Source organism: Pagrus major, chromosome 13 (assembly GCF_040436345.1).
Source record: "Pagrus major chromosome 13, Pma_NU_1.0".
Taxonomy (NCBI): Eukaryota; Metazoa; Chordata; class Actinopteri; order Spariformes; family Sparidae; genus Pagrus; species Pagrus major.
This window is the reverse complement of record NC_133227.1, coordinates 8519980-8580927: the sequence shown is the minus strand read 5'-3', so window position 1 is coordinate 8580927 and position 60948 is coordinate 8519980. Positions and strand designations below refer to the sequence as shown.

Here is a 60948-nt window from a genome sequence, read left to right as displayed (position 1 = left end):
GGACCGTCTTTAATGCAATATCTCCCCAGCGACCAGTAATTTCCTCACCGGGCAGGAGGTGTGGCACCGCCGCGCGTCCGATCACCTTTTCGGTGACACATGGATGGATGAGTTTTACTGCGAAGATACAGAAAAAGGTAACTTTACAGAGGTCACGCCACGTAACATCAACTAACTCATATCATCGCCAGACTTGACGTGCGCTCTTGTGGAACTCCGAACCATGTTTCATTCAGGACACACCGGCGGTGCCTGCGGGACTTAAAGCACAGTCGAGGACGTGAGAGCAGCGTCGGGCTGTGGGCCAGTGATGCCGGACACATTCACACTCATAAAGAACCGGACAGAGCCGCGGCTGGGGCAGCTGGAGCGCACACTGGCCACGGAGGGGAGCGCCCGCCCCGCCTGGGTCATAGGAATCCTGGCCAGCGTGCTGATCTTCACCACGGTGGTGGACGTGCTGGGCAATCTGCTGGTCATCATCTCGGTGTTCAGGAACCGCAAGCTGAGGAACTCGGGTAAGATCTTTGGCCCCATTGTGATGATGGAGAAAAATCCTGGTGATTAGTGCGCACAGCCGTTAATTAGAAGTCATTCCCTGAGGAGGAAGTCGTTATGCACTCCCCCCACTCCTGCGTGCCTACGCTTGAACTTTCATTACTATGATAGTATGGATTTTACATAAGAGTGTGTAGGCTATGTGCCTGTGTGCTAAAATCGATTTTGTAGTGAATTCTGAGAGGAAGAGTGAATCCACTTTGTTTTACCCTGCGCCTTGTCTCCAGGCTGCTTGTGCGCATTTGTTGAGACCGGGTCTGCGGCTTGAGCGCACTTTGCCCCAAGACGCAACCAAAAGCCAGCAATTAAGTGCAAAAAAAAAAAAAAAGAAAAACAATAAATAAAATAAAATAAAACAGACATTTAGCTGAACTCACGTGAAATCATCTGTAGTTTTCTTTTAGGTTTCCAACCCTTCACTGTAAGCTTGCTTGCTACCTACATGGCTCAAAAGCTCTCCAGCTTCTAATTGGCATCATTACCCAGAGCACCAGCGGCTACATATCTTGCTGAAGGGCATCCTCACAAACCGCATGGCTGCTGGTGGTGGTGGTGTTGCCGGTGCTGCTGGTGGTGGTGGACACAGTGATGGCAGCTACAGGCAGTTAACCTGCACATTTCCAGTTCAGGGTTACTGTGTTGAAGCCTCAGCTGGCCAATTATGCCCTCACAACTTTATTCTACAACAGAGCTGACAGCTGAGCTATTAAAACTAACAGCTCGGTGTATCTGTCTTTACTGGTAAGGTGTGAGTCACGCCTGGGCTGGTTAATGAGAGCAGGTGAGTGCTTTTGAAAAGCTGACTGTGCTGATGTAGATGGGGCTATTCTGACGTGAATATGTGAAATTACCCAGGAGGCCTCACAGAGCATAAAGCCAAATCATAAAAAGCATGGAGGTGCTCCTTCACTCCAGTGCTCCCTCGGGGTCATAATTCAGCTCCTTTCTGATGATAATGAGCCCTTTTCAAGAATCTTACGAAATCATATTGGTTTACCGCCTTATCAGCCCCTCTTCAATAAAATCTACAGACACTTTCATGTTTAATTTATAAATTATATCAATTAATGAACCAAATTATCCCTGAAACAAGTCACCGTGCTGGCCTATTTTTTAAGAAAAAGAGTTGCCTTGAGAACAAATGTGTGACTAAAAACTTGCCGAGATGGATAACTTATGCAGAAAAGTCTGCCGCACAGTGCTGACCGGCTATTTTGTGCTTTATCAGGCAACAATTAGGGCAGGAAATGTGCATGTATTTGCATATTCAGTGGCTCTCTTTCAGCCAGTAGGATGTAACCAGGAATCTCTCCTCCTTATTAGTCGATGGGCAGAACACCCTGAGGATTAACCAAAACAACTACTTCCCTTTCATTTAGAGACATCATGAACCTCCCCTTGTGTTCGTTCACATGGGAAAAGATTTATTAGTTATTTTTTACAGTCAGCTGGCACTTTTGAAAGCGAGTCTTCAGAGAGAGACTCCTTTAGGTAGGGGTTCAGCCTATTGATAGCTCTGAAGCAAGGTTATTCATTAATCGAGGCTCTAAAGAAGCGGGGCTTGAAAAAGTTTAGAAGAAAGAAACACATTTTGTAAATCAGCAGTAATACGCCGAGTGTGATTTCATTTTGCGCATAGCGTAATCTACAAACATCCTTTTTAATCATTTATCTTGTTAAACTTTATGCAGGGTGACACACTCGAGATAGCTGCATTTAGAGGAGTTTACTGCAATAAAAGAGAAATCTTGCCACTTTTGAAGTGAATAAGCAGATATTATGGTTTCTTAGAAATTATCAACGTCTTTATCTCTGCTGCTTTTCATTTTGACCCCTGTTGATAGAGCCTTTTCATAGGGGCGCTGTATAGAAATGTGTAATAATTAACATGTTTGAATGACTTTTTTATCGACCATATGTGAGCTGATTATAACCATGACATGAAAAAGAGACCTTTTCCCGCCTCTCTCGGCTGCCTATACAAGCCTGTGGATGATTTGCTTGCGTTGTTTAAAGCTGATGGACTGTTGATTTCTATGTGCTGGACTCAATTAAGGATTTTCAGTGACAGTCCAAAGGATGTGACTTTATGCACGTTCTCGAGTGCCTCTCTTCGATCCGCTACCAAAGAGCAACAGTAGCTAAAGTCAGTTTAGAGTCTGCTAACATAAAGTTACGACCGGCTTCCAGCACTGTGTCTTTAGGGAAAGAAATTTTGATCATTTTTTTTTATACCTTAACAAACTAAACAAGCAATCTCTGCACGTTTTCATGACCGAATAAACAGAATAAACAAACTGACCTTAAAGGACAACACAGTTTCATACTGTTTCACTTTGTTTATATGTGGCGGACCCCGCCACCTTTCTTGCCTCAAACAGTGTTCTGGGGACCTTATTTTCCTCTGAGAACAGCTTGTTTATTCAGTTATGGAGAAGAGTTTGTTTTATTACCTCATTAATATTGTAATTAAAATTCTTTGTGTGAGTTTGAATTTCTTCTCAAAAACTATATAGTGCCCCTTTAAGTATAAGACAGTCTTGGAGTCTTATCAAAAATACATACAAATCATGTGGCTACTGTGGTAGATTTTTTCCCTCACACGCACACAGAAACTGATATTCTATAAAAAATCATCCTACTGGATAACATCACGTCTATCCTTTGGCAAAACACATTTATCAGTCCACAGAGGCAGATTCAAGTCACCCTTGTGCTTTAGGAGGACACACTCAGGGCTTGCAAGCTTGAGGAAAACAGTGATCACATCGATCTACCAAAGGGCTTGGCAGTAAATCTTTGCATTCCAGGACACATGATACACCTGTCAATCTCAACCACAGTTTCAAGAATTGCACATCTGACACATCTTCAGTTTGATCACCTGCCTTCAACGTGCCCCATAAAGACCAGCTAATAAACTAGAAACATAAAAATAAAATCCTGAATGTCGTGGGTTATTCTTTCTTTATCTATTCCTAGGTTTCCCTTATCCTACCTCTCCAGAAAGAGTTATGTATTTGTGTTATTTTTTTCTTATGCTACTCACATGGTGCATTTCTGCCTCAAAGCCGATCCCTCTCAACTCAAGCAGCCCACTCAGCAGTTCAGAAACCACGCTGAACCCACAGTCATGAACTCGATGGACTGTTGCTGTATTTTGAAACAACCCACTCAACAGTTTAGAAAGGAAAACACCTGACTTAAACAATCACAGCAGGCGCACAAGGTCAGCATTAGCTGCCACAGTTGTCATAGTTTTGCATAAGCTCCTGCTGCGTCGGAGGGAGCGAAGACAGTAAAGTGTTGAACCACAGTGCTAGGCTGATGACTAACGCCTTCTCACATATTCATCCCCATGCTGTAGTAAATATTATAGTACAAACTCATTATTATTCTGGCACTGAATTGGTATCAAGATGCCTGTGATTCACGCTGATCAAAACTCACACACGTTGGCCATGTAACAAGCTGCGTTAAAGGATTGCAGAGGGATTGCACGTTACCTTTCTGCCCTCTCACTGTTTCTCAATGATTCATTTAAAGGGCCTTCTCTCTCATCATGCGCTATTGTGTATCTGCAAGCCCTTGCCCGCAGACACACAATCACGCACATACACGCATTCATGAGCCATTAAAGCCATTTGTCCCCTGAAATTTGTCTTTTGAAATGACTCACACGCGAGCATCCCCTACCGTACAGATGTGTGGCCGCATAAAGCGAATCCAGGAGAACACGGTAACATCTTATTGTGATGTCCCGCTGTCTGAGTGTGTGCTCCAAATTGCCTTGTACAGTTGTGCGGGGCAGAGGTTTTTTGTCCCCTGAGATTTGTCTTTGAAGGAGCTTAGGTGGTGCGAACCTTCAAAGAGAGTTATACAGGATCACACATTACAGAGACTCTCTTCACAGAGACTTTATTTACATCATATCTCTCCCCCTCCCTCTCATTCCCTCTCCCGCTACTTTCCCTCTAAAGCTCTGCCGCTACAAAAATAATGCCTAAAATACTCCCTAGTTAAGACTGAGGCTTGTGCAGTGTTTCACACCCAGTCACTCTCAGTCTGCCTCTGTCCATGGTGCTGAAACACACACACACATACACACACAAAAAAAAACCTAGCTCCGTCTCTCTCCTTGGTGCTGAAACACTCACACCTAAGGCCACTTTTAATCTGCGTTCTTGTCTGTACTTGTGAAATGTCATTGGTCACCGCCCAAGCGCAGTTCCAAGTCCACATCTTGCCAAGTACAGTCAAAATAAATGGGAGTGAACCTTCTTTGCCAGTTTTATAGAGGGTGCTTTAGAGGCTGACTTGTGTGGACTTGGGGATGACAGGTATCCCAGCATGCATTTGGGATCTAACAATAGCGACGGCGGAGACTCTGTGCTGGACTGTGTGCCAAAGTTTTGTAATATTCATCCTACAACTGTCTCCAAATAGAGTTCTGATGTTTCTTAAGGCGAGAAAGTAAACGATTAGATTTCAAATATAGCTTTAGTACAAGAAATGAAAATCGCTGAATGTGAGGAAGTGATCCATCCATGCGGAGATATTTTTACTTGACAGAAAATCTTGAAAATCGTTGATTCAGTCTAGAAATAAGAACGCTCTGATAAGAATTCAAAGGTCCGAAACGAGGGGGAAATGCTGTTTTTTAGATACACTGAACACTCAGCCTTAGTACATGGGGTGCACGCTCTATCAGCTGAGCTACCAAGGCATCAGCTTAGCAAAGAAGTTTGAATTATTATTATTATTATCATTATTATTATTATCATTATCATTATCATTATCATTATTATTATTTTGCAGTTTTAATTTTAGCACTGAAAAAGCTAAAGTTATAGGAAAAGAAGAAATGTAAGTAGGTAATTACCGTATATTAGTGGATTATGGTTATGCTGTTAAAAAGAAAAGATGCTGATGATAAAGAGATGCTGTCAAAAGCATGACATGTGACTATACTCCATCTAATGTAGCTAGTTTAACCCGTAAATGACTGGATTTTAAGTTTTCCTGACTAATCGAGGCTAGTGTTGTAGTCAAGACCGCGTCAACCGAGACCGAGTCAAAACCAACACCAAGGCAAGGCGAGATATATAGATGGATAAGGTGTGATATACTTACAATAAAATGCAGAACATGCAAACCATTACATAAAAAACACCAACAAAAGACAAATGAAAATATATAAACAAACAATCTCTGCTTGTATATATATATATATATATTTATGTGTGTGTGTGTGTGTGTGTGTGTAAGAGTACCATTAAAAATGTCTTCATAGAAAAAACTAAAAGCATTGAAGAGGCGAATTTTATGTGTGGGAGTTTTACTTTGTTTGTATTCAGAAACATCCCAAAGGAGCTGAAATGAACTTAACCCTCTTAATTCAACACTTGTTCTACTCCATGTTTTACCGTCGACCAACACACTACAATCTTTTGTGCAAGCAGCAGGCCTTCTGGGTTACTGTAGTCTTCCCACAGAAACCATTTTTAGGTACACTACGTATCAAACTATTTTTTAACACAGTGATATCCCTTCAGTTGTCGTCTCGACTGGTCTTTAAATAAATCCCAGAGTCTGTGACTGAGACAAGGCAGAGAAAAAATGTGATTGATGCCAAGACGAGACGAAGACCTTCAAAAAGTGGTCTTAACACCAAAAATAATCTTGAGTACTGCAACACTTATCGAAGCATAAAAGACATTAATGATCAGTCTAAGAATAAATCATGAACTTAATGATAGAAACTAGTAGATAACTTTCCAAACAGTATCATTTATGTCATATTTCAAAATCTAAGACTTTAAACGCACTATAAGGAACTTTAGTCTCAGTTTAATAATGATGCCTCTTTATGACCTACAAAAGCAAACAAGACCATCAGGGAGAAGATTGGCTATTTTCATAGTTATTCTTAACGCCTGCTGACCGGTCGCATTCTGAAAATGAAGAGTATTTCTTTATGGTAGAGTGCTGATGAATAGAGGGTTCTCACAGCGAGAGGACAGAAGCTGCTCTGTAGTCTGGTGGTAGAGCAGTGGATACAGTATGTCTGCAATGCCAGACAGCAGCAGAACAATTAGCTAACAACGTAACTTTTTATGTTGGCCATATAATTTTAATCCAAAGTTTTTTAATCAGAAGAGGATGATCTTCATTGACTGATTTTTTTCAAATGCCTAAACAAACTAATTAAACAGACTCTCTTCCTTTTCATGACTGAATGAGCTGAATAATAATTGCCTGTGGAAATCTCAACACATTGCACAAAAAAATCTATAAATACTGTATATATAAATTAAAAAGAATATTAAAATGGAGATAACTGTGAAAGTTGAACTTTGAAAGTTGGAACTCTCAAGGACAGCCAGCCAGCCAGCCAGCCAGACAGACAGACAGACAGACAGACAGACAGACAGTTCAAACTTGGTGTACCCTTGTACCCCGAGAAAGACCTTTAGCCTCCTGTCTGGCTCTCATCCACGGTGCTGAAACATTCAAACCCAGCCTTTCTCCCAACAGTCCTCTGTGGCATCTACTGCTACTACTTATACTACCGCTGCTCCATCTCAGCCGCAGTTTAGTTAGCTGTTTTCACATTGATAAAACATGAAAAAGGGATTAAAATATTCATACGGCAGGGAGAGAGCAAGCGTGCACATGTGTACGTCTGATCTGGTATAATTATACTTGATTCTTGAAAGCCCAGGCACTCCTAATTGGTTTGTGACAGCTGCTCGTAGCAGCTGAAAAGGCTGACTTCTCCTGGTTAAGCCCAGAGACTCGGTTACAAATAGAGGTGTGTGGTGGTTATGTTAAGTGTTAACCCACAGTGAATGGCTGAAAGTTTAGACATTGCACTCAAAAGTTGTGACCGAAGAAATGAAGTTAGTGAGACAGAAAGAGAGAGGGAGAGAACCTGTGTTGAGTCGCAAACAGAAAACTTCAGCGTTTGAGCTTATTGGACTGTTCCCAAGTCTACATTTAACATCTTTACATTTTAGGCGCGCCGCTGACACGTTAATCCAGAGTGTCTCCCAATGAATAAGTGTGGAGGATTTCTGTGTCTTGCTCCCAGACATTTTGACAGGACATACGGCTGTTAGTAGACTATTGCAAGGAATCCCTCGGAAACATTAACACCATCCCGCTTTCCTGTCTATAAGGAGATGTACATTTATTGCAGATTTAAGCGATGGGCTATTAAAGGTGCATCATGTAGTTTTGGTGAAGACATTTTAATCAGAGGAGAAAGAGCATTTTTTTATGCCAAAACAAACTAATTGAAGAAACTGTTCTTGGCTGAATAAACAGACTGACAACACAATTTCATACTATTTTACTTTGTATTATATGTGGCGGACCCTGCCACCTTTCTAGCTTCAAATAGTGTTCTGGGATCTTATTTTCCTCTGAGAACAGCTTGTTTATTCAGTAATGGAAACAAAAAAATTGTTTAAATTTCTTCTCCAAAACTACATAGTGCCCCTTTAAAGGCTGTGATGTACAGTGATTTATCTATTTTTTCTCTCTTTGTAAGAGGAAAGAAAAAGTGCTTATTGTTCCGCACGCACAAGTGATTGGTTTGATAAATATCCGCTGGGAGCTGAGCCTATATATCAGGAAATGTTGCACTTCTTCAACAAACAAATGACCAACTACTGAAAAATCCAATTAGCTTTTAAATTAAAATACCATGTTAACTACAGTCCTACTGCAATTGTTTAGTCATGCTTTGCTTAATGGTGTGGAAATAACAAATTACGTGCACATTGAAACTATATTTCAAAGTGAGGTATTTGGTTAAAAGTGAGACTTCTTTAGCTTAATTTGCAATTGCTTCCTGCTTCCATTTGGTGGGATGTATCCCTCCAAATTAAACTGAGAAAAAACCTGCACAAATGGTAATCATTCGCCGCAGACAGCCGGTGAAGCTGTAGGAAAAAGTGCCTTCTCTTTTTGTTTCCTCCTCGAGCAATAATCTATTTGCTGTTTCTCGAGATCATCTATAGCTCGTCTCAGAACGCTGAAGCAAACCAGAAACCCATCAAAACACATCAAATATGCTGAGAAAACACAATCTCAACAGATAAAATAGGGTGCGAGACATACAGTATATAGAATTCCTTTTGTGTTTGTTGATCTCTTTGATATCAGGCACTCTGTAATCCTGGTTTCAATGTTTCAAAAGGTGCTGATTTACTTACTTGTTATTCCTGCATCACGTACATCTCAAGCATGTACGCCTACAGACTGCAGAAATTAAGATTTTATCTAGGTAAAACTCCCCTAACCCCCAAACCAGCATCTCTCCTTAACTCCTGGAATGGATTTTAACATTCAGCTCATCACTTAGTTATACCCTTCATTTCCACTATGACCCAGTAGGTATCCTCAGATCCTCGCCTCTTTCTGGTTCCTACTATAATTTATGCACCCAACCAAGGCTTTTTTTTGCCATGGGGCCCTTGGGTGTTTGATTTTAATTCATTAAAATCAAAACAGGAGATCAGCCAGCTGAACAGGTTGTCAGATTGATCAGATTTTGCTTTCATCCTGAGTAACTTTCCCAGCTTTCTGATGCACGGTGAGAAAAAAGGTTCTCCAAACCAGACAGCTGAAGGCAGGCGGCTCGTACCATCAACCCAACGACCCTATTGGAACCCTTTTTTTTGTTTTTTTGTTTGTACGTGTGTGTATAACAGAGGAGATGGGAGAGAGAGAGAGATCACAGAGCAGGCGGCATGGAAATAGCGGAGTGTTAAGCTGTAGCTCAAAAAGAAAAAAAGGGGAGGGGGATTAGACATAGGGGTTCTGTTGCTAGTTTGATTTGGATTAATCCATTTTTCTGATACTGAATCATTTAGAATCACGCGTTAAAATTGCATTTGACATCCCATTATATATCCCATTGTGACAAATATTAGCCACTCAGTCTGGTTTCATCATGATGTTTCATGTAGAATCCATAGGGGAGCTGCATTGCCACTGATCTATAATGCATGGGAGGAGAGTGTCTGCAGGGCTTTGGGGGATTTTCTGTATGTATTGAGGCTTTGCCATATAATTCTTTCATCATCTGGTTTTACTGGGATTTTTTTTGTCTTACTACTCAGTGAGTATTTAGGCAGAAGTGAAGGTTGGACATGACTGCTGGGGATGTTTTCAGCAGTTTTAAGTGCTCTGGGAGTCGACTTCTGCCTGAGCTGTGCCCAGACACTCTCCTGTATCTTTTGGGTGAAGCATGACTTCTGTAATTCCCTTGAACACAGACAGCTGGATAAAGGAAGCACAGGAGGAGCTCAGACCAGCTAGATGGAGATGGAGAGGAGTGAGGCCAGAGAGAGAGAGGAAGGAGTGGTTTGGGTGCAGCTCAACACCAGAAAAATGACAAGGACACAGGCTATAAAATAGAGAGAGACAGCCCAACATTTAGATAAGAGGCGACCAAAATCCCCTCGCTATGAAAAGCAGGAGAGTGATGCTGTTTTATAAAAGGAAGAGGCGCAGCCGAGACAATGTAAGAACTACTGTCATGTGTCATCACAATCACCGAGTTGTTATCAGTACTTTAGTGCTGAGATGGGGGATGAGTCAAGCGCAAGTTTCCGCATATGCGCGCACACACACAGCAACTGACAGAGCAGTTTTTCTTTAATCTCAATAACCATGAACGTGATAGATTGACCCATTTAATCTTCGAAGCAAGCGATCGGTAATTTCAATCCTTTAGTCCTTATCGAATCCCCGTAACGCCTGCCGTGTCTCCCAGTATCCATAATGCATGCATTGTGATAATTTGAAGTGCATTATGTAACAGTTTCTCAAAACCCTCCGGCAGCAGTGGGTGAAGAGGTGGAGGAAGGAGCGAGGGATTTGCTGCAAGAGAAGGAGGAGAAAGGAATGAAAGGAGGAGGGAGGTGAAATAGAGAAGACGTGAGATATTAAGGGCAATCTAGGATGAGAAAATGAGAATGGGATAAGGGTCGGGGGGAGGGGAGGGTGCGCGGAAGTGTTCTCATGCAAACGACCCAAGCAAACAAACAGAATGTTTGTTTCAGGCAGACGCAGAGGGAGAGAGCGGAGCAGGATGGATGCCACCTCCTAATCTACTCCTGGATGCAACCCTACAGAGATGTAGATGGAGACTGTACAGCAGATGTGAAAAATGCCAAATGTGAAAAGTATGATATTGATTTAGAGTGCATCTGGAAAGTTATTTTATATCTGATTTATAGGAATGTGTGTTCAGATTGCGGTTTAATTGCAATGGGATTAGTCCATCTCTGTGGTGTAAACTTCACAGCGGTGATGTTTGAACTGAAAACCCACATACAGCACAACTGATATCATATCATAAAGCCAAAGAAATCATAGCGGACTTTATTTTCAGCAAAAAAAAAAAAGTTTTTCCCAGCTCTCAAGATTGAGAGCTAGACTTTGATGTGTTCCACTCTGGTGCCGCTTAAATCATTCAAATGTTGTGTTGTGTCAGTGGTATTTATGACAGTGTTCTGCTTCAAAGTCAATTAAAAGATGAAAAGTGTTTAGTTTTCATTTCAACTAGTTTTCTGTTTGGTAAAACCCTGAAGTCATCTCCAATTCACCACAGCAGTTAAGATGCATCTCATTAGAGATGGGCCTATAATCAGTCTCTTCCAAAGAGAAACCATGGATTAAGGAGATATGTGTAAAGGGAGCATCTGCTTCTGATTGATTTGAAATAAGTCTGAATTTGAATGCTTAATCAAACCGTATTGATCTGATCATGGTCTACTCTGTGAAACTCCAGTTCGGGATGCTCTGGGCTCCAGAGTCAAAATGGAAATGACCCTTTTTCTTAATTAAAAGTGTTTTTTCCTCTCTTGCGCCTGTTGAGAGTTTTAAAACATTTTCGTTATACTGATATTTTTGCAGATGAATGTGTTCTTGAGGAGAATTGAGGAGTCTCACAGCCTGAGGAAAGAAGCTGCTCCGTATTCTGACGTTTTACAGCGCTAAAACAAAGTTTACTTTTGCAGTTGATAATCTTACATAGCCAAAAAATAGATGCGTTACCTCATCACCTCAACAGCTGTGTTTGAAAAAGAAAAAAAAGTTTTAAAACTTCATTGTGTCTTTCTTTCACTCCCTTTTGTAACACGTGTTAGTCAGATCAAGGTCTCCTCATATTTACCTCTTTTGTCCACAGGTGCTGCCAGAATCAACAAAAAAACGTAAACTGAGCATTTTCCCATTGAAAATATGTTTTTTTTAAAAAAAGATTCTGGTCACCACTGTAATGACGTTTGAACTAGACCATAAGTGAAAGTATTTTCCCTGTATATTTGAAGACTCCCAGTGAGGACCATTGAGGACCAACTGGAATTGTAACATACATTTCTATGTCTGAGACCTCTTTTCGACCTCTTTTCAACTAGTTAAAATGCAGTTAACAAAATCAACGTGTCCCAGAACACAAATTTGTGTAATCATTTTAATATCTTGTTCAGTTGTAGGTTGAAAGAGAGACAATATTGATTAGTATGGTATTTTTCCATAGTCTTACTGCATTTATACACAAAATGTGGGCTACATATAGACGCATATGTGTCATTTACACTGGGGACACTAGGGACATGTCCCCATCACTTTAAAAAGCATCATTTTTTTCACCAAGAAATATGAAAACAAATGAAAACAGCTGACTGACATGCATTAGTGCTTTCTAGAGTAGATGTTGTATTGACATTGTTTGATTGACAAGGTGTTTAAAGAGGTCATATTATGCTAATTTTCAGGTTCATACTTTTATTTGGGGGTCCTAGTAGAGTAGGTTTACGTACTTTATTTTTCAAAAAACACATCATTTTTCTCATATGATGCATTGCTGCAGCATCCCTTTTCACACTGTGTCTTGAACCCCTATTTTAGCTACAGAGTGAGACATCTCGCCTCTGTTCAATCTTTGTGAGAGTTGCACATGGGCATTACTTAACGGGCAGGATGTAGCCAATCAGAGGCAGAGTAGGGCAGGTCATGCCGAGCAAGGTAGTGTGATCTAAAATAACCATATGATGCATATGGATGACTTGGGTGGTGAACGTTACTGTGCAAGAATTGTCATACTTTGGACTCTGTATTAGCCCAGGCTGTGCCCTTATGATGTGCTGTTATACAACTTTCCTCCCGTCAAAATGATCTACTCTGACCTCACACTCATCCCCGTTACATTGCCAAAAATCACACATGTTGAATCTTCGTCTGAGCCCTCATGTCCCCTACACCCTTGTGTGACATAATTTCAATGCATTTTAATGTTTTGTATAAAATTTCATAAATGTAGGACTATATAGACTGCAAGCTACCAACAAGGAGGAGGATTACTGGACATCGTAATGGGAGCAGCTCTGCAGTTTATGTCATTGTAAAATGGGACAGTCCTTAGGTGTTGAAATTCTGGCTACTCTGAACCAGGACTTGTGAATCAAGTTTAACAAGCTGAAGAAGTAAATGTGAGGCTGTGAAGGTAGAGAGGCTGTTTCCTAATCAGACGATTGGTTATTTGATCCTCGAAACCTGCAGTAAAAAAGATTAGAACAGGATTTGCGACAGAGACATTTTGCATCCTGTGCAAATAGCAGTCTATCGTCATTTTGGAGCCTGACTAAGAAACCTTGAATTTCTCAGTTGAAAGCCAGTATTGCATATCAATGTGATGTATGGTCTAATTGAGAACCGTGAATCAACATTTCCAAATAGTCGGTAATAAAGAAAGTCATTTTTGAAACAGTTTTGAACGTCGTTTCACTGGTGACTACAACTGCTTTTTTCATTTGACCGCCACGTGTACTGTCACGCCCGGTTTGAAGCCTAAGTACCTGCGCATGCATGTAACAGCTGTGTACAACTGTTACAATGTCCTGGAAGCTTCTTGTTGGCAGCACACAGCCTCTGACATTAAATGCATTGAAATACATCGAGTACATTTTGCAGTATGACTTTGGAGAGATACTGACTATATTGCGTCTCGTTTGACTGTCAAAATGAGGACATAAATTTGTGTTTCGTGACATGATGTTGTAACTGCATTTTAACTGGTCACCCAGTTTTCAACCAGAAAATCCAGGTCGGTGCTCACTTGGTTAAACTATTGATTGGGAAAGGCTCCTAGGACATATTTCACTGAAAATCACATTTCAGGCTGAAGTTAAACCAGCAGAATGTGTAAACACAGGCAAGAAAACAATCAAACACAGTCACTGTTCTCTCCTCGGGGGCTACATGTCATTTGATTTTATGTTCCTCTGTTTCACAACACACGATCTGAGCGAATTTGGTATAACTTGGCTGCGGACAGACGGTCTGAGTAATCAAATGGTGTGCTTTTAAAATGCCAAGTTTTCTGATCAAACACAGAATGCCCAAAGAAATGGTAGCCCTTCAAAGGCTGCAGTCGGTCAGCTTGACGTAATTCTGAAAGTAATGCCGTGAAAAGACAAACATTTTACATAATGAAAGAGATTTTGCCTAAAAGCCTGGTTTGGTTGATTGTTATTATTATTTTGGTTTCACAATCAATAATGTCAATAGCCATTTCTCCCTTTGTGCAGTGCAGCTTTAATCTAGACTTGTTTTTTCCCGATGTTCACTGTTATAATGATGAGCTAAGACAGCTTTCTGATTTAATCATCTGCTATGCTTTACAGTTCAGTGTGCACTTCAAAGGTCAATCTCCTAGGACTAACCAGACTTAATGTCTGCCTGCTGTACTCAGTAGAAAAGCCAGTAAGCCACAGCATCACAGGATCATGAGGGTCGAACGTGTAATTTTACAGAATCACAGAAATAGTGGGAGAGGATATTCTTTTACGCAGAATAAGCCTGAGAGTTTGTATTGTAGCAAGTGTATGACAATGCTTGAAATTTGAAGTTTGCACAAGCTTCTATTTTAGATTTTCTAACTAGACGTTGAACTATTGCACAAACCCTCTGAGACAGACTGAGGTGTGTGTGCGGGTAAACCTCACAGCCTGGTAGGCTTGGCAGCATGTGTCGGCAGACTGAGCAGAACGGCATTTTTAATGTGAAGGAATAGAGGGGGGAAACGGGCGAGGGCCGGTGTTGTGCATCCTAAATGTTGAGGGGGGAGATACGGAGGGTTTAGCTTGCCCGAGGCAACGCGTCCACAAAGTGCATTTTGAATGTGAATTGTCCTGACCCGAGTTCATCTCGGCGCTCAAACAAAAGCTTACCAACAGATGACAACTTCTTGGAGCGCATGCATCATTTGTAGCCCTGTGGTGCACACAAATAGTTTTTTTTGTTATCCAGGAAGATTTCATCTGGTTTCAGAGGCGGTTTGAGCTGGATTAACACCCATGCAAAAGATAAACATGTGACTGAAATATCCATTTCTCGTGTAGTCTCTGAAAATCTGACCAATAACTTGCTTCAGTGATTTGGCAAACAGGCAGAGGCTCTCAAGAGCCAGCTAAACTTAGTGAAACTCCCTGCAGTCACATGTCTGAATAAACAAGAGTGGCCTCAAAACATTCTCACAGTATTAACTAGGGGATACTTTAATTATCTTTTAAATTATATCAACATTAATCGCCCGCATTAAACATGCTTTCAGACGGCAGAGAGCTTTGGACATTGATCAAGAAAGAGAAATGCTGCGAGACAAGCACAAAAAAATCTTATACACTACTTCAGTACAAAGTCAAAGTTAATTTACTTTTTCTGTTTGAGCGTACAAATGTTTAATCAATTTTATCTCTCAGCCAATGCTGGTACTTTGTAACATGTCTATAAAACATGTCTAACTCCCCATCAATCCAAGGTGAAGTGCAACTTCTTTTCCCATCGAAAATCTAATTAAAGCACTTGTTGTTGAATCAGATGGAACATTTCATCCCTCCTACCTCAGCCGAGGAAGTCTGGTGATTCTTCCAAGAAACATCCACGCTGAAAGTGTGCATTTCTTCAATTACGACAACAAGAAGTCGGCTGCTGCCGGGCAGACACATCTCTGCTATATGTGGCACCTGTGCATGTTGAGGAGACAGGAAATGTAATCACACCTGATAGAAAAACAAATTTGTTCCCAGGAATCTGGCTCTAAAACGTATTGACAGACCCGAGCATTATTTTTGTGCTGTGTTGATTTGTGTGCACACCCGAGGTCAGGCTATAAAACCAGCGCCAGAGTAGCATCACTAATGTGGCATGCATTATAGATACAAATTGAAAGTCACTGACAATGAACTGGAAAAAAATGACATAAACCATTCATGTTGCTGATTAGGAATCCGATGCGTGAAGTCACTGCAAGCAAGGAAAAGAGATGTGGTTCCGATCAGCAGATTAATCCATCCTGATTATGCTTTCAATTACACTTGGTGGGAAACATTGCACCTCTCAGGCCACAAGAGGCGAGCATTCGTCAGAGCTATTGTATTAACGTTGTGATTCAGTGGGGCGGCTCCAAAGGAAAAACTTAAACCTTTAATCTTTTTCACCTTGTTTCCATGTATTTGTCATGCTGGTGACATTTTTATAAAGTCCACAGCCACAGCCAGCCTGAGGCACAACTGAACTAAGCAGTTGCTTATGGTGCGACAGCAACCGAGAGAGCAAAATGGAACTGTTTTTCTACTATTCAGCGAGCCACATTCATCAGAAAGTACACTCAGATTCAATATCATTCTGCTCTCTGATTTATTCTCAGTCTTTAATAATCTTGTTGTTCTCTTGTTACACCTGTTACAAATGTAAATCATCTTTGGCTTCTTCTTTTTTTGCAATTTAAAGCAGCTATAATCAATATTTTTTATATAAGCAATGGAATATGAAATGGATGCTAGTAGATATTCTGCAAATTTCTTTAGCTCCTCTGAGCATCATGTTGTTTTTCCACTCATTGTTTTTGTTTTTTCTGTGGCACAACCTTTCTGTTAGAGACTAGCCACAGCCAGATGTTTCTATCTATGTATTTGCAAGGCGACATAAACATAACTCCATCGACTCCATTTGAATGCTAATGCCGCAGCTGCATGTGTAAATAGGCATTTCATTGCTAACAGTTGCGCCACAACAACTTAAAAGGTTAAAATGTGTCAGTTTTTGTTGTTGTTCCGTAGTAATATTATATTTTATTCTGGCACTTTCTTTTCATTTACTGATGAGGAAGAAAAAGTATAGAAATATTTATAATAAAAATAATCATTCATTTACCAGGCTCATTTTCTTGCTTTCAAAGATTTCAAGTATAGTTGATAGTTCCTCTGTTCATTTTGCAAGATCTTGAAAGTTAAAAAGCCCAAAGTCCGCACCTACAGAAGCTCCTTTCTCCCACAGAAAACACTGCTCCTGAAACGCCTCATCAGTAGTCGTGCCTTTAATTCTGTGACTTTGTGACATCACACTATGTCACCATGTCACATGTTTGTGTTACTTATGCCTATCAGCTAGTTTGGCACATCAGAATTTATTAAGCACAGCTGCTCTGTTGTTGTTAGCAGTGCTGGCTCAGGCATGTGTTAGCCAACCAACTAGAGCAGACTGGGTATTCAGGAAGGGAGCCTTAAAGAGACAGGAGCTAAAACAGAGGGGGGAATACAGAGCTGCTGAACTGGACAGTATGAAAAAACTCATGTGTTTTTTGAGCACTAAAGCATGTAAACCTATTCTAGTAGTAAACCAGTAACTCCTTTAATGTAGCTGGCTTTTTTAATGATGACAGAAAGCAATATTTCTTATACATACTGTGTATGTTCAGGTGTGCAAGTCAAACTCTCCGTATAGGGCTTCTCAAAAATCTGGGCAGGTCCCATTCATAAAACTTACCAATGTACTTTTTTTTTTTTTTAAATTCCAACCAGCTGTTTCATCTGAGCTGACTTTAATTATTCAACGGCAGACAGTATTCTGACATCAATGAATAGCAGCAAAAGAAAAACAGGCCGGGCTCTTTCTGTTCTCCTCTTTATAGAGAGCACTTCAAATTTCATGTTGTCTGACTCAAAAAGGGCTTTCTATGAGCCAGAGTCCAATCCAGAAAAAGGGAGAGAGAGAAGGATTCAGCTGATGGTGCTGCAGCCCACGGTTGGATAGCAGCTAGCGTAGCTGCTGAGCAGCCTGCCAGGCCAGCAGCAACATCATCCTCTTAAGCCAAGTTGATGAGGACTGAACTGCTGAGAACCAACAGGCAGAGCTGACTGGCAGTATTTGCGCTGCAGTTGCCCACCTTTGCCAACTAAAGCTACGGTAATTTGCTGTGCTGCTGTGAGTTTCACCATGGCTTGTTTTTTTTTTTTTCATTTGACAATGTTGCTGACTCCAGCATAGACAGGAAAGTGGCGACGTGTGACAACAAGAGTTTTTAAACTTTCCTCACAGATAAACTGGAAAAATTAACCAGTGCAACACTAGGGCAGCAGAAACCTTTGCGTCCAGTAGACACTACAGTCATGAACATCCATTAAAACATGCTCCCTCCTCGTGCTGGGCTCTCTGGTCTTATGGGTTTGCTGCTAACATCCAAGACATAGTCCAATGGTACAGCCCCTTAGAGCAGAACCCACCAATCTTTTCACTAAATGAACGGAGCCTAAAGTAGTTCAAGTTTTGCTACAGTGCTAGCATGGAGATCCCAATGGGGCTCATCCCCTGGTCATATGTCTGCATATGTGTGTCTTTTGATATACACTAACATTCTAAGTATTGTTAGAGATTGATGAGAGCTATCTACGCATTTCAAATTATAAAAGAACAAAGGGAAACGGACACTTCAAATGCTGTTTGAATGGTAAAAATCCATTCAGCCATTGTGGTGGTGTACTGAATATAGCGTCAGTGGGTTATTTGCTGTAGGTGGATGATTTCAGCATATTGGACCCGAAAAATGCACATTGAATATTTGACTGAGGGAAAAACAATGACGAGAACGCTCCATGGCAATGGTTTTGTCGGTCAGTCCATCACTTTGGTCCAGACTGTAATTATGCAGGATGGATTGCAAATTCTGCACAGATATTCAAAGTCCTGTGAGGATGAAACATACTCTTGTAGTTGTGTTTGGACTTCATAGACTGCCAAGACAGACTGGGCATTCACAGTTAGTTGCAAAATGTCCCAAAAGATTTGCAATTCTTTTGATACAGTGTGAATGTATGAGGTGCACTGGAAAGTAAAAGCTATGTTTAAGATGTTCTTTTGTTTAAGATCCAGGAAAAGCACTCCACAGTTTTAGCATCAGGGCCAGATTAGACTATTTTGGCAGCAGATGCATTTGCCATATATTTTGTGTGTTCAAACATGTAAAATTACTTATGCTTTAAACCTTTTGCTGTCATGGGAATAGAGTGGAGGAAGTAGCCAAGTGTTCAACTTGATAATGTTTTCCAGACTTTGCCCATTATAATTGTGGCAGGCAGGAAAACACATGAACTGTTTTGAAAAGGCCATATTTGTCATTTTAGAAAAACACTTGGGTGTGATATATTTTCTCGTGCAGGCAGGAGGACTGTGTGTGATTTTTTTACGATGCAGACAACCAGCTTTTCACATGCCTGGTGAGCCCCAAAGACCTGCTTTAATATCTGGGTCTTTGATATCATCTCAGCACAGTCTTAACTTCGCTGAGTTTTGAGCAGTGCAGAGATGTGAGCAAAAGATAAGATTTAAGGTTAAACTTCCTGTTTGACCCGTGCATGCGAGTACACATGGCTGGCGCATCAAATGAACTTGAACTTTCCAACGCTGAGTCCTTGAAACTTCTGATGCTTCTTTAGTGAGAGCTCTGATCAATACCACACTTTAACTTCACTGCAGCCTCTTAACTGTTGGATTTTAAAGATGTTCTCTCTCTATCTCTAGCTCCTCAGGCTTCAACATCATTTTGATGGTACAGTGTCTTGTAACAGGGTGAATGGTGTCTCTGTCTCAGCCACCCGCCCCCTGTCACTTGTTTCTTCACTAACTTCAGTGAGAGGCAAATTCCTTGCATGTGAAAAGCTTTGCCAAAAACTTGCTTTTGATTCTGACTCTAATAAAACTGAGTTACAATGAAAACAGTTCACAGTAAGGTGAGGTGTAAGTGTGAAAAAAGTTGTCTTTTTTAACATGGTTAAACTGATTTTTGAACTAAGTATATATTATTATTTCCATTATTCAGATTGACTGCATTCACTACACACCACGTCCTGTATCTCAGAGAGATTTCTTAAGTTAATTTAAGTTCTAGTATATTCTGACATTTACTGTCCCTGGTTTGTCAGACAAATACGATACTGATGCTCTCCAAGCAAATTCTAAGCCAATTTGTGTTTGACGAATCATGAGAAATCAACTGGCAGTATTTATTTTTGGGAGATTTTCACATGGGCTCTCGATCACAGCACAGTCATAATGCCTGACAAGAGATATCACACGCGCTACATAGCGCAATCAGGAACACACAATGAGTCATTATTCCATCTTCGCTTCAGAATTTGTGATTTTTGACACAGCAGTCCATCATTTTACTGAGCAAAGATTGCACACCGTTTACACCATTTTACATGACGCTTAAAGCAACTAAACGTAACTTTCAGCAGGAAGGTGGTTGATTTTTGAGTCTTGTTCCATCCATCCATCCATCCATCCATCCATCCATCCCTTGCAGGGTCATGGGGGACTCGACTCTATCACTCTAGTCTTTACATGCCTGCAAATCCTGTCTTGTGTTGTCTAGAAATTTTTGAGCAATAACTGATTGTAGATTTTTTATTGAAAATACTGTAAAACTAATTTGTTTGGTTTTATTACCATTGTATCTAAGTGGCAATTTTGCCAAAAGACGGAGCTGGTAGGACACTCGAAATGTGAGGGCTGACTTTGCATACATTTGTGAAATTCTGTTCCTCTACTTCCAATATTGCAGAAACAAAAGAAAAAGAATCAAAACAAGGCCAAGTTAAATGCTTTGTGTGCTCACAACCCGTTCAGCGTCATTGAGCATGGCCGTGACACAGAAAAACAATTTTTTTGCGAGACACTTCCTGAGGGTTTGGGGTTTCTGTGCGTGCAACAAACCACCAGCTGTAAATCCTTCACTCATCCCTTCACCTGACAGGCCCTTTTTTATCACATCACAACACTGTATTGTAATTCCACCCAATGCCCTCCACATATGCAGACTCTCTTGCAGCGTGAGGCCAATACAGCCATATGTAAGCCTACTGGCAGGAGTAATTATGCAATGGCCAAACACTGTCTCCTCTCATTATGCTTTGAAAGGATGTAGCTTTCAGAGCGGGGACCAATTTATCCTAAGTGCGGTAACAAAAAGAGATATTTTGATTTGATAAAAGGTAACACGGTGCAGAACTCCCAACTGAAAGATGTTTTTCTTTCAGAGCTTTTCTCTGATGTAACTCCAACTCTGCAAGCCCTCATGTATATGGTAATAAGGTCATGTTATCCCGTCATCATGTGATACAGAACCATCTGTCTGCTTGATGCGTCATCTTGTGTAATGTTCGCACCATGTGCTACCTGTGCATTTCATCTTTCCTGATGTGGTCTGTGATGTTCCTAAGTTATATTCTTTCAGATGTGTTTGCTAATCACTGTCCAGCATGTCTATTAAAGCTGTCAATTTAATCTAGCATAGACAACTTTTTTGCGTTAAGGTATTATTATGAGGTAAATGTTGATTTCCAGTGTAATAGCCACACAACAATGACACCATCAGTGTTTAGATTGTGTCCCTATAAGCTTTGCTTTCACCTCGCTATTCTTACGGTACAACCCTACCTGCTCTCATGCCTCCATTAAAGAATAAATTAATGAATAAACTCTCCCTAATGTTTACTTATACTTCCACCTCCACCCTGATAACTGCCCCTGCTATAGTTACTTGTTTGAGCAAAGCAGTACTCAACTAAGTTATTACTCCATAAAAAATTACCACAATTTCTAAAAAAAATGCTGTGTGCCCCAGGTTGGTGGTATTTGTAGTTGGTCTAGTTGACTGCACAATGCAGTAGTGAAACAATACTGACACCATTTGGTTTTGAATAAACCTCTCTTTCACAATGCAGTTTTGTCTGCCACCAGGCACGAAATCTCTCTGGAAAATGAAGGCTGACTGGCAATGCATTCAGGCTGGCAGCCTGGCACCATTTCTATCTCCCCAGTCTCCATTACTGACTAAATGAATGAACAAACTCATGTTTTGTACCGTGTTGTTGGCAGATGCTACTCTGAGGAAAATGGAAAGCGATTAGGTTGTGTTTGTGACAGCAGCACCAACAGTAATACCTCTTGGAAACAAAAGGGGGGGGGGAGTTAAAAAGTTGTCTGTTTCCAATTTAAAGTGGCACTTTCTTTTTTTGCTTCAGTGTATTATAAAGTAGATGTAGTTTGTACGATGTAATGGCTATTGAATAATGACACAGGTTTTTCTGCCACTGGGCCCAAAACCTCCCAGGACAATGAAGGCAGACTGGCGATGCAGTTGGGCTGGCAGCCTGGCACAATTTCTATCTCTTTCACCTCCATTATAGATTAAATGAATGAATAAACTCAGGTTTTGTCGTGTGGTTTTTGTAGTTGCTGCTCTGAGAAAAATGGAAAACAATAATACCAATTGGAAACCCAGGGATTGGGGGCTGGGCTGTCTGTTTTCACTTTAATATTCTCACTATTGCTGCACTATGGTGTATAGCATTGCTTTATAACTCCAGTAGCATACCGCAAACCCATGGCAACATATAATTGTCCATACAATTGTCCATAATGCTTGGTTAAGTATTATGTGCATCATACTAAGGTATTTCATAATGTCTCATAATAACTGAGCTCAAGAATTGTCACTTCATAAAAAGGTTCTTTGGCCATTTGTCATGGAGTTGCTGCACAGTGAAAATCAATTTTGTGCAGACATATTTGAAGAAATCTCCCAGAGGATTGTGGCTCAAAACAAATGACTGTCGTTGCCAAAAAAAGTCTCTTTTCCCCATCCCACACATAACAGATAACACTTTGAATAATTTAATGCATGCACACAGCCACATTTTGAGGCATAATTTTGCACATGTGCAAGCAATTTAGCCCAGCTGCACAAAGCTGCACACACGGATCTGCATAAACTGGGACAGCATGTTTAGCATAAACTGATATTCAGATGAACGTGGGATCGGTTAAGGTAAATATTAACACAAGTGGCACATACTGACGCTCACTTGGACTGGGAGATGAATGATTATGATAAGTTACTTTTAGCATGGCCATTCTCTCCGAGCGTGACAGCATAAAGGGCAGAAACGTAACCCTTTGTCCCATCTACTGAATGCTACTATAGATTGTAGTTTAATATGCATAATGTCTGTGTGAAGGGGCCAAGCAGAGCTCTTATTTGCATATGAAAATATGTATAATACTGTGTCAGAAACATGTGTGAAACGTGATTCACTAAGACATTATCATTAAAGTTCATATTTTTAGATCTTAATAAATTAATATTGTTGCTGCCACATGTACCTCATACATTCACGCTGTTTCAATAGCAATGTCTTTATTGTCATCATTCATTTCATTCAGTGTTTCAGTTGAGGAGGAACCATCTTTCTTCCTTCTTTGTGCCTGACTGAACATGATTTAAGTTGTTCTTTGTCATTATGGAGGTGATTTAGCAGTTACGGTTGGTTTGCACGTTCGCCTGAAACTAAGCTTGCACTGCATGGCAGTTCCTTAATTGGTCTTCAGTTAATTAGCGTGGAGCGCGCGGCGTGAGGGCTGTGTTTGTTTTTGCGGTCAGTGTTTCGTGTTAGACTTAAACCCTTTGCAAGTGTAATGAGAAAGTGATGTGACAGTACATGAAATGGCTCTTTTCCAGGAATGAAAATTGCATATAAATGTATAAAAACTTAAATTAAAGGAAAAGCAGCAACTTCCTAAAACAACAACAACAAGAAAATACTGTTATTATTCTTACTTTTAGTGTTTATGTAAGTTATTTAGAATTATTTATGCTTCTACTGCGAAGTTACTGATTTCATCACGTTGCGTTAGATACCTTGGAGCTACTTGTTTAACACTTTTAACATGCTAATCATCGACTGTGCTTACTTACAGTAAGTGTAATTTATAAATGAAGCGTCACATTGGGTGGTCCTTATTGTTTACACTGTAAATAATCTGTGACAGCGCCTTCTGAAGAGAGGCAGCGGAGGCAGAGAGAGAGACTTGAGGGAGGCAGCTGAAGGAGGAGCTGGTTTCAAAGAGGCAGCCGACCAACGAGGCTGAATCATATTTACTAAAATATTCAACAACACTTTCCTCCAATGAGTTTTTTTCTGCAGCTCTTGACAAGAGTAACTTAACACCAACCTCCAGTGGTTGAAGTGCTGGAGTAATGTAGCGCTGATAGAGGTGATCACACATGTAACAGATTTGAAACTTTCAACAGAAGGAGGTCGGTGACACTACTTTTCAGCTTGGTGTTAAGTGACTCTTAGAAGTTGGAAGAAAAGTTTGTAAACTGAGACTCTCCTGCTGAACTGCAACGTGACATTATCATACACAAAGTACTTGAAAATGCACGTTTTAAAATCCTGCCTTGGAGGATTATCAACCTCATCCTGGATTCATTGTTTTACCAGTATCTGAAACAATATCGACCCAACAAAAGCAAACCATGGCGTGGTTTAAAACAGAGCTACAGTCTGTCAGCAGACTTATTTACTGGTAGTAATTCAACATAGATGAGGGACTTTAGTGTGGCTGTCAGGTTAGTAAAAAGATGCTGAATGTCTCAGGAGGCAGTGCAAAATGTCAGTTGTTTTATTACCCCGAAATTACAATGGAGCAGAAAGAGAAAAACACAAATCCCAGGAAAATTTACAAGGAGCAAATAAGATGACAAAATAACCAAAATAACACAGCAAGCTGCCACCGAACAACCACTCTCCCACAATCAATGCCTAAGTGGCTTTATATACTCTTGGACCCACTAACTGGATTAAACCTCTGCATGAGGTTAGGTAAGCCAGAGAGAGAAATCCCCACTGAAACCTGGAACATCTGAATGCCAATAATATTTCAAGCTGAGCAACTACTAATAAACTCTTCCCCTAAGGATTAATTTAAAGCCAACAGTGTGTGGTCACACAGAGGAAGAGGCTACTGGGCCCTCCCCTCCCGTATCAGCCCAAATTGCAATTGACTGTAATGACACTGGTAAAAAAAAATAAAAAATTGCAATTATAAAACATCAACAAGGTTAATACACACTGCACAGAAGTAAACCTGCAGGTAGAAATATGTTACATTCATTATCTAATTAAATTAGACATAAAAATCTAAGTGATTGCTGCACTCTGTGCCCAACTAGCAACAGGTGGCCTGTTTAAGGCTGATGACAGTGATTACTGTAGGAGCATTTGAAAAGGCGTAGAGGGAATCTTTTTACAGTCGACAGGCACACTCATTTCCCACTATTCTTCAGACTGGATAAAGATATTGTAAACTGCATATTCTGTTGGGATAATTCGAATAAAGTTTGATCACAAATGTAGCATTTTCTCATTAAGACGTGGGAAATGCTGATTTTATTTGGGTTGTTGTAGCGTTCTCTGGACATATATACACCACACTGTCACAGACAGACAGACTCTTGCCTATTTACGGTCAGCTCTGTGCGTTGCCAAGTTTGAAAGGCTGCGTAGTCTCTGGTCAGAAGCAGAAACACACTTTTACTTTTAAACATTATAAAAGATGTGGACATCATCAGGTTTTCAAATATGCACAAATATATCATTGTGTGAACGGGAATATTAGTGAGATAAAGTGAGGTTCGTAGGAATATTGTTTTGGGCAAAAACCAAAAAAAAAAAAATGTGTGTGTATTTTAGCACTGCAAAATCTCTTAAAAAGGTGCAATATGTAAGATTTGGCCACTTGTTGAGTTCATACTCCAAACAAATAGGGGGCAACATATCACCAGTGTAATTGCTGCCTTAAGCTCATTTAACCTTGCAGCAAGCGGTGGTATTAGCTGACTCCGTCCGGATTGGGAGCTCGGAGCACCAGGGGACTGTTGCCGTTGTTTACTATCAGGCTACCTATGACAATATAATCTGGCTAGGGACTAGCTGGATAGCATGCTAACTTCAGTAGATATCCCCGCAACACAATACACAGACGTCAAAACTGTTATTTCTTCACATTCTGTTGATAATTTTAGTTCATTTTTGATGTTTTAAAACCTTTAAGTGTCTGACTTTGCCTTCTATCACCTACCAATAGTTTGAGTTTATTTCCTTTAAATATAAACTTAACATTGACCAAGTATATTATCTATGAAAGTCACACAAATGTCACAAAAACGCAACCATAGGAGCAGTTATTCTAAGTGCTGTATCGTAGTCAACTGGACTTGTTTCAGTTTCTTGAAGACGTTTCACCTCTCATCCAAGAGGCTCCTTCAGTTCTAACTAACTGGAGGGGAGTTGCAGGCTTTTAAACTCTGCGTGGGAGTGTCCTTGCACGTGTGAGCTCTGAATTTCAGAGTCGTGATGGCCACTTGTGGGTTGTGTGGGCTAGGTGAGCCCAGGTGTGAATGGCTGTTAAGCTGTCTTGGGAGAGAACTCAGTACTGCATTGTAGGTGGGTGATAAGTAATGTCGTAGGCCACCTCCTCTGTTCAAGGACGGTCGTTCCAGTTTGAAGTAGATTTTTTTACTCCTCTTTCAAACCATCTGTCTTTTTGCTTAAAATTCAGCACACATTTTTAGCCTATTGGTCTTTTTGATTTTACCATCTCAAACAGAATCTGCAGCACTAACTTTTTTTTTTTTTTTTTTTAATTGATCAACTTCCAATTTTAATGTGCATATCCCTGTTTGACTTAATTGAGCTGGTTAGAGTCAGGCACAAACTTTCAGGTAAATCAAATTGAGCTCAAATTGGAAGGACTAGTCACGTCTCTTAATTAAAACATTACCTTGGGGTTGTTTATACCCATTAACTTAACCAGGATGATTTTTTCTTTGCTGCACTTCGGACAAAATGTACTGGTTGACGAGTTTAGCCAAATACATTGGAATAGGATAGTCGCTGAGCCGTGGATAAAGTGTGCAAATAGGAATTGTCTAGACATCTACTTAGAGACTCAGAGAATATATATTTAGTCCACCTCTCAGACTTTTATATTTGATTATGTGTAAACCTAACAAATAAATGAGAGCTTGTGATGCCAGCCTGTGATGTCACGCGACATGATTCCTAGCGGGACTATTTTAATAGTAACCAGCAGATGTCATCCTAGCCTGCCAACCTCCGACGCTGCCTGATGCCGCTTTAATGATTATTGTTTTTGTCTGGGAAAAACAAGAATCAGTGAATGTGCTGCGGGCTTTTTCTGTACTTGCTCCTGCAGAAACTGTGAGCTTATAAGAGTGTAAAGTTTAACTTACAGCAACTGTACAGTAGTTGCCCGAGGCACTTGCTGATTTTCAGTTACAGCAAACGCTACATTTTCTGAACTCTCCATAGGAACAGACTCAAACTTTGCATTTCTCTTCCTCTGTGAACTCCTTTTAATACGGGGAGAAAGGGGGAGATGCAGTGCAATTTTCTTAAGGTCATTTTCTAGTAGCCAGACTTGCGTCCAATCCATCTCAGACTGGCAACAAAGCCTGATCAACACATTTAACTGTGGAGCGAAGGCAGGGTTATTGGGTCATATTGTTCAAAACGAACACTCATCGGTAGAGAAATCTGAGGAGAAATTTGAAGAGAAGCTTTGCGTATTGACAAAATAAAGAACAGGTAGAAGTAAAAGGTTTTCTTTTCTCTCCCCTGGTGGGGTCAGCTGGGGCAAACTGAGACTGACACGACCAGGCAGCCGCCAGGGCAGTGGAGTGAGGAAGCTGCTGGCATGCCGAAAGCAAGAAAGGACTCTGATGTATAGTGGTGATGACAAGACCGCTTATTGCTTTGCCTACAAAACTATGAGAAAATGCATTCCTCTTTTATCCATCTCGTTCTGTCATCAGCTCATTCTCCTGCTAACAATCTCACCCCCTGCTGACCTTTAACCTCCCTCTATTTCTCACCATCTCCCTAATTTTCTATTTCCTGTTGACAGCTTTGTTCGTTCATCTCTGCAGATTGAGTCAGGCGTCCCCTTCCTTTTGTCTCCGTGTCATGTTCTTCCATTTAACAGATTGAAGAAGTGAGCAGAGGTGACAGCTTCATTATAATATAACAGGGCTGTTAATTGTTCTGATTACATCTTGTGGGAATTGTATCATTTACCCTCCCTAAACGAGATCGTCTCGACACTTACCTTAGCCTTTACGCATGAAAGTGTAGGATGCCTGAGCGCTTCCGCTACTTTCTGGATTCAGTCCCCATTCCTGTCATTCCCTCACCATCTATTTTTTTCCCCCCGTTCCTCCACTGAAAACAAATTTAAATGCAAACAAGGCAAATCTGCCTGGCTTGTCCTCCCACAGGAAAGACATTTAAAAAAAAAAAAAAGCAAATGAGAGGAAAATCATTGCAATCTCTCTCCCTCAGGAAATGCTCGCAGAACATGGATGGAAAATGCATAAAATAATTTTTGGATCTAATATTGTTTATTGCAATAATCATTTGCGCATTCCTTTGACGAAGATTACATCTCAGTTAACATTTCAACATGCAATCATGTGCACGGGAATAACCTTGTGAAGAGCTGTACAAACTTCAGTTTTAACATCCAATCCGCCCATTAGGTATAATTAGGTATTGCTATGCACATTTGTTCATTTCCTCTTTGATTGGTGCAGCCGAATGGGTTGCTCCTGCAAATTAAACTCAACACTTCAAACTGTGCGCACGCTTTCATCTAGAAATTCAAAAAATTCAAGGTCTCTGAACAGTTGGTTGCCCAAATTACACCACATTCCTGGGGGCCTCTGGGTGATTTAAGTTGTGGTGCAATCTAGCTATAGTTTACATTGCTCCAAACCCTGAAAACAAGATTACAGCATTTAAGCTCAGACTCTCATCTATGGTATGAATAATTATGAAGTGCGATCGTCATCATAATCCATGGCTTTAGCGAACAGATGGTTGGTAAATTCTCACAGGTGTGTCAGCGAGGATCTATGTGCGCTTCCCACATGCGACACACTTGTTTGCTGCTGCTCTTTGTCAGGCTCATGGCAGAGAAAATGAAAGGGGGCCAGCAGCCACAGACTCAGATTTCCTGGGTCCCCGCCAGAGCCAGTGCACATGTGGCAACTGCTGCTTATCCAGCCCTCATGCATTAACAGCATGGCACGGTCAGAGAAGTCATAAACAGCTGCGGGATCTATCACATAGAGGATTTATCTTTTTTTTTAATTATTATTTTTCCTTGTAATTACACCCATCTGCTTTGTTTTTGCGGCTACACGGCCATTAGCTGTGCGTTTGAATAAAATCTCCTTCATCTCTTGCTTGCCTATTTAGCAGTCACGACTTCACATCTCATGACATTCACCAAACAAATTCAACATCACGTAATCTACTTCCCTGCTCATTAGCTCTCAGACAAAATTAACGACTCTCATATTCGTGAATAAACATAACTGCACCTCCACGTATCTCTCTGTTAAACAATAACGTTGCACAAAAAACAAATTTGGCAAAATTACCTGAAATCTGATTGAGTGCGCAATTATACCCGAGCAAGAGCGTCGCCACAGCTGTGCAGCTACGCAGGAGTTTATGTAATGCTAGCTACTTCTCATGCATTGTGTTGACATGGCAGTGCAGTAGGTCATTTTATTGGTCAGATATTTCACGGTTTAGACGTAGCGGTGGTGCCTTTTTAAAAGAAAACATGCCGCCAACAGCTGTGTCGTAATTGTCCGAATATTTTAGAGCTTGAGTACATGCAGCTGAGCTGTCACAGTTCCAGATATGCGGCTCTGTGTGAGGTGACTCAGATCGACGTGTAAAAAAACTGAAAATAAAATTCTCATTATTGGCAGAAAAGCTTTTATTCACAGTTGTTTCTGATTGAGCGGAGAACGTTTTTTTCAGAGAAAATCTCATCTGGTTTTGAGTTATGAAGGTGGGAGAATAACTTGTGAATTAATTTGAAGTGAGTTGAAAAGAATCGCCCGTCTCTAGAAAACATTTAACAAAAAGATATTTTTTCTGCACCTGTCTGTCTGCCTTAACTTTGATTGAACGCTGGCCGATTCTTTTTTGGAGACTCGAACCATTTTTAAAAGTGTTACTGCCTGATTTAAACTTAACGACCGTGATTAAAACGCTCATTGCTCTGAATCCCTCGAAATAGGCATTGATTGCCAAGTGCAGTTGTTGGAGCATACATTTTAAAATCCAATATAAAAAATGTAAAAGTTAATGATCCCAAAACTTGAGCTGCAATTCTTAACAAGGTCTATTATCCATGCATCCAAATCCATGAAGCACGTTATTTGTACAAGCAAAAAAACATCTCGACAACTTAAAGAAATATTTATAATATCATTAAAATCAAAAGAAAAATAACCTCTCAAGCTTGAATGTTTCATGGTAAGCATTTTGAAAGAACTTGTGAAGTAGTGTTTTGTTTGACTCTCAAACTCTTCCCTTCCTATCAAGACTTCTAGAGCCTCAAGGTGAGATTATAGCAAAAGCAGCAGCTCTCTGTCTGTTTATTGTATACCTTCATGTGCTTGTGAGCACAGGCTCATGTGTACATCCACCTCCATGCTTTGTATCCGTGCCTTTCGTCATTACCTCATTTATTTATTGAAGTGGGATACACACACACAGGCAGCAGTTAACAAAAGATAATTTCTGCTTCATCAAGTTTGAGGAGCCCTGTAATGAAAAAACTCATAAAGGTTTTTTGGAAAAAAAGATACAGAACATCATCCCCCTTTTCATTTATCTGTATGTGCTTTCTCTCCGCTTCACATGTCTGATTTCTATTCAAACACACTGGGAAGAATGAAAAATGTTGGATAATGAAGTCTTGTCAGACTATAATTGAAGGTGGTGCATTTTCAATAATGTGGCTCATTGGAAACTGGAAACTGAGACATTTTTATTAATAACATATTTTGTTGGTTGTGATTGAGGCAAATATGCTGCGATTTTCCAAAAAATTGTTCCCTCTTGATGACAGGAGTTTCTTAAAGTCATCCAGTGTGAGACAGACAGGCAAACACATGCTGAGCTATAACTGGTAATTGTGTTAAGTGATTATTACACAGATGCTAGAATTCCCTGGTGAGTATCAATTTGTACCAGTCATTATTTGTGTCATGTACTTGCTGTGCTGAAACCTTTTTTATATACAAATATTAAAACTTAATGCCACGTACAAGTGCAGTTAGACCATTTCCTGATTGTACATTTTAGTCACTCTTTGTGCATTGAAGCAGGAATACCCACATAATGAATCATAATAACTTTGGTAACCCCTTAACTTTGCTTCATCTGGTTCAGTATTTTGGTTTGTGACCAAATACAAAATGGCATTTCCATCAGCCTCAGCTGCACTTCATGTTTAGTGCGTCCTAGTATAGGTTAGCATGCTAATATGTTAAACCTTAATGGTGAACCTGGTAAACAGGGAACCTGCTTTGTATCAATCAGCATGTTAGCATTGTCAGTGTGAGCATTTTAGCATGCTAATGTTAGCATTTTAGCATGCTAATGTTAGCATTTAGCTACAGCCTCATAGAGCTGCTAGCATGGCTGTAGACTCCTATACCACTTTTACACCAAAATTAGTATGCAAGGGTTGGTTTGTTTAAATGCAGGTAAACCCACTTAAATAGGCAATTAACTCATTCCCCATTGCCAAAAGACAGGTTTGCCTTTCTGTTTCTTTTTTTCTTGTCCATCATGTTTGTCATCACGAATGTGCATGCAGGTCATGGAAAAAACATGGAACGCAGCAGATTGTATACCTCATCAGAAAACACCCAAAAGATGTTAAAACGTTTTTTAAAAAGTCTTAATCTATAACATTCAGAAGTAGACACATCGGTTTTCCCGAGTTGATAATGAAAGTTGCACAGAAGCCACTAACAGTGTTTACTTCTTTTATGTCTTTTACTTCACTCTCTTTCAAACTCAGTAGCAACTGAACAATGTTCCTGCGCTGCTTGAACAGAGACGGATTAAATCAACATTTAACACATAATATATCTAACCTGTGGGTTGTTGATATGTTGATAACTGATGTGGTTGAGGAACGTAGATCTGTTGTTGTTTGCAAGCTGTGGCAACAAAGGAACTGAAGTGCCTCGTTCCAGGGTCGTCATAGAGAATGTCAAATAACAAAAATGCACTTCAACTTGTGAATGGAATAGAAAAATGACACCGTTATAGAAGGAGGCCTCGAACATAGGCGTGATTTCATTTTATGTAGGAAAAATGTCCTGGTTATGTTGTCAAAGTGCTTTAGAACACATTCAGTTTTTCCCCCTGGTTTTTGTCTTGAAGCAATCATCTTTGACATTCACATTCGGAGCCTATAAGCCTTTTGTGATAGTGTGTTTTGGTTTGTTCCAAGGCCTGTTGGGAGGACAGTTCTCTTCTAATGTGTGAAAAAGGGACTTTTTATTGTCTATTTGTTGAACCTAATCCCAGTTCATTTAATGGATTGTAAAAACTGTTCAGAAACCAATAAAGTGGTGACTTGCAGTTTTACGGTTACACTCTGTATGCCAGTTTTCCATCAGGGGTTAAACCACTTAAGTTTAAAGACTATACGCAGAATAGAAGTATAGTTGCACAATTTGTGCATTTGTATGACATTTTATTAATAAAAATGTTTGAACAAAAGAACATCAAATCAATTGCGGTGGGCCTGTGTTCCGTCATCACCAGTCAAATCCCATCTATCTGTACCATAGCACTGACAGTTGACTGATGGAGGAGAGGAGTCCAAAGCTATTTCCCCACTGAAAGGTCAACAACCACACACCAAAGCCATATGTGCACATATTGCAGTTACAAAAAAAAAAAAATGTTTCGAAGCTCCTTGGCTATAAATAAAGCTCCGGTGCACTTTTCATCATGCACTTCTGACATGGTTCAAGCAGATGGATTACACAAGACACAGCAATATCACCCAATATCCCCAATCCCGCCGAGAGATGTCTGAGAACATGACACACAAGAGGACTCCCTCCTCTACCACCAAGGTCTGCGACACTCGGTAGTTGTTGTTTGTGAATTGAGGTGCTCTGCAAATGACCTCTGCAGGCATTTGTAGGTGAAACATGAGTTGAACCACATATATGAGACCTAGAAGGTGGAACACAGGAAGACCTGTCAATGCTCTGTTGGGACTAACTTTAAAATAGCACAACACAAACAAGCCTGAAATCTCCTCCTAGTACAGCACCTACTTTGTGGTGATTGGTCATATTTGGAATGACTAAGAATACATGAATATTAGATTTTGAGTAAAGTTAGCGTAGTCGATGAATGAGTCACTAGTGGTGACTCGTCAATGAAGCAGCATTGCCGATTAGTGAATGCAACTACAGCGCACTCCCTGAACTAAGGCTTATTTCTGTGACGTACCGGCTGGATTCTGTGCACCGAAAACCACACTTAGGCCGGGGATCAGCGAGATGAAAAAGGACCTGCATGCCCCAGTGTTGCAAAGGCTCAAGGGCTGTGTCCACATGCTTGTCCCTCCACTCTGTCAAAACACAGCAACTCTGCCAGCCCTGATAAAACTTTCCAGGGTGCGGGGCAGAGGCTGGAAACCTCTGGTATGCAATCTCAGTCCTCTCTGCCAACAATCTCGCCAAGCTGGCCAAGCTGAGATAGGCTCCAAGTGTATTGAAAACTGCCAGGTCCAGTATTTGCTAGATTAGGACAATACTCAGTGTAAACCGATTGCGGTTTGAACTGCATTTTCTGATTATTTTAACTCACTTTAGGTTATTGTCTGAGAAAGAATAATTGAATCAAAAAATGTGCAGCCATCCATATTTATTCATCCATATTTTAGTCGATTTTGTAGCAGTTAGCTTCAGTGATATATAATTGTACTGCAGCAACATGACAAAGGTGAATACAGGACATTGTAACATAATGCCAGCCTTAAAGAGTATGTAAACCTGAAAGTGAATGCAGCTGTTTTATATGCAAAACATGTGAGCACTCTAAATGTAATATCATCAGAAGTGGGTAACTGCCACTCGTGCCTGGAATGAGCCACCAGGGTTGGATGTACTTATCCTGATTAGCCGAGCACATGCGAGCAAATTCGTTGGGCTGTGATGAGAAGATGAGGGTCCAGACCATCAGAGCTCATTTATAGTGAATCCAGTGTTAAAGGGACAGTTCACCCCAAAATGAAAAATACATATTTTTACCGATCACGTTTTTGTAATGTCATAGCTTATCGGCTTGGAGAAAAAGACTGGAAAACTATGCACGTGTGGAAGGTATCCTTTCAAACGTGTTTAACATTGTGAAAGGACATATTTTAAACCAAATTATGTTTTCCTAAACCTCACCAAGTATTTTTGTTGCTTAAACGTAAGTCTTCCAGTTCCCTAAACCTAGTCCAACTCACTAAATGCAGTCTATTGATGTAAAGCCTGTCATTGGTTGCCTATTCCCAAGCTTCCTTCTGCTATCTGTGTGTACTATTTTCAAATCCTAAGGTACTCTGACAATAACCTGTACAAAAACAAGCTAGCAGCTGTGACCTTTTCTTTTGCAGGGATTGAGCCATTTCAATGCCAGGCTCACCTCCCTACAGACAAAGAAAGTTTAATCCAACACTATTCAGCAGAGGCACCATCCAAGATCACTGTGATTGATTCAAGGACAAGCAAGCAAGCAAGAGATTTATTTGTAAATATATTTAAGAGACTGTCTCTCTTTGTGTCTTCCTGTCCAGGTAATGTCTTTGTGGTGAGTTTGGCATTTGCCGACCTTGTGGTAGCCTTCTACCCCTACCCCTTGGTTCTGTACGCCCTCTTCCATGACGGATGGGCACTGGGAAACACACAATGCATGGTAAGACCACATCAGTGATTGCATGATTGAGTTTACCTCCAGTACCAGACAGAAACACTTCATCCTCTCTCTTTCTGTGCAGGTCAGTGGTTTCCTTATGGGGCTGAGTGTCATCGGCTCCATTTTCAACATCACTGGGATCGCAGTGAACAGATACTGCTACATCTGTCACTCATTCTCCTACAGTCGGCTGTACAGCTATCGCAACACTCTGCTGTTTGTTGCCTTAATTTGGGTGCTCACTATAGTGGCCATTATCCCCAATTTCTTCGTCGGTTCCCTGCGCTACGACCCGAGGGTCTACTCCTGCACCTTCGCCCAGAATGTCAGCAGTTCCTACACAGTGGCAGTAGTGGTGGTTCATTTTCTTGTTCCCATCGCAGTGGTTACCTTCTGTTATCTACGCATCTGGGTGCTTGTGATTCAGGTCAGTCTTCTGCTTCTCTGCTTCTGCACATGATTATTTATGTATTAACACAGATGATATTATGGAGGGATTTTTTGAATAGCAAAGCCAAATAAACCTGCAAATATGCCCTGAGCTGTGAAGAACACCCTTGGGCCAAGCTATAACAACATCCATCAGCCTTTCAGGGTTCATCTAAATTAGACCTGTAATGTAGAAAATATTGTTCTGATATGTTGGACTTTAATTGTTGACACTTTCTTCAATGAGTGTGACTTTTTTTAAAGGCCAAAAACCCACTGACCAAATACCCATCATCCCACTACTGAAATCCTTTCTGAAATATACCAGTTGAGTTGATCATTTTGCTCTTTAATTAGCGGAAAGTGTAGACACAAAACAAACTCTGAAGATGGCAAAAAACTGGCAAAGTCAGTGCCTGTGACTTCAGCTGAGATATCATGTTTGACAGGCAGAAAGATGGACAAGATCCCTGGAGTGGGTCTATGCGTGGATCTGTGTGTGTGTGCATGTGTGGATGTCACTGTATGTGTGAGTTTCTGTCTAGTTTTGTGTGTAAGATAGAGATAGAGAGTAGAAGAAAGAAACAGCAGCCTCCTAGAATCATTTACAGTCGAATTTTATGTGTTTTCATCACCCAGGTGCGACGTAAGGTGAAGACAGAGGAGAGCCCCCGCCTCAGACCGAGTGACATGCGGAATTTCATCACCATGTTTGTTGTCTTTGTGCTGTTTGCCATCTGCTGGGCTCCACTTAACCTGATCGGCCTGGCGGTGGCCATAGATCCGTCCCGTGTGGCCCCCCGTATCCCCGAGTGGCTCTTTGTGGTCAGCTACTTCATGGCCTACTTTAATAGCTGTCTGAATGCCATCATCTATGGCTTACTCAACAGGAATTTCAGGAACGAGTACAAACGCATTGTCACCTCCGTGTGGGTGACTCGGCTTTTTGTGACAGAGACTTCCCGAGCCGCCACAGACGGCAGGAGCATGAGGAGCAAGCAGTCGCCGCCTCCTCCACTCAACAACAATGAGTCAGTGAGAGATCGCACAAACAAAGAATGAAATCTGGAGCCTGGAGCCTGTTAAATGGTAATTCCTGTTTTTATGTGACATTCAGACAGTTGTGCAGCTAAAGAGTTTCAAGTGACAAATTAAACTGGAATACATGGCTCAGTTTTCTGTTGGGCGACATCAATCAGAACAAGGTGCAGTTGAACACAGTAAAGGAGACATATTATGCTCATTTTCAGGTTCATCATTTTACCACTAGAACAGGTTTACATGCTTTAGTGCTTAAAAAACACATCAGTTTCCTCACACTGTCCAGTGCTGCAGCACTGTATTCCCCCTCTGTCTGAAACGCTCTCTTGTAGCTCCTGTCTCTTTAAGGACCCTGTTCCCTATAACCCAGTCTGCTCTGATTGGTCAGCTCACACATGCCTAAGCCAGCACCACTAACAACAACAGAGCAGCCGTGCTAGTTCAAATCTTATGTGCCAAACTAACTGCTAAGCAAAAAATATGCAAATGTGTGACATGGTGACATAGTGTGATGTCACAAAGTCACATAATTAAAGGCAGGACTCCTGACGAGGCGTTTCAGGAGCAGGGTTTTCTGTGGGAGAGAGGAGCTTCTGTTGGTGCGGACTTTGACCTTTTTAACTTTCAACATCTTTTACACGGACATGAACCTGTATAACACACTGAAAGAAAGAAAGAAATAGCATAATAGGTCTCCTTTAATATTAGATGTTTTTAATCATTTTTGGTAAAGTTTTGAAGAATTTTTTATTAAAAATGACTTCATTAAAGTTTGTCTTTTGGAGGATTAACTCATATATACATATTAATATCATATATTAGAGATTTCGTTATGTTCTGAGAAAACTGAGCCATGATTTGCAGTTTCATTTCACTCTTACTCAAAAAACCATCTGAATGGTATTTCATAAAAAAATATGATATCCTTTAATGTCTGCTGCTGCTGTGGACTCTTCGACATATTTCACTAACCTGTGGAAACCACTGGGAAGCATACACCTCTCTTTAGTAACTTCAGAAGCCTCAAATTGTTCAACTCGCCTCAAATGAATGCTAGATTAGTAGAAGAGGAGATAATGTCAGTCTGTCTATAATGTATAATGTCAGTCTGATGGGGTTTGACAGTAATGTGGTCAGAATTGCACATTGACCTAGATGGGGCAGTAGCATATATTTCATGCTGCCTGGTCTGACCCTCTTGCACTGCAGATAACAAGAAACAAAAACTTAGTAATAAACATAAAAGTTAGTTCAGGAACACAAACTATCACCAAACCATTTTTCAGTTTTTGAAAGTTCACCACCCAAAAAGTGGTGCATGTGATGTAGCAGGTAGAGGACACCCGCATATCTATTATTGCTGCTGTATCCATCATTCTGAATATCACCTTTACTTCTCAGCTGCTGCAGTTTGGCCATTATGTAACTTTACTGCAACACCAATTTTTAGGATAGGTCACTGTAGGCTGCATGAGAAGATGCCTTTGATATTGTCTTTTATTTATCTAAAAAAAACTAAAAACATTTCCTACAAAGAGCAATGTGTGGAAAAAAAATTACCAAGCCTATGTCCAGCAATGATTTGATATTGCACCGGTGAAGCTTTTCTTCAAAACTTACTAGTATTTTCCCTCACATTTCTTCCTAATTTTCTGCTGTAGGGATGCAACATGAGTTTTATACAGAGTACAAAAGCAATTTAAACACTTTTTGCAAATATTTCATCACAAATGAAAATGTAGCATCCATAGCTATTAGACTCACACTGTCAAAAACACATTAATAGAATTATAACATAAAAAATTATGTTCAAAAATATTAAACTGTGTAGACAACAAATAGATATTAATTCACTTTAAATGGAAGGCTAAATCTGATTTAGGGAACCCCAGTGGTGGGAAGTAACTAAGTACACTTACTCAAGTACTGTTCTTTAAGGGTAATTCCACCAACTTTACATATTAAAGTGTGCTTACAGGTCTTGGGGAGTACTACTGCATATGTGAAAAAGGTAGAATAAAGCCTTGTGGGTAAAGCAGTTTCTGGTCTATCATTACAGTCCTTGAAAAAAAAAAACAAGTAATTGGACTCATTCTGCACAGAGATAGTCCATGCATTCTTCATTTTTAAATGTGGCACCTACATTACCCACGATTCAATTTAGCCAGCAGCACTCCCCAAGACCTGTAAACACACTTGAACACACATTTTCTGCTACCAACTCAAGCTTCTCAGTAGTATATTTAGTAGTTGACATTGACAATATCTCGCCCTTTACCAGCTGCAACACTGAACTGATGTACACATTAATGCATCATTTATACCATATATATAATATTCTGCATAACAAGTAATTTTACTTTTGGTACTGTGATTATATTTTGAGGTTGGTGCTTTTGTATTTTTACCAAAAGATCTTAGTAATAGTATTAATACTTAGTAATACTTAGTAATCACTCCACAGTGCAGGTGATAGTGACTGACAGTCACACTTCACACAGCTCCATACTCTGATGTCAACATTTTAATAAAGTCACTCTGCAATCAGATGTTTAATTTCACCAAATAACCAAGTGCAGCAGCGTGGATGATTCTTTATACACACTTTGCTATGCAATTCAAAACACAGTGGTTGTCACGATCCAAGACATCCAACATCAGTTGGGTATAAAATTATACCCAGTTAAGACTGAGACACCCCCTCACCTTAGTGCATCCATATTTAAATGACGCGTCAAGCCGATTTACTGTAAATGATGCTGCTCTTCAAGCCTCAAAATAACAAAAATGACTCAGATGTTTGTCCTGTCTTCTATGTCGGAAAGCCTCGAGCCCCGACAAAAAGGAAGTGGATAAATAAATGTATTCACTGAATGCGCAGCAATAAAGAATGGGCACAGGTTCCTCTGCCTCCTTCATCAGATGTAGTACAAGTATTTTATTCTTCATTTTGAAATACTTATGCAAAAGTTTAGCTTTTCATTTCACAGGTAATTTAACTATCTATTTTCATCTTTGTTAATTAAATTTCTAAGAAAAAAATGAAACACTTCATCACCAGGGACACATTTTGATGCATTCACTGTGGAAAAACAAACAAAAACAAAAAAGAGCACATTAAGGGAAATGTTAGGAGTTGTACTGTCACCCGGGCGTAGTTAATCTGGCAGAAGAGTGACGTTCTTTGCCTCTTAAATGAAACGTGTCTCGAAAGATGTGGATTGTTGAGAAGGTACAGCTCATATCTGTATTCTCATCTCAGGGTGCCTACCGAACATTTTTGTTGTCGTCCGAAACATGTGCAGTGAATCGGCTGCCATATAAGGGAGTCTGAAGACATTTCAAAGACATATTTTGTAAATTAGTGTTAGTGTGGTTTTTAACTGTGGTATATTGTTATTGGAGATGTATTCAAAATGTGTTTTTTTTAAATTAATATATATGAAGTAACCCCCCAACAGTTTATCATCGGATAATGCTTAACTTATCTTTCCATTACCTTTACAACAGTGTTGCAAAGTGCATCTAAAACAACCTCTTGCTTAATTGGCATGTATATTGCGTCACTGCAAATACATTTGCTTCTCAGTGTGGAGTAATGGAATCAGCTTCAGTTGCAAAAATCAAATATCCAAGACTGGCAAAACTACTTCTTCAAAATAATTTAAGGGTTTGGGGTTATTTTTTCCACATTTTTGTGGCACATTTATTTGTTCTTATACAGGGTAAATTGCGCAAAGCCATAGATCAAGAATGGCAACAGATGCAAGGCTCAAAGTCGTACTATAAATATTCATAGGACAAGACAGATGCGAGAGCATTGCAAGCAGAGGAGGAACATTTGGAAGAGAAAAATGACATTTGTGGTGCAGAGGAGGATAGAAAACAGGGATGTATCGAGCTTTTGTCTGAGAGATGGGATTTCGATGAATAAAGGGAGTGACCACTGTATGCAGTCCTGACAACAGAGGTGAGAAGGTCATTCACTCACCGGGGAAGCAGGAATGCTGTCCAGGTTGCTGCGGGGAAGGGAGAGCTGAACATCAAAGGAAGCTAAAAAAAGAGTGTAGTTGTTTTGGAAAAGGTAATGCTCAAACATCTGGAGAGTGTTTTAGATGCACTGTGAGGGAGGAAAAGACTTCAATCTAAACCAAAGAAAAGGGCATAGCTGAAAGCAGTTAGGTGTACATACACGTTGTCGAGTTCTTGCTGGGGGAAATCTTTAAAACACCTCGGGTCCTCTGAGGTTCTTTTTTCATTCAAAAGTACTGCCTTACAGTTAATACAACAGTGTCAAATTTTAAATATTATGGCAAGTGCCATATTTTCTATCAAACACAAACCCATTCAGTTTGCCTCCATACTGCTTCGTTTTGTGTATTCAGGACAGTCGTCTATACAAAGTTTGTGCTGCAGCATGGCGTAGAGGTTCACACGCAGGCCTCAGGCAGGAGACTCAAGAAGAAGAAGAACAAATATTATCTTTTTCTCCTTTGTGCTTATTTCTATACACCCTACAGTGAAAATGATGTAACTATGTTCATTTATGTTCCCTACGCTCATTGTCAGCACCCTTTATCTGGGGCCTTTTCTCCTTGCAAACAGATATGACACCTCGCTTGCCAGCTGACAGGGTTCAGAGTTTTTAAACCTGCACGTAATTAAAATGCTGTTTTCTGCCACATACAGCACATCCTCACAGCTTTCAGTTTTTAATCACTGGGCTTTAACATAGACCAATTGTTCAGCCCGCCAAATCCTGTGATAAAAACTGTTTTCAAATTGGACAGGTGGCAGTACTAAAATGTTTTTCTGAGAAAAAAGGGCCACAGACATTATTACTTTTATTCACTGAAATTTTTAAAAAGCCTTCAGAGTTTCCTATTTTTTAGTTTCTCACAACAGCAGCTACAGGTGTACTCGTGCTATGTGTGATTTTAAGTCAGGAAAAACAACATTATAACTTCTGAGTCAAAAAACAGTGAACCTTACTTTTATCATTAAATGTGAGTTGAAGACGCAACGTATATACAGTACTAATGGTGTAAATACAACCTCTGCCTTCAAAATAAACACACACAAAGCGAAATAAGCGGTGAAGGTTATCACAATGTTTTTCTTCGGAAGATGAAAGCTAAGGTTTCTATGTGCTGCTAATCCTTCAGAGTGCTCTGCTCAATGAGGCGACACACTCTCAAATGTCTGCATTATGCTGGTTGAGTCTCTCTTGCACTCTCCCCATCGTCTGTGCACAATACTCATGCGCGGTTGACATTTTCCGAAAAGAGGCATTCCCTCGAATTTCTCAGTTTCTGACTTTTTATTCACTCACATGTGACCTCTGTTTCGGAGAAAAAGTGGCACAAGTGAAGCAGCCACTTTGCATTTGAAAAGGCTTCCATTTGATAGCTGCCCTAAACACAGCCACTTAGCAGACCAATGAATATTGTAATTACAGGCCAAAGAACACAAGCTTTTTCCAAATCATAGAACCTTGATGTAGTCAGAATATAATACAATTTTAAATAAATTAGGGTGGCATTAAGATAATAAGACAAAACATGTTGACATAGGGTGATATGCCAATTAAAGGTCCCATATTACGCTCATTTTCAGGTTCATACTTGTATTTTGTGTGTCTGCTGAAAAATGTTTACATGCTTTAATGTACAAAAAGCACCTCTATTCACCCTGAACACTCTCGTCTCTTTAAGGCCCCTCTCCTGAAAAGCCTTGTCTGCTCTGATTGGTCAGCTCTCACAGGCCTGAGTAGGCACCGCCCACCTTGTTTCAGCATCAGCTGTGTCGATGGCCGTGCTGAGACCATATTCACACACGGCCATTTTCCTCTGATGTCACACTCAGGGTGTAATAGCCAAATTCAATTATCAAAAGGATAATGTCGTTCTTTGCTGTTGCAGGTTGCAAATTATGTAAAGGTAAGGAATCTGACAAAGCGTTATCATTTCACCACTTTCCAATTGATCAGCAACTGAAAAGACAATGGATAGTAAAATTCTGGAGAGACATCGGGCCATATTTCAAGGTAAACAACAGGTAAACAAAACAGTGTATTTGATAACTTGTTAGCTACTGTTGACAACAGCATACCACTTTTTTTATATAACCTTTCCATTTTGGCAATGTCCAGGCTACAGGAAATAAGTCCAAGATGTGCGCTGATATTTTCAGATTTAATTCTCTCCTTTGCAATCAAACATTAGCTGTTGAAATATAGCCCAATGTCCCTCTGGATTTTCACTTTCCATTGTCCTTGCTACTTCATCAGGAAGCGATGAAACGATATCAATTTGTCAGATTAGCTTTTTTTATCGGCTACAATTAGTCTAGAACACATTATCCTTTTAAAAACTGCACTTGAGCTTCCCACCCTGAGTGTGACATCATAGGATAACGGCTGTCATGTGAATAAGGTCTATAGCCAAGGTTGGTGACAATCTTACGTATTGTCGGCTTGTTTGCATTTGATACCTTCAGTATTTATCTGACACCTAGACCTGCTTTATGATAAAAAAAGACGGAAATCTCACTTTCTACAATATGGGACCTTTTAAGGCTGTAGCTCATCAAGGCTCTAATTTGATTTGATTTGATTTGATAATGTAAAATATTCTCCTCAGCGCATTTGCCAGCTCACAGTTCAGACTACACTTACACTATCTTGTCTAACGTTGTTTTTAAGGGCTGAGGGATGTGGGCACATGATTAAAACGTGGCAACTCTGAAGCCTCGCCGTTGTCTGCTTTTATTTTCATCTGGACACACTCACGATACAGAGCCCCATTCTTGTTGCGTGTGTCATTAATGGGTTATGTAACAGCACGACAACATCAGCTCACAGCAAAAGACAGAAAAGGATGCGGCGCTGATCAAATTATGCGCAAGGCACCTGCACTGAGATGGAAAATAAAATGATAAGCCTTGGGAACATAATTGAATGCATTTACAGTGTGCTGTCATGGGAAATACAATGACGAACCACAGAAAATATTGAAACGCAGTTGGGTATGTATCTTCTATAGTGTTTACAAACCAGAAACCAATCTACACATTGAAAACTGTGACTCTGAAAACATCAATGAAACAGCTATTAAAACGTTTGCAAAGCACAAATCCTTTTCACCTGATAAATATTTACACTCAGTGGCCACTTAATTGGCTGCAGCTCATTAGACGTAGGGAGGATCTGTTTGCCTGCAGCCTGAATTCATTGAGGCAGGAATAAAAGTCCTTGGTTGGAAATGTTACACAAGAATTTCTGTTCATGCTGTAATGTTTTTATTAGTTCTTCTGGTGTAAAGAGGCACCGGAGTAAACCAGACGTTTAAATGCGTCTTTTTTTAAAAACCGCATTTCAGGCATTTAGCCAGTCGACGTCTTGTGTCTTGATAAATGTCTTCTGTCGCAGGGGCTGTGTGAATGTGCATGCTTGTCCGATGTTATTTCTGACCGATGATCATTGACAAGAGCTCACTAACAGGTGCAGGCCGAGATGCCCAGAGGATGGTCTTAGTAACATGAACCAAAGGGAAATCTGTGGAATGTAATGGAAAACTTCAACACTCAAAAAGGCTTGGTTGTGACACTGAGTCTCATCAAAATGAACTGTGTGTAAAAAAGATATGCATTATGTGTACAGTTCTACTGAAACACGATGTTATGGAAAATAAAATTGATATATATATCGTACTTTGTGACATTTTCTCATTTATTCAGCATGAACACAAACAGCATCGAGCTTTGTTGCTCCCTTTTCCATGATTGCGTTCCGTATTTCATTACTTAGTAAGTGGTTAAAAGGTTTCTTAAAAGCCCAAATTCACCACAACCAACACATTCCTCATTGTAGACCAGGATGCCGGACTTTTAAAGGGTGTTTTTACTGAAAGTTTCCTGTGGATGCGGTACTTGCTCAAGGCTTAGAATTAGTTTGAATCGGAGCTGGAAAGCTTTTTGCCAGCTAGTGGTGCATACTTTGAACTCCCTTATGCCATCAGGCCCTGCTGCTTTGCACTTGCAGAGCTTTCCCCAACTCTTCTTTTATATTCGGAGCCGAGATGGATGGATAGTTTGAAGGGAAAGCATATTGCCGCCCTTAGCTTGGAAAAAATGTGGGTATGTGAATGCGGTAAACAGCTTGGGAAGTTAAAGAGGTATACATTAGGTCACATTAGGCATGTTTGCTGCACTTTGTGGAAATATGCATTTTTATTTTTTATTTTATCTATCAAGGTCACACGTTATATTTAAGAGTACACTAATGAGACATAATAAGCCTTACTTTGTATCAGTTAAGGCTAAAAACTAGACGTAATTTGTTCATTATAAGAATATTAAAAAACACAGTTATATATAAGTAAACTATTCATTTTGTTTGTTTATTGCCTAATAAGGAACATTTACATCTAGTTTTTAAAATCTCGGTTTGTCACGTGTTATTAGTTTACTGTACTGCTAGGTGAGCCCAGGTGTGAAGACAGTCGTTCCAGTTTGACATAGCTGGATTCCTTTACTCCTCTTTCAAACCATCCTTCTTCTCTGGCCAAGATGTTTACATTGTTGTCCTCAAAGGAATGATTTTTCTTCTTCAGATGTAAATGGACAGCAGAGTCTTGACCTGGGCTATGTCAAACTGGAACAAAATGTCTTTGAACAGAGGAGGTGACCTACGACTTTACTTATCACCCACCTACAATGCTGTACTGAGTTCTCTCCCCCAGACAGCTTAACAACTATTCACACCTGGGCTCACCGACTCCTAGCAACCCACATGAAGGCCGGTTGAGTCAGCGACCCACAAGTGGCCCTAAAGACTCTGAAACTCAGAGCTCACACATGTCCTTAACGATTCTGTAAGGACACTCCCACACAGAGTTTAAAAGCCTGCAACTCCCCTGCAGTTAGTTAGAACTGAAGAAGCCTCTTGGATGAGAGGTGAAACATCTTCAAGAAACTGAAACACGTCCAGTTGCCTACGATACAGCACTTAGAATTGTATACAGTACTTATCCCCATGCTGATGGAAAAGTCAGGCGAAGTTTTGTAGTCCACAAAACATTACTGGAGCTTCACAGCAAAACAGTGTCGCAGCATTCTCCTAAACCACTGAAGTAGATGGGGACTTGCTTTAAAATGTAAAAAAAAAAAAAAATACATACAGGCCTCTATATAGGGGGTTCTTTTTCGTTGTTTTAAGTCCCCATCTACTTCAGTTGTTTAGGAGAATGTTTTGGGGACGAGACTTCACCTGATTTTTCATCTGCACAGTGGTGAGTAATGACTGAATTTTCATTTTGGGGTGAAACTCTCCTTTAATCAGTCTTGGCATTATAATTGGAAAACAAAATTTCCTATTATTAGCCCATAATAGGTTTAGCTGTTCCTTATGTGTGCTTTGAACTACAGCTGTCACATAATACAAATCTTTATTATTCTTCAAACACTCCACAGAGTGTAGAAATAAGACACTCAGAGAAGTAAACGCAGATTAGATTTTAGCAGACAGCAGGACATGGAAAAGTGGCTGGAGGTGATCCAACACCGGAGGCAAGGATTATGATTAAGAAAGGGGGATGTGGTTAGTAGAAATTACTGCTTGCTCATGATGAATAATTGCAGGGGGTGATATCCAGATGGTGGTCTTGACTCATCCCTGCACAATAAAACCCAATGCACACATCACCGCTGTCATAAGATGTTAGAGGAGACGCACAATCAGTCGCTTCGAGGGAATAACTTCAACAAGTAACACAGCGTGTAATATCTTCTCATGCAACACTTTTTTTTTTATTTCGGAGCGCTAACACATCCAACAAGGGGTTCTGCAAGCGTAGATCTCACTCTAACCCCGGTGGTCTCATATATTAAATCTGTGTCCTTTTCATTAGAAGACAGCCTCTTCACCCACAGTACAATATGGTGCCACAGATGAGGAGGTCAGCTGATGTCAAAGTGATTAATAAGGCTTCCAAGTCTGATTATTTTGTTCTGCAATTTCATTACGTCCATTCTTCACTTAAATATCACAGTGTAATTACACCCCCCACCTAAAGAAAAAAAAAAAAAAGCTTCCTTCTCGCAATATCTGGCCGAACCATGGAAGTGAATGTCACAAGTCCAAAAGATCAACCAACTGTTGATGCTCATATTTCGAGGTGGTGACTCTGTCTTCCAGTAGCCGGGCAATATTTATTTCAAGGCTTAACTGACAGATAATAATTCTGATTGACATTTAATGTGCGAAAGAGGACTTTAATTGCACCTAATGCATGGATTAACAAAGATAATCCATACATTAGATTAACTGTATTAATCCCTGTATTCATTTCACTCAGTAACAATATGATAGCATTTAATTCCTCTGAGATTTGTGGGCACTCTTTAATGAAATGACATGGATTAATTTAACGGATAAGGCGCATAAATTATGAGGTAACTACTGTGTGGATCTTTATTTACAGAGTTTGAATTACTTTTAATTGAAGGTTTCTAATGAATGTATTTGTGTCAGAGCAGTACATTAGCAGTACACCATGATGGAGAGGAAATGCCCAAATTCTAAAAATTTGGAAGCCATGTGCTTTAAACTGGTCTGCCCTTTGACACATGGACCTCTTCACATTTAAAACACAGATACCATGCCAGACACTTCCCCGTGGAGCAGGACTCAGCAGGCTTTTAGAGACAAATGGGATCAAAGGACTCATGCCATTTTTTATTTTTTATTACATTTATGTGGAAACTGATTCTGCATGTCTACAAACTGTATTCTGCTACTATTTTGAATTTATGCTTATGACACCTTAAGGAAGACCTTGATCTGTCTCACATGAATCTAAACTATGTCACTATTGTCGGTCCCTTAAAATCCAGCTTTCCCGTTTTACCTTGAGTTTGGAAAAATTATCTGATTCCACGCTGTCTGACAGCCTCACATTGTTCCAGCTCTTCATAGCACTGACTCCATGTTTTTCTGCCTGGCTGCACAGTTCCACCAAATGGAAATACATTCATTTTCCCCAAAAGTTTTCGTCTGACACAGTTGATATGTTTGGAAAGACCCAACAGTGAGTCAGAGTCATTTCTTTTCTTTTTTTTGTATTATTATTTTTTGGGGCATTTTTGCCCTTAGATAGTGACAGATGAAGGGGCAGACAGCAAATGGGAAGAAAGAGAAGTCTAACATGCACAAAAGTCTTCTGTGCCTTGAATCAAACCGGTGACGACAAACTGTGTGGCTCATCACACAGTCATCATCACAACTCATCACATACAGCAGCTCAGTCGGTGGTCGTAAGCTTCAAACTATTAAGCTTTACCTTCCCCTCTGCTGTCAGTTATGCACGAGAATGGCTCTGCGGTCACGTTAGCAATAATATATAGGCAACATCTGGTTAGACTTTCAAAATAAAGCTTGCTGACGAACATATGACCACGGTCTGGTTAGGTTTGGGCACAAAAACTTTTGGTTAGGTTCAGGAGAAGATTATACTTTGGGTGAAAATAACTAAGTTCAGTTATGTAATTTACGCAACTTAGGTAAGTCGGACCATGTTACATCATTTACCATCTGTTAAGTTACTTATGTAACAAAACTTCGAAATCAAATTAATCTTGACTCTTGGTCACACACAGGACTCCTTCCCTGTGGAAAAGTCCTGTGTATGACCCATACAACCACCCCAAATACCTCCAATGGCTGCTGTTTAAGACGGCATTTCGACATTTTTAAGCGGGAAGCCACTGGATATATCTCAGTGGCGACAAAACCAGATAAAATCTCAACGTGGCGTCAGGAGGATTTGCAGCTGTATTTGTGGTGACAGAACCTGGTGGGTCCTAACCGAGCGATTTTTGTGCTTAAACCTAACCAGACCATAAGCACAGCGCTGTCACAACATAAAATTGAACATAAAGAAAATAAAGTTTCAACATGTCCGTGGTTTGTAGTGATGTATACTGCCAACATTTATTCTAGCGAATGGGTTGCTATTCTGCTACGAAGGTGCCCCAGGTCTCAGCATTAACAGTAGAAAGTGGACTGCAAAGTTCGAATAAAGTTTAAGAGCAACACCTTTTTCTTAACACCAGCAAAAAATGACTGTAATTACTGTAAACAAAATGTTTTTCCCTCCACAGAAATCTGTCTGAAAGCTGCCTTTCAGACGATCCTCTCCTACAGGAGTTAAAACATTTTCCAAGTGCCAGACTTGCTTCACAGGCATGGCCATCTGAAAAACATGTCCGACACTACTGACTCTGAACCGGCTTATCCATATTACAGCTTTTGTCCTGCTGCCAACAAGCTCGTCTTCTGCTGCTCAAGAACAGCAATCATGGTCGCATCAACTCTCCACTTTAATCACTCTCAAATACTGTAGTTTGCAGCTGGTTGAAGTACACTGACTAGGAGACGGCTGACTGAAGACAGTTGACAGCAGCGAAGAGCTCCGGTGCTGCCCTATGGTTGTCATGACAACAGACGCTCCAGACACCATGCTGTCTCTGTAACAAAATCAACAGCCCTAAACAAGCTGAACCTGTAAAGCAGCCAGCCTGCCGTGCAACTCGACATCTGGATGTTCGGCGGCGGGTATTTCAATTTTAATTTTCTGCGTAATACTCACAGTCAGTGGTCTCAGCTGCCAACCAGTATCAACTTCATAACTGCTGCTGAAATCTATCTCAGTTGGTCAAGCTTTCACATTATGGACAATCTGCTATAAAGCCTGATTTGCCCTGTGAGTATCTCAGGCTAATGTTCTACCCCACTTTCTGCTTCATCTCTCACAACAGCAGACTATTAGTGGGAATAGAATCGCCTGCAACCTACTACCACTTTGGGCTACATAATGTCCTATCAATAAATAAACAAATATGAAATAGCCATTCTTCTAATCTTTTTTATACCCTGATCCACCCAATTATATACTGTCCTTGATGCATTTCTGTTTTTTTTTTATGGAACCCTTAATCTAACTAAAGAAGACTAGTGCATGTGACTTCTTGACTTAAAAAGGTGCAATATTTTTAGTTAAAAAACAAAAACAAGAAACTGCTGCTAACTGTACGTGCTGTTAGTTAGTTACTAAGATAATATGTTCAGTATGAATTCAAAAGGTGGCCAATTGTTACATACTGCACCTTGAATTCAAGGTGGCGGTGTAGAAATATGGGAGATTTGTTTATAAATAAATTTTTCTCCTTTCCAAGCTTGCTTCCCTGTCTTAAAATATAACCAGGTGGTGTCTACATGTTTTTTCTGTGTCTGTTTCCTGCAGGTGTACCATGACCCTCTCACGGTCCACTGACAAGCAGGTCAGGTGAAATGGGAATTCTAAATTGTAGGTGTGATAGTGAGTGTGAATGTGTGTGTCAAGTGTGTTCGTGACAGACTTGAAACCAAGTGGTTGAGAGGTGGGTACAACCGTGTCAAATCGTGATAGGCTTTAGCCTTGTGTGGCCCTGAACAGGAGAAGGACAAGTGGTTTAGAAAGTGGATGAATGGGTTCTTTTGCTGTGTCTGAAAAACAAAATGACATGTCTCCAATTAGTGTCCAAATGCTTTATCAAAAGACAAAATAATTGTCCCGATCACAACCATAAATACCCTCTTACACAATACATGGAGAGAAATCATTCTTTAAATTTCTACGATGCATGATTACACAATCCGTGCCTCTCGCTCAACGAGGTGACTCACTCCTCCAAATGTTGAAATGTTGTCCCCCAGATTAATTTCTTCTCTGCCCACATGCAGCTTTGTTTCTGGGATTTCCAGCACCACTGCCTCTACTTTCTATCCACTGCAAGATGAAAATTCTCCTCCAGAATCACTTGGCGGCTTCTCTCGTCTTGAATGACCTCCTCTCCACCCCTAAATTCTCCTCTTGTGCACACATTTCTGTACGGTACATGATTCCGTCTATACATCTATACATCATCTAGCATTATGGCTCTGATGCAAGCGCATTTGATTATTATAAACAGCTAAAAAGCCAATACTGACTTCAGTGTGTGGCTGAAAGTAGTGACTGTGAATCAACTGTGAAAGAACTCACCATCTATAACAGCGTAGCTCGATTTCATTCATCATTTCTAGCAACTGTGAGATACTGTTTCCTAACATTTGGACTGGATGCTCTTATTCATTGATGTCTAGACTTTTTGTAGCTATATGCAGTTGTATTACCTTAAAAGGATAGTTCGGATTTTTGAAGTGGGGATGTATGATGTACTTATCCATAGTCAGTGTATTACCTCCAGTCGAAGGCAGTCAGCTAAGAGGTAACATGCATTTTATCCACTAAGGAAAAAGATAAAAAAATAAAAAAGCATCAGCCTTTAGACTTTCTGTCACCGGTGTACGGTGGCCCTGAGGTCAAAACACAACAATGTTTCAGAAAACACAACATTTCAGAAAACACAACATATCACACTACACATAAACCTTCAGCCTCAGTCCCAGTCCTTATATTTTAAAGTGTTCTGTGAGAGTGCAACAGAACATTTTCCAGGGACAATTTGGGTTTTTGAAGTGCAGTTAAATGTGGTACTTATGCATGGTTTGTGGATAATTTGAATCACAATGCTAAACGCAATACCCAGATTTGATTGGCTATGCAGTTGGTCTGTGAGTTTGCTGGACTGCTGAGGGGACGCATTTTGGTCGTTTTGCAAACAAAGGAGACGGCGTTCTCCCTCAAAACACCTACTGGTTATATCCATCTAGGCTCTCTTCAAAGCCACCAGACTCTTTTGACAAAAACAGTAATTTTACCTCAGGGAACACGGGAGTTGCTGGTCTACTGCTGCCTCGATCAGTTGGTACGTTTGTGTTATTGTGTGTAAAACGTACACTTAAACTGACATTGATTTAGTTTTTTGAGCTGGGCCTTCTTTTACGTGTCCAAAATATGTTTCACTGCTGACCCCATCTGCAGCAGCAGATTGCTTAGCTTCTAACACCAGAACTGAAGCTGCTCCTCCGAACTGGGGGCATGCTGACCACCATCAACTATAGGTAATACACTGACTATTGATAAGTACCTCAAACAACCCAACTTCAAAAACCCCTTTAATCCCTTTAATTCATAAAGATAAAATATCTAATCCCCTAAAGCTTGCTATAGGCTTAAGGCTGCATTAGCAAGCTACCGTTATGTTACAACAAATATGTCAATATAAGTGAGTAATAATGTATTTGCCAATACACAAAATGCATATTAATGTGCCTCTCTGAAAAGGTAATTAAAATGAAGTACAGATAGGTATTTTTCTAGTGAACTCAATGAGGAAAGTTTCTCAGTTTTAAGCCCAGATGATCAACTTTATCTTAAATAGAAAAAGGCAGCAAGTGCGTAATTGGTTGTGCAGGCTTTAATTCAGATTCTGGCCTTTTGTCCTCTCTGCCCCTTTCAGATTGAACACCAAGATGAAGCTTTTAAAGCAGTGCGTCTGAAGGGCATGCCGTATTTCGACGAGGCTCTTCAGATTTGGTGCACATGACAAAGCAGCTTATGCTGGTCACACTGAAGAGCAGAATTTCCTCTGGGGATCTTTTTTAAAAATTCATTGTCATGTCAAAATGTCAACAAAGACTCATTACTTCCATTTGAGTCATCTTTTGTACCCACGATGCTTTTGAAATTACTTTTAATAAGTTTGAAAGAAAAACTAGTTGTGAGTCAGAATCTTTTCTTTCCATCACTCACATCCTCTATCCATCTTTACCTTTCTCTCTCTTGCGGCAGGATATCGTCACAAAGGAGATAAAGAGAAACATTTAGTGAGATCTGACTCTTAATTTAACAAGTCAGTGATAACATTACTGCTGCATCAGTGGTTAGAATAATGGACACTACATTTACTGGCTGTTTTACAGTTACAGTAAAAAGCTTTAAGAGCAATTAAATGTAAAACATATATCATATAGACAATAAAAATAAATAAAGAATAAACTCAAAATAGTGTTTTGCCAAGTTGTCCAAATGTATGTTTCATGTATGTATTAAAACAATCTATTTTGTATCCTGACATGTATGATTGTATCAAATGCTAATATATCAACTACATATCACATTGGATTATGAATACTTAAGGGAAACCTATCATGCTTATTTTGCTTTTTTCCTTTCCTTCAGTGTTTTATATAAGTTCTTGTGCATGTAAAATACCTTGAAAGTTAAAAAGGTAAGTCCGCACCAACAGAAGCTCTTCTTTCCCACAGAAAACACTGCTCCTGAAACGCCTCCTCAGTAGTCCCAATTCTGTGACTTTGTGACATCACACTACATCAGGGAGCTGCACATTTGCATAATTGTATACCTAGTGGTTAGTTTGGCACGTAAGAATTGATTTAGCACAGCTGCTCTGTTGTTGTTAGCGGTGCTGGGTCAGACGTGTGTGAGCTGACCAATCAGAGGAGACTTGTTATTCAGAAGGTGGGCCTTAAAGAGACGGGAGCTAAAACAGAGTTTTCAAGACAGAGGAGGAATACAGTGCTGCAGCACTGGACGGTATGAGAACACTGATGTGTTTTTTGAGCACTAAAGCATGTAAACTTACTCTAGTGGTAACCCAAAATATAATTTTTGCGCATGAAAATGAGCTTTAACATGTCTCCTTTAAATTGTATCACATTGTCTGTCCCATTTGATACCTTTTTTGTAATGCTAATTATATTAATTTGTTACACTCAGCAGATAATTAATGTCATTGCCAGGATTATCTAATTTGTCATTGTTCATTCATTAATCTGTTCTGATTCACACATGTTCATACATGTTTACAGAAGTCATTTATAGTTCATTTAACTGCTACACATTAGCTTGTTGAAAATAACGTATACTTATTTGTTTGTTTATTTGTGACCCTTATTCTAAAATAACTATTACCATTCATTCTACATTTTGGAGAAGATGTTTTTGTTTCATATTTTATTTTTTAAGTCTTTTAAGTACTTCTTACCATCTTATGCCAATTATCCACCTAATATGAACAAAGTGAAGAGCAATTATGCGATCATTATTTTTCTATTCACCATGCAGGCATGCTGAGCGTCAGTGGGATGCATGTAGATCTATGAGACAATCTTGAAGTCTGCATGGGCAGCATTTTGAAAAATACCTGTGAAATAGATAATGGATTTCTCTTCATTCTGTTTGTATCACAGATGAACGGCGAGACTCTTGATGCATTTCAATTTCAAACATGACTGAAGCTCCCCCAGTGTTTGCATTTTTTGCAAATGGCATACAGTCTCAGAGTAACAAAAGTGCATTTCATGGCGCTTTACAGATAAATGTAGTTTGGCTAATAGGCTATCTCCTGAAATTCCTTTGAGTCAGTGTTCACATGCTGAACACTCACTGTGCTGATTGGCAGGCAGCCCCAGCACTTCAGATCCAAATCTGCTCAGCAGAGGCAGTCCAGAAGGTGTCTCAGTTGCCTGACTGGAAGGATTAAAGACGACATCAAACAGTAATCTGAGATCTGTTCATTACAGCTCCTCTGATAAAATGGAAATATGGATGCGAGTTATGCAAGTTGAACAGAGAGAGAGAGCGTCTGAAGACTGCCGATGTAGTTTAATGGTGCAGACACAATGTGAATCATTAAGAAGCATTAAATCACCGTCAAATAAATAAACAACTTTCCTAACGATCATATTTCTCAGACAGTGCAGTTTAATTTTTGATTAAGTGACAGTCTGAACAGTTTATGATGATATGGCCTGGCCATCAAAACAATTTTATCCAAGAGCTTTATAGTCAGTTCAGTGCATTTATTGAAAAAAATCCATTCTGCTAATTATAAAAGCTGTCAGTTATTCACTGCTCATTGCACTCTCCCTGCAATACTTTCCACAAATCATTAGCAACATTATCTACTCAATAAGTAATAACTTTTGTGATACCCCAGTTTACCTCCTGTGCAGCACAGCATAATGCTTAGGTGTTTACCAAAGGCCTCGAACAGTTTTAATGATACCATATAACTGATCTTCATATAACTAATAACTTTGTTTTTACTAGAACTACTTAAAATCCTAATCATCCAGTTCTGTGGTTGTTCTCTCTGTGAGTTATTTACCTCAAATAGATATAGATATGTAAATATAGATACCAATGTATCCATCATATTGTAAATGCAATATGCACTGCAACTTAAGAACACTGATTAATCCGATAATAGCAGTGGTGCAGTATGTGCTTCACTCTAAATTACACTTCTCACTATCTTTTATTTTTCTTGTTAAAGCTCAATCTGCCGCATCTTACCTTTTGATTAAAGTTCTCCTGGTGTGCAGTTTTAAAACACATGAATCATCAAAGGGGCAATTTGTAAGATATGACCTGAATCTTTGTTTACAACATTCATAAAATTAATGAACATTGTCAACAGGGTGTGAAGAAACAACAGTGTTGAAGATATATTAAAGACATCAGTTGACAGAGATGTCTACAGAAGTTAGCATGCTAACCAGTGAGCACCAGCCCTGCCAGTTTCCAAATACCACTTTGTACTGCCAATAGCCCCCATAGTTCATGTTCAAGTTCACTACTTACTGTAGTTGAATATGTAAACAAAATAAACTCACAAAATGTCAGAAAAGAAAATATTTTTACACATATTTTTTAAAAAGAAAATTAAAACCGTACACGTCTGAATTCAAGTTTCTATCTTTTGCCAAACTATGATGAGCTTAAAGGAGCAGAGTGTGAAGAAACAACAGTGTTGTCGTCATGTCAAAGATGTCTATGTACTGTGTTGCAGAGATGTCTACCGAAGTTAGCATGCTAACCAGCTAGCCCTGGACCGTCCTGTCGCATTATACTAATCTGTATTCATTTTTCTATCTTTTACTGAAATAAGACAAGCATAATAGTCTTGGTATCTCATTGTAAAACACAATTAATTAAAACTTGATCAATGAAATAAACTCACCAAAACAGTCCCGACTTGTCTTTCCACAATCACCTCTGGTTTGGTCGAAAAAACCCCTCAATATACCAACTAATATACCTCTCCTCGCCGTTCTCTGAGTCATAGTCCTGGTCAAAGACACTGTAAATCACCTCTGTACTGCATCCCAAACTGTTTTCAAACTGGCATCTGTTGGCCTCTGAAGCTGTGTTTAGTCCCAGTCTGGTGTTCAGCTGTGTTCTGAGGCGGGTTAACGCCCCCTGTCATCTGAAGTTGCAGTGGGGCAGACTCCCATCAGCTGATAGTGCTACTTGCTAACAGCAGCTAGTCGCTACAGACAAAGATAACATAAGAGGAGTTGCAAGTGTAGTGAGTAGCAGTAACCAGTCATGCTGTCCCCTACAGTTTTGGAGCAATTTCTTAAAAATTACACCTTTAACAGTGTAATGCAAAGTACAAATAATTGATGTGAAATTTAGCAACATATTAGCATCCGGATTGTTACATCTGTACACCAAATGTTTTCTTGGTTTATCATGTTATCCTTCAGCGCACATCTTAACATGAAGTGCTAATTAGATTGCACTGTACAATATGTATCACTATTTTCTTGATATGATTATACTGAGAGCATATGCCAGAAATAGAATTGGCTTTTACACAAACATGAATATAGATTTTTGACAGGATTTGGTGATACAGAAGCAATATTCCATTTCCATCCACTTCCCTCAGGTGGTTCAACAGTGAATTAAAATCTGCTGAATTTATAAACGTTCACTCTCATTTACTCTCAGTCATCCATGTTGTACTTAACATTCATGTCTTCAGACTCTCTTTAATGGATGACCTCTGTTGCATCTGCTTCCCCTAGTTCAATGACATTTTCATAGTATTTGCATATGGTTGATGAGCTAGAAGAAGAAGAGCAAGAAAGGGTCTGATTGAGCATGTGTTTTTTGGAGGCCTACTGGCCAAACAGTTCCACAGTGAATGGGCTTGTTGGACAATATCGAACCTCGTTGAAATTAATTTCCCTGATGCTTGGTTGATTGCGAAGTGTTGATCTGTAATAGTTTTTTGGCCGTGCATTAATACCATATGTTGATTGGTTCCTGAATAATCTGAGCCTTGCTTTCTGATTGCCATATGAGAGACTGTAATTTCACTGAGGAGATGGTGGCCATGTTATGATGTTCCAGCTCAGTAATCACGTTGAGTCAGTTTTCTCACTGGTTTGCTCTGGCAGAGAAGAGTTGGAAAGCAGTCGGCAAGTTAAAAAACGAGATGTGGCCTGTTGCCTGATTGGCTTTCATATCAGTAAAGGCTTACGGCCGAAAGTTTGGTTGACTGGCTCGAAGTGGAGGTGGGAGAAGCTGCTTAACCGGTAGGTGAGAAGAAAGACATTTGACTGGTTAACTGAAATGAGGTCAGGCCAGCTGTCTGATAAGACACTTATGTCGGGCCTTCCAAGGGCAGTGGGCAGCATTCGCACCTAGTCACACAAAACAAGTTAGCACCAGCCAATTACGCAAACAGTGGACAATCAATCTGATGAGAACACACTCTGTACGCCAGTTTCCAGATGGATCATAAATGAAAAAACAGAATGTCCAGTTTCACTTCCCTCAGTTGTTCAGTATTCTCCTCTGACTGTCTCTACAAACTGCACGTTCGATAAATACACTGATGATGCCTGTTAATTGGTGTGCAAGGAATATTCTGCTCATAAATGTCATCATATAACTTGTATATGTCTGGAAGCACTGTGTCCTCAGTTGGCTTTTCCTTACATGGCCATGTTTACCCAAACAGTCTGTGGGTTATTGTCTGGGGTTTTCCTCACTCATTCTTTTACATCCAATGTTTCACTTCACCTTACAGGGATTACAACTTTCTGTAAAAGTGTATTGTGTCCTCTCAGTCACTGGAGACGGATTGCTGTGCTTTGTACTCGTGCCATGATAATGCATTAAAAGGATACTCCTGTTCTTCACAAGCTCTTATGCGTTATTCTATTTAGCAATTGTGAAGTACATTTAAGATAGGCAAAAACAGCTTCTCCAGTCAGGCTGCCATAACACATTAGCATTAATTTAATAATACTTTGGCTGAGTCTGGCCACATGCACTATATTACATTCATTTGCCAAACACAATTTTCTCTAGAGTCCATTCAACCTAGCAAGAGCTAGGGCTGTAAGTGCATTCAGGAAAAACACAAGAGTGTCGTGGTTCAGTACAAGTGCAAAGATTTGTTAATTTTAATTGTTTTAGAATGGTACAAAAATTATCTCATTACAGTAATTCCTAACCAGGGGTTTTTCATTGTACCTAATCGGGTACTTCAGAGGATGCCATGGAACACGTAGAAAGGTCAACTAATATCAACTTGTAATGTGCAATATCACCGATTTCAGCCCACAAATTAAAGCCTAGACAGCTTGAATCACTTTCCCCTGTTCAGTGACAGTGACAAACGCTGCCAATAGCTACACTCTCTCTATACATGGATAATGCCTGCAAGTACCAAAGGACTCTGTAGTCTGTCTCAGTCTAGCAGCACCTTTCTCCTCCTCTTCTTCAGACACCCCGCATAACATTTGACATCATATTCTGTACTGTGATTAACACTCAGATGCTTAACAGGGTTTGAGGTGTTGCGACACACTTCACACTCCTCCAACACAGTGTTGCTGTTCTGAGAACTGAAAAAACTCCATACACAACAGCGTTTGTGGTCAGCCATCATCAACGTCAACTCCGTCAGTGGCACCTTATGCACAACTGGTTTTATTTAGCCAAGATCCTGGTGATAGCATATAGGGTTTTTTTTCTACTGTGTCCCTGTTAAATACACACAAAACACATTTACCCCAAATTTGTGAGATTGGATAGTGATCTTTTAATGTGAAAATAAATGATGTTTGGGATCGGATGTATCAATCTGTAACAATCCGCACTCCACTGCCTTCTACCTGTGGCACATCTAACACATGCAATTGACAGTGCAAGACAACTACTTACAAAGCAACCATGAAGTTGAAATAGTTAGCTAAACTAATTAACTAACAGTTGAAATGTTAGCTAACAGTATGGATGAACCGTGGGAAATACAAGTAGACAGAAATATAAGTCATCCAGGTCATGGTAATTTCTAATCATAGTCAATTGGACTTGTTTCAGTTTCTTGAAGACGTTTCACCTCTCATCCAAGAGGCTTCTTCAGTTCTAACTAACTGGAGGGGAGTTGCAGGCTTTTACAGTCTGTGTGGGAGTGTTAGTTAGAACTGAAGAAGCCTCGTGGATGAGAGGTGAAACGTCTTTAAGAAACTGAAACAAGTCCAATTGACTATGACACAGCACTTAGAATTACCATAACCTGGATGACTTATATTTCTGTCTACTTACATTCCCACGGTTCATCCATACTGTTAGCTAACATTTCAACTGTTTGTTAATTAGTTTAGCTAACTATTTCAACTTCCATGGTTGCTTTGTAAGCCTGTGGTAAGGACATGGGAAGTTCTGGACAGAATATGCTTGCCACTTAAGTTGTTAAAATGTGAGAACACGAGAAGCTGCCGAGGCTAACAATTTAGCCAGCTAACAAGCTTACAGGCCTGTATGCAGAAAATGCATTACGACAAAGAAAATCATGAGGTCACTGGGAACATTAACATTTTCCTCAGACATTGCAGTAAAATTACAAAGAAAAACTCTGTACGACTAAATTTACAACATTAACTTCAACTTCATGGCCTCCGCCACTTCCACGGTTCTGATTACCACAATAAGGCCGCTTATGGACCCTTGTCAACAAAGTACGTTCAAAGGCAGCATTAACTAAAATTAAACCATTGAAATAGTTAGCTAACCACTATGGAAACACTTGTAAAGTTAGCTGAAAGTAGTACAATTGAAATAATTAGTTTAAATTGATGAATTGCTGATTGCTTGTATAAAAATATGTAACAATATATGCTACGCATATCACACTTTTATGTTAAGAAAGTGATGTAGTGATGATGAAGGGTCAGAACTCATCTTGTAAGACTGTGATAAGAGTATGACTACTGGTAGCTTTCAACATGAATGATTGTGTTGAATTATGGAACAATTTAAGTATTCATTTCTAAATGTGTATGATTCTTTTGAAATCCTTCTCTTAGTTTTACAGCCTTTTCTTTTCGGGATGAATAGTTATTTGAGGTGTGACATGCAGTCCAACACCTTAATGTATGTCGGCAGGTGTGGTTGTTAATAACGTTTCCTTACTTTGTGATTACCTTAGCATATCTTACAATTTGTTATATCCGTAAAGTAAAGCTGTGCATAGCCACCCCACAGAGCACTGAATTTGCACTAGAAACATACCTTTCAAATTCTTCTTTTAAAAAAAAATAAAATAATATATGATAATGGGAGCATATTTCAGCATCCTCCTCCCCTGGGGTGGGTATAAAGATAACCTGTTTGTGGGCTCCACATGCACTCAAAGCTTTTTCCACTACACTTGCTGACAAAAGGATTGTTATAGTAGGAACAAAAACACAAGCCATAACTTAAAAGTAATGAGAGTGTTATTTGAGGACCCTTTCAACAGGCCTGCTTCCTCTGTGAAGTTAGCAAAAGTCTAACTTATTTCCTCTGTTTGTGTCCTGAAAATGATACCACCTTTGATTGTGTTATTTCTGAGTGTGTGTGTGTTTGTGTGTGTGTGTGTGCATATGTGTGTAACCAAGCTGTATTGTCTTCATGTATTCTGCTCCCCCGATGCAATCTAACAACTTGTTTGATGCATCAGCAGACATCAGACGTCAGACTTGCTATAAGCATGCTATTGGCTATTGCTGACTGAAGGCATTTGATAAATTATTTAGGCTTTGTTTTGTTTTTGTTTTATTCTTAACATAGTAATATAACTCAGCTACCTTGATCTAGAGTTTATGTTCTGAGCTATGTATCAATTGAGACAGCTTGGATTTGAAGAAACAAATCTTTCTAGCACATTGCCATCTTCTATAAATTGATAATCAACATATCCCGAGGACAGCTAGTCTGTATAGATTAAGGTTCAATAAACATATTTAACTTGATATCTTTCTTACCTTGGCAGTAAAACAAAGTCGACGTCAGCCGGGACTCTACACAGCCAAGGACTACATGCAGGAACAGCAGCACTTCTATCAGACATTCAAAAGTGTTGAAGCAATATCCAAAGTAAGTATAAAAATGGTAATATATTCATTTAAGTCAAAGAAGGATGTGATCGTGTGGGAAAGAGAAATGCCTCTAGCGAATGATAGCAGGGGGTCCATAAGGAGTGGATTCAATGTGGAGTTGGTGAAGAGCATGTCAAATAGACATTAAAAGCATCAAGACCAATATTTGCACCAGGGGGCACAGAAAAACTGTATATGAAAAGAGAATAAAAACTTTATAATTGATGCCAGTGCCCTCCTGTTCAAACAATTTCATTTCAGACTGCTCATCATCAAGAAATGAAAAAAGTGAGCAGTTTGATCTCTCTTCAGAAGCAGAATAGACAGAATTAAAAATATGCACAGCACTGATAAATTCTGGGCTTCTGCACTTTACATATTTTACAGAAAAATGTGAGTTGTCCCATTTGACAAAATAAATCAGCATATATATTTGTTACATCTTAAATACATTGCAAAGCAAATACATTAGCTTAGAGTGTTGTCTGCATAATTTATTGTACTGTGCATACTGGTTGCACTGAGATACTGGACCAACTTGACTATGATATAATACCTTATAGACATTGTAATGGATGGTGCTTAGGACAGTCAGACTGAAAAACAACTTGCCTAAGGTTCTTTGGGAATTTCTCAATTTGTTTTGCTCATCATCCAACAATAGTTTGCCTCCACAGTCCAACTTAAAACAAGATTAATGCTCCATATTTTCTTTCA

General features: G+C 39.8%; 1 protein-coding gene across 2 annotated transcripts; it reads left to right on the top strand.

Moving 5' to 3' along the window:
- The first annotated feature begins 310 nt into the window (after nucleotides 1-310).
- Nucleotides 311-43627, top strand: mtnr1bb (melatonin receptor 1Bb). Of its 2 annotated transcripts, XM_073478848.1 has the most exons (6): nucleotides 311-518; nucleotides 34471-34589; nucleotides 34672-35016; nucleotides 35658-36053; nucleotides 36224-36228; nucleotides 43567-43627. In XM_073478848.1, the coding sequence occupies exons 1-6, from the start codon at nucleotides 311-313 to the stop codon at nucleotides 43625-43627; spliced, it is 1134 nt and encodes a 377-aa protein (XP_073334949.1). The 2 variants fall into 2 exon arrangements, with proteins under 2 accessions (XP_073334949.1, XP_073334947.1); XM_073478846.1 differs by lacking the exons at nucleotides 36224-36228; nucleotides 43567-43627 and having other exon boundaries at nucleotides 35658-36080.
- Nucleotides 43628-60948: the final 17321 nt, after the last annotated feature.

What these genes read in the sequence shown, in the direction of transcription:
- mtnr1bb (XM_073478848.1), top strand. Translation starts at nt 311, where the DNA reads ATGCCGGACACATTCACACTCATAAAGAACCGGACAGAGCCGCGGCTG. An exon ending in CCGCAAGCTGAGGAACTCGG is followed by an intron (nt 519 to 34,470) that starts GTAAGATCTTTG and finishes CTTCCTGTCCAG; the next exon opens with GTAATGTCTTTGTGGTGAGT. An exon ending in TGGGAAACACACAATGCATG is followed by an intron (nt 34,590 to 34,671) that starts GTAAGACCACAT and finishes CTTTCTGTGCAG; the next exon opens with GTCAGTGGTTTCCTTATGGG.